This window comes from Phyllobates terribilis, unplaced genomic scaffold, assembly GCF_046119375.1.
Source record: "Phyllobates terribilis strain yellow unplaced genomic scaffold, ASM4611937v1 Scaffold_5__5_contigs__length_657084704, whole genome shotgun sequence".
Classification (NCBI taxonomy): Eukaryota; Metazoa; Chordata; class Amphibia; order Anura; family Dendrobatidae; genus Phyllobates; species Phyllobates terribilis.
In genome coordinates this window covers 638,257,915-638,330,003 of record NW_027362765.1, presented here as the reverse complement: position 1 = coordinate 638,330,003, position 72,089 = coordinate 638,257,915, and the positions used below count along the sequence as shown (strand labels likewise).

At 46.7% G+C, this 72,089-nt stretch overlaps 1 protein-coding gene across 1 annotated transcript; it reads right to left on the bottom strand.

Annotated features, from left to right (window-relative positions):
• Positions 1-43,451: 43,451 nt before the first annotated feature.
• LOC141273814 (uncharacterized) lies at positions 43,452-69,040 on the bottom strand. The gene is made up of 6 exons (XM_073686190.1): positions 68,825-69,040; positions 65,368-65,509; positions 50,255-50,510; positions 50,054-50,151; positions 49,839-49,956; positions 43,452-45,794 (listed from the first exon to the last, which is right to left on the bottom strand). Exons 2-6 carry the CDS (start codon positions 65,443-65,445, stop codon positions 45,076-45,078), a joined length of 1,269 nt encoding a protein of 422 aa, XP_073542291.1. The 5' UTR covers positions 65,446-65,509; positions 68,825-69,040; the 3' UTR covers positions 43,452-45,075.
• Positions 69,041-72,089: the final 3,049 nt, after the last annotated feature.

The window sequence follows — 72,089 nt, the reverse complement described above, 5'->3', positions numbered from 1 at the left end:
GCCCAGCACCTATCATTGCAGACTTGCAACTATCCCTGTTCAAGTCCTTGTCCCAGGGCAGTGTTCAATTGTACCTCCCCCATTCCTAAAGGGCAAGTATGCAGCCTGCCACCCACCCCCAGGCTGCAATACCATACTGCTTGCTTGCACTTGAAATTGGGCCTTTTAGGCATGTGGAGGCGGAATCTGGCCACCACGTCATGGCTGCGTTGGCGGCCTGGAATCCATACTCAGTTCCCAGCCTCCCGACGGCCGGGTGTCCACACCTGGTCTCCAGCCACCTGCGGGCGGCCGGGTGTCCATAAACGGTCCCCAGCCACCCCTATTTGTCCCGGTGCGCCTTATACACAAGCGCACATACCAAAACATTACTTGTGCCCTCCCCAGTGCATTTAGTGGGAAGGACAACCTAACCACAAACACGTGGACAAGTGAATGTGGCCAGGGATGGTCCATCTGACTGACACCTTCACACTGGGTTAATATTGTGGAAGCCGGGACACAGTTGGACACTGGGATGCAACATGTCCTCCAGACATAGAGGATTGCGGGTCCTGGGTCAATCAGGCTTCAACACAATGTTCAGAAGGTAGACAGCAGCAGTGGTTGGCCTCCTACACAACGAGTAAATTATTCATGATCATGAGGCCATCCATCTCCTTAGCTTTCTGTTCCTTGGAATGCAAGCGCATGTATGTAGTAGCGGCTAGGCCTGAGGTGGTCAGCGTTTTGGCGCATATCCTCCCTTGTCCGAGGATTGCTGGATGTTTTCCTGCTACTATCCCAGTTCTATGACTCCCGTTAAAACGAAGCTTCAGGTGATGAATGATGGATGAGGTGGTGGCAAAGGAGAGAGCAGGAGGAACAGGGACCATTCACATCAATATCAGGCCAGTCAACCACACATGTCTTGTAGGATATGTTTCTGTACCAAAAGGAGCGGTTAAGCTACACAGTTATAGGGCATACAGTAAGTGCCATTCCTACCAAAAATTTTGAGGCACTCCAATGCCCATTGGAAGTGACATGGAGGTCAGAGAGCCTTAACTAAACTGTTTTTTCCATTTATAGCAACTGGGTCTCCTTATACAGTGGTACACTGTTGGCCTAATTTTTTTCCAAAAATTAGGAGGAACTGCAGCGTACAGCGTACTAAAAACCTTCTACCCATTATTGGGCAGTGGGTCTCCCTTAGTGTTCGCCTATGCATTGAAAAGCAAAAGCTGACTAAAATTAGGAGGAAATGCAATGCCCGTTGGAAGAGTCGTGGAGGTTAGAGGTAATTAAAAACATTTCAATGCCCCTTGGAAGAGCTGTGGAGCTCAGAGTGGCTTAACAAGACGGTTTTAATGCCCCTTGGAAGAGACGTGGAGGTCACAGTAGCTAAACAAGACCGTTTTAATGCCCCTTGGAAGAGACGTGGAGTTCAGAGTGCCCCTTGGAAGAGTGGTGGAGGTTACAGTGGAATAAAAAGACAATATCAATGCCCCGTGGAAGAGATGTGGAGGTCACAGTAGCTTAACAAGACGGTTTTAATGCCCATTGGAAGAGTGGTGGAGGTCGCAGTGGAATAAAAAGACAATATCAATGCCCCGTGGAAGAGTGGTGGAGGTTACAGTGGAATAAAAAGACAATATCAATGCCCCGTGGAAGAGACGTGGAGGTCACAGTAGCTTAACAAGATGGTTTTAATGCCCCTTGTAAGAGTGGTGGAGGTCGCAGTGGAATAAAAAGACAATAGTCTTCCATAGTCTTTGCCTATGCGTTCCAAGCCAAAGCTGCCAAAAATTAGGATGGAGGAACTTGCAATGCCCCTTCCAAGAGCCATGCAGTACATCATATTAAAAACATTATTCCCATTATTGGGGAGTGGGTCTCCCATAGTCTTTGCCTATGCCTTTCAAGCAAAACCTGCCAAAAATTAGGACGGAGGAACTTGCAATGCCCCTTACAAGAGCCATGCAGTATATCATATTAAAAACATTATTCCCATTATTGGGGAGTGGGTCTCCCATAGTCTTTGCCTATGCCTTCCAAGCAAAAGCTGCCAAAAATTAGGACCGAGGAACTTGCAATGCTGGCTACACGGACCACGGTCACCCTGGTGGTATAGTGGTGGTGGAGGCTGAGGATAAGGAGAAGAGAAAAATACAGCTGAAATGAGGAAGAGTATACCCATGTGTGGGTGTGAAGCGGTACATGGAAATACACCTCCCGAAATAACACAGTGGATTAGACTTTGTTACTCTGCTGTCATTTGGTGGTGATGAGAAGTCTGGCCCAATCCAGCCCTTGTTCATTTTGATAAGGGTCAGCTTGTCAGCATTGTCAGTTGACAGGCGAGTGCGCTTATCAGTTATAATTCCCCCAGCGGCACTAAAAACACGCTCTGATAACACGCTAGTGGCAGGGCAGGCCAGGACCTCCAAGGCCTACAGAGCGAGTTCATTCCAAGTGTCCAGCTTGGATACCCAATAATTAAAAGGCACAGAGGAATCACGGAGGACGCTGGTACGATCGGCAAGGTACTCCCTCACCATCTTTTGAAACTTTCCACTCCTTGTGAGAGTACCCCGCGCCTCAGGGCCTGTAAGCTGGGCGGGTGTCAGAAAACTGTCCCAGAACGTTGACAGTGTTCCCCTGCCTCTGCTGGATTGGAGTTGCATCTCTCTCGCCTGTACGCCTTGGTTGGGCAACGAACTGTGACCTCTGCCGCTAGCGTGTTCAGATGGGAATTTTTTTAAGAGTTCTGCAGCAAGGGTCTTCTGGTATTGCCCCATTTTTGTAGACCTCTCCACCTCAGGACTAAGAGAGTGAAAGTTCTCCTTGTAGCGAGGGTCTAAAAGTGTCACCAACCAGTAATGACTGTCACCCAACATTTTGACAACGCGAGGGTTACGGTTAAGGCATCGTAACATAAAGTCAGCCATGCGTGCCAGACTGGTAACGAGCAAGACTGTCCTCACCAAGATGACGACTGACCATGCTCTCCTCCTCCTCCCCACCGTCTTCAGGCCACCCACGCTGAACAGACGGTATGACAGTTGTACAGGTACTACCGTCTACAGCGCATGGTACCAGCTCCTGTTCTTCCTCCTCCTCCTCTCCCTCATTGTTCCCCAATGCACGTTGGGATGAGATGAGGCTGGGCTGTATGTAATCGCCCGCTACGGCTTCTTGATCCATCTCATCATAATTCTCTGCAGAGAGCGTTGCAAAAGACAGACAAGTGGGATGCTGACGCCAATGATGGAGTCATCGCCACTCACTATCTTGGTGGACTCCTCAAAGTTTTTCAGGATGGTACATATGTCAGACATCCAGGTCCACTCCTGAGGTCTTATGTGTGGAGTCTGACCTGAATATTGACGACCTTGTTGCAGCTGGTACTCCACAACTGCTCTCTTCTGCTCACAAATCCTTTGCAACATGTGGAGGGTAGAGTTCCAATGTGTGGGGACATCACACACCAGTCGGTGTGCGGGAAGCTGCAAGCGCTGCTGCAACACTGCAAGGGCGGCGGAAGCTGTAGCCGACTTCCGAAAATTAGCTGACAGGCGGCCTACTTTGACGAGCAGATCTGGCAACTTGGGGTACGATTTAAGAAACCGCTGAACCACGAGGTTAAGCACATGAGCCAGGCATGGTACGTGTGTGATCTCGCCTCGCCTCAGAGCCGCCACCAGGTTACGGCCATTGTCACACACGACCATGCCTGGATGTAGGTTCAGCGGTCTCAGCCACAGATCTGCCTGCTCTTTCACAGCTGTCCACAACTCACAAGCAGTGTTAGGTTTATCGCCTAAGCTTATGAGTTTCAGCACAGCCTGTTGCCGCTTGGCTGAGGCAGTACTGCAGTGCTTCCAGCTTGTAACTGATGTGGTGATATCTGAGATGGAGGCTGAACATGAGGAGGAGGGGGATGATGCGCAGGAGCTGTACACTGTGGGGGCAACTCTGACTGACATAGGGCCCGCAATCCTCGGTGTGGGGAGGATGTGTTCCGTCCCAAGGTCCGACTGGGTCCCGGCTTCCACTAATGTTTACCCAGTGTGCCATCAGGGAGATGTAACGTCCCTGGCCACAAGCACTTGTCCACGTGTCCGTTGTCAGGTGGACTCTCCCAGTAACTGCGTTGTTGAGAGCACGGCAGATGTTTTGGGACACGTGCTTGTGTAGTGCGGGGATAGCACACCGGGCAAAATAGCGTCGGCTGGGGACCGAGTACCGAGGGACGGCCATCGCCATAAGGTTGCGGAAGGATTCTGTCTCCACCAGCCTAAAAGGCAGCATTTCCAACGCAAGCAGTCATGAAATGTGCGAATTTAGGACTGTGGCCTGTGGAGCTTTGGCTGCGAATTTGCGCTTTCGTTCAAAGGTCTGGGATATGGACAATTGAATGCTGCGGTGGGACGTGGATGTTGATTCCGATTCTTGAGAAACTGCCATAACAAGTGAAGACTGAGAGGAGGGGGCATCTTTGCATGCAGTATGGACAGGGGATTGCCTTGCACGCACAACAGGGGGTTCTCTTATACGCACAACAGCGGAAGAAGCAGTGGTGACACCCGCTGATACTGGTCGTGGACCCTGGGGTTCGCCCCACAAAGTTGGGTGCTTTGCTGACCTGTGCCAGATCATGCTGGTGGTGGTCAAGCTGGTAGTTTTGTCAACCCTGCTGATGCTGGCCTGGAAGGTGGTACAAATGGCCTTTTTGGGGTTATCAACAGAGTCTTTAAAAAAATTCCAGACTCTGGAAGACCTACCAGTTGTACTGGCAACGTCCCTCGTGTTGGTGTTACGGTGAACTGTTGCCCGCCTTCTGTGTGCGGCCACCACACTGCTTCTTCCTGCCTGTTGGGGTACTCTGCCTCCCTCCCCCTGTGTGCTGCTGGCCTCACTCTGCGTGTCCTCCTGCCACGTTGGTCAGTTACTAGATCATCCACCACCTCCTCCTCTTCCACTTGCGCACCACGATCCTCCTCCTCACTTTGTGGCAATTGTGTCTCGTCATCGTCCACCTCTTGTGACAAATTGCCAGCGTCGCCTTCCTGTGGCCTTGGCTGTTCAAATATTTGGCCATCGCTACATAGGATCTCCTCTTCCACCACTTCAAGCAGAGCAGGCGAGGGGCCCAAATATGGAAATGGACCAGTGAACAGCTCTTCAGAGTGTCCAACTGTGGGATCAGTTGCTGTCTGACGACACTCGGCATGGTGGGAGGAAGGAGCATCAGGGTGAGGAGGAGTATGCGGTCGAGACTCACGGCTACCAAGACTTGACCGTGTGGAAGACAGACCGGAGATGGTGGTGCCCAGGTGACTGGAAGTATTATCTGCTATCCAATTAATGACCTGTTCACACTGATCAGTTTGCAATACTGGTGTTGTAGTGTGCTTCCCTAGTAATTCGGTCAAGAACTGGTAGCGAGAAGATGTGGCTGTTGGTTGTGGCGCATTTTCACCTTGGCCACGGCCCTGTCCTCTGCACGCACCATCACCAGAACGTCCAGTTCCACATCCCTTGCCATGCACCTTGCCCATTGTAAATGAAGTAAAATATCTTACACTCGCACCATCAATGGCAAAAGGGTAATAAAAAGGAGATTACAACCGTGGAAGAGGAAAACCACAGTTCTATTTCTCTAACTTACACCAGAATCTTTTAAACAGATATTTGTGTCTGAACAGTCAACGAGACACTCAAACTGTTTTTTTTTTTATGGAAAAAAGGCAAAAATGTGGATAATACAGAGATTTGAACCATGGAACTGCAAAACCACAGTTCTAGTTATCGGGCCGAAACGAGACTCTTTTAAAAATTGAGTGTGTCTGTGAGTGTTCAGACACAAATATATCTATTTTTTTTGGTGGGGAGGGGGAATACCAAAAGGTTAATAATTTGTGCAGTCTGACTGAGAGGAAAAAAAAAAGAGGATTTAGATGAAAAATAAGGATTTTTCCTGGCCCCTGAGACCTGGGGCTAAGTCGAGCACTATGAGCAGCAGTAGCACACAGGACTGTAATGCAGTGTTTGTTGGTATAACCACTGCGTCTCCTATACAGCCTGCCTGCCTGCTTGCCAGATATCTGGGATGGATATTAGTCCTGAGAAGGACTGTTTGTTTGATTTTGCAGGCTTTAGAGACCCTACACTACCTATTTCGCAGTATAAATCTCTCCCTAGCTCCGCAGCACTCTCCCTACACTATCTGATCCAGAGCGACTGTGTCCAAGATGGCGGCGCCCGGTTTTAAATACTCGAGGTGACGCTGTGCGGCCAGCCAATCACTGTAATGCCCACAACCAACATGGCTGCGGCATTACAGTGACTGGCTGGCAATCCCTGCATGTTCATTGGCTCTGTAAAGAGCGCCAAACATGCAGGGCGGAGACCCGAGCTCCCACCCGAGTAACCCAGAAATGCTCGGTGCTCGCCGAACATCCCGAGTAGTGAGATGCTCGGGCGAGTACCGAGCAGTGTCGAGCATTCTCGCTTAACACTAGAAATAAACACTTGAAATAGATCACTCTGTCTGTAATGACTCTATATAATGAGTTTCACTTTTTGTATTGTAGAACTGAAATAAATTAACTTTTTGATGATATTCTAATTTTGTGAGATGCACCTGTATATACTGTATTTAGTAGGAGTGTATTTTTGCACAATAAACGGCACTTTATATATTCTATGAACTTAGATTGCAACTTTGCAAAAATGAATGATAAATAGAACTGTTATATGCTCTGTCTAGTAGGAATACATGTCTGCACAGTACGTAGCCCTTTATATGCCTTGTGGACTAAAATTGCAGCTTTGCACAATAATGATGTTATTACATCTTTTAACCACTAGAGCGAACTAGTGTAATGTATTTGTGATTTTGGTGCAGATTTCATACTGATTTTTCCTCTCGGTATATATGGATGAAGATTAAATAAATCAGGGTTATATTTCATATTAATTTTAAATGGAATTGGTGTCACTATGTATTCTGTACAACTTTATCCCTTGATTAAATATTTTTGTTTGTTTTATATTTATTATTTATTATTATAGCGCCGTTTGTTCCATTGCGCTTTACATGTGAAAAAGGGGTATACATAGCAAAAACAATTACAATAATCTTAAAACGGCAAACTGGTACAGAAGGAGAGAGGACCCTGCCCGCGAGGGCTCACAATCTACAAGGGATGGGTGAGGATACAGTAGGTGAGAGTAGAGCTGGTCGTGCAGCGATATGGTGGAGCGATGGTTACTGCAGGTTGTAGGCTTGTCAGAAGAGGTGAGTCTTCAGGTTTCCAAGGTAGGCGAGAGTCTGATATGTTGGGGTAGAGAGTTCCAGAGTAGGGGGGGGGGGGGGGATGCACAGGAGAAATCTTGTATGCGATTGTGGGAAGAGGAGATGAGAGGGGAGTAAAGAAGGAGGATCGTAGGTTGCGTTTAAGTATGTACTGGGAGACTAGGTCACAGATGTATGGAGGAGACAGGTTGTGGATGGTTTTGTATGCCAAGGTTAGGGTTTTGAACTGGAGTCTCTGGGCAACGGAGAGCCAGTGAAGCGTTTGACAGAGAGGAGAGGCTGTGGAATAGCGGGGGGACAGGTGGATTAGTCGGGCACCAGAGTTTAGGATAGATTGGAGGGGTGCAAGAGTGTTGGAGGGGAGGCCACAGAGCAGGCATTTGCAGTAGTTGAGGCGGGAGATGATGAGGGCGTGCACTAGTGTTTTTGCATATTCATGGTTGAGGAATGTGCGGATCCGGGAGATGTTTTTGAGTTGGAGTTGGCAGGAAGTGGAAAGGTCTTGGATATGTGGTTTGAAGGAGAGGTTAGATTCCAGAGTTACCCGAGGCCGTGAGCTTGTGGGACTGGGGTAAGTGGACAGCCATTGATTTTGATGGATGGGTCAGATAGGGGGGCTGAGTGAGATGGGGGAAAGATGATGAATTCAGTTTTATCCATATTAAGTTTTAGAAATCTAGCAGAGAAGAAGAATGAGATAGTGGACAGACATTGTGGGATTCTGGTTAGTAAGGAGGTGATATCAGGTCCAGAGAGGTAAATCTGTGTGTCGTCAGCATAGAGAGGATACTGAAAGCCGTGAGACTATGAGCTGTCCCAGACCGAGGGTGTAGATTGAGAAGAGCAGAGGTCCTAGGACTGAACCTTGGGGGGACACCGACAGATAGGGGCCGAGGTGGTGTGTGAGTGAGAAACACTGAAGGTCCTGTCTGTTAAGTATGAGGAGATCCAAGATGGGGCCAAGTCTTTGATGCCAAGAGATGAGAGAGTCTGTAGTAAGAGGGAATGGTCCTCTGTGTCAAAGGCAGATGACAGGTCCAGGAGCAGGAGGACAGTAGTGTCACTTGGATTTGGCAGTTAGTAGGTCGTTGGTGACTTTAGTCAGGGCAGTTTCAGTGGAGTGATGCAGACAGAAGCCAGATTGTAAGCGGTCAAAGAGGAAGTAGGAGGAGAGGTGGGAAGGCAGTTCAGAATGGACATGTTGTTCCAGTAGTTTTGAGGCGTAACGGAGAAGTGATATGGGACCATAGCTAGACACAGAGGATGGGTCAAGGGAGGGCTTTTTGAGGATGGGTTCGATCAAGGCATGTTTGAAGCATGAGGGGAAGACACCAATTGTTAGTGACAGGTTGAAGAGGTTGGTTAAAGTTCGGATGAAGACTGTAGTAAGGTTAGGGATTAGGTGTGACGGGATAGGGTAAAGTTCACAAGTGGTGAGGTGTAACTTGGAGAGTAAAGAGGAAATTTGATCTTCTGTAATGGTGGAGAAGCTGGTTTTGGAAGGGAGGATTGAGTAGATATGAGAAGGGGCTGTAGGGACTTTAGGCAAAAGCTTTGTCTGATGGTATCAATCTTCTGCTTGAAGAATGAGGCAAAGTCCTCGGCTGAGAGGAGAGGGAGGAGGCGCTTGGGGATGGAGCAGAGAATTGAGAGTGTTGAATAGCTGTTTAGGGTCGTGTGACAGGTAGGATATGAGAGATGAGAAGTATGTTTGTTTTGCTGCAGTGAGTGTGGACTTGAAAGTAGTGAGGGACTGTTTGACTGCGATGAAGTGCTCGTTGGAGTTGGACTTTTTCCATCTCCGCTCAGCAACCCTGGAGGCTCGCCTCAGTTCTTTAGTCAGGCTGGTGTGCCAGGGTTTGCCTGATGATTGTGCGAGCTTTGGTATGTGTGAGTGGGGCGACCAAATTGAGGGCTGAAGCTGGTGTGGTGTTATATAAAGCACCAGCAACATCTGTATCATGTAAAGAGCTTATGTCTGTAAGAGGGAGAAAGGAATTCAGAGAGTGAGTGTAGGTCGAGATGTTTGAGATTTCTGCGACGGTATGCAAGTTTGTTGAGGGGGGATTGTGCACCTAGGGAGGACAGGGAAGAAAATGTGAGAAGGTTGTGGTCAGATAGAGAGAGAGGTGAGTTGGAGAGGTTAGACAGGGAACAGAGGCGGGTGAAGATGAGGTCCATTGTGTGGCCATCTTTGTGGGTGGCTGCAGAAGACCATTGAGCAAGGCTGAAGGAGGAAGTGAGGGATAGATGTTACACGCACGCCGCTAGGATCAGATAGGGGTGAGACAGCTTACATGAATTCTTTGGAATCCAGGGGGAACCGTTACTCGGGGCGACCATAGACCAACTGCTGCAGCTTCTCTCAGGCACACAGAGGTATTGACCCTCAGGAACAGACACGTAGGTTGTTTCACTTGCTGACCAGACAGACTTGACAAGAGTCTTCATAAACGGTAGAACAGTAGCGTTTAATTAGAAGCCGCACAGCCAGTGCAAGTTAAGTCATATGAGCAACAGGCTCCAGTGACAAACAGTACAGTTTCCTTATCAGCACAGCAGTTCACAGTCTTCCCAGTAGTACCGGACAGCACAGTTCTAATGCAAAGGCACATTAATGAATACAGCATTCTTTACAGCACAGTGAGATGGAGGAGGGGGAGGGGGAGGGTTTGCTGAGGGAGATGATCCCTGTAACACCATTTCTTCCTGTCCTTATCTTTCTGCCTGACAATACTCTACACTGTTAGTTCAGGAACTCTACCTGACCTGTGCTTAGCTTCACTCCTGACTTGAATCCTTTTCACTTGCAGGGGCGCTTCTGTGAGATACAGAACACACCACCTTTCTCTTTGGCTCCAGCCAGACAGTAAACAACTTCCCCACAATCCATAGCACTAATTACTATAGCACTAGAGCCTAGTAACATTCTTATGTTTATATGTCCCCTGAGGAATCTTGAGGAAAGAAGAAACGCGTCGGGACGCATGAGAGGCATATTTTAAAAGGCAAGTGCAAGGCCTTTTATCGCAGTGGTAGCTGTGGACTGCCCTTGTCAGGGCGGGAGCAAAGGGGAACCAGGGCAGTGCAGTACCCCGTAAGGGTTTAATAGGGGCAGAACCATATGCCTTCCTGAACCTGCCGCTGGGACCCTTTGACTGGACTCCTGCTCCTTCAACTGGGGATCCATGAGAACCTACTACTGACAACTCAATTCAATGATGGGTGAGGACGTTCCAGTTTATATGTTTTTACTATGTCTAATGCACCATTGGGGTGATTTTTGGTGTATATTTATGACCTAACAGTTCATTATATTGCCTTTAAGGATGTCTGTGGTGCACTGGCTATTTATCAAATGCATTGCACGTGATATTTTTCAGTTGTGGTGTATATTATTTGATAACATCACTAACAATTCCATTGATTGTCCACATTGGTTATTTTTCTTTTTGACAGGTCCACCTCTATCATCAACTCTATGCTAACACATCTATGTGTGGAGTTTAACACTTGTCATTATTTGTATGTGTTGGTGCAATATTACATCTTGATGTGGCATCATACACTTCTTCTGGATGTTATTGCATGGCAATATTGACCATAGAGGTCTTTGTTCTTTTTTGCTTTTATCAAGATTTGTCTATTTATTAAGTGACTAGATTAAAAGTTATGTTTTAGTTACCCTTGCTGCTCTTACCGGTGTTTGATAGGGTTATGAGACCACTGGGTGTATATCACCCTTGCTGCTTTGTGGGTTAGTAGAAAGTGAAGGACTATAGGGGAGAGAGTGAAAACATATAAAAACATTGCTTAGTGTGCATGTGTAGTATCTTTTCGATGCGTAGTTAAAGAGGGTATAAAGTGTGGTTACCTGACTCCTGCAATGACTAAAGGCCAAATAAAATAACTGCCTACACTTGGCGCCGATGACACTTAGCGCAAGAAGACACACGCAAGCACCCCACACACGTGCACCCCTTAAGCAGCTTCTAAATTTATAGGAGAGGCTAAATCATCAGGTGAGGGGCATTGTGAGAGCTGCTTGTGGATAAATTAGCAGCTGGTCAGATCACCAGGAGATGGCCAGTTGATCAAAGGCAGAACTAACACCATGCCCGGCTACACAGTATAGCACCTTCCACCAACAGATAGTGTCTGCAATGAGGGGGGAACAGACCCGTATCAGTGAGTATTGAATGGAATGTAAAAGGTGACATGCAGCAAAGATCCATAAAGCAGAAATATTGTACCATTTAGATTGTTTCAAGGGAAGTTGAAGTGGATGACAGACAGCAAGCAGACTTATTGTACCTGTGTGAAGATAGAAGATGGACGTTAGTCCAATTACCAAATTAAATAACAGCCCACACATGGCGCCGATGACACTTAGCGCAAGAAAACACATGCAAGCACCCCACACACATGCACCCCTTAAGCAGGTTCTAAATTTATAGGAATTTATTGTTGGAATATTTATTTTTGTTGTTCAACTTTTTTGGTTTCTTTAGGTCTTATATGTGAACAACTATAACTTATTGGAGTTTTGTGTTCCACTACTCTGTTTTTGGTTCGTTATGTATAGTATAGTCCCTTAGTATATAGTGTACTCACTTATTATGTATAGCGCCATCCTTAGTTACATAGTTTCCTCTTTTATTATGTATAACACCCTCCCTTATTACGTACTATTCTCTCTAGTTATACAGTTGTGGCCAAAAGTATTGGCACCCCTGCAATTCTGTCAGATAATACTCAGTTTCTTCCTGAAAATGATTGCAATCACAAATTATTTGGTATTATCTTCATTTAATTTGTCTTCAATGAAAAAACACAAAAAGAATTGTCCTAAAGCCAAATTGGATATAATTCCACACCAAACCTAAAAAAGGGGGTGGACAAAAGTATTGGCACTGTTTGAAAAATCATGTGATGCTTCTCTAATTCGTGTAATTAACAGCACCTGTAACTTACCTGTGGCACCTAACAGGTGTTGGCAATAACTAAATCACACTTGCAGCCAGTTAACATGGATTAAAGTTGACTCAACCTCTGTCCTGTGTCCTTGTGTGTACCACATTGAGCATGGAGAAAAGAAAGAAGACTAAAGAACTGTCTGAGGACTTGAGAAACCAAATTGTGAAGAAGCATGAGCAATCTCAAGGCTACAAGTCCATCTCCAAAGACCTGAATGTTCCTGTGTCTTCCGTGCGCAGTGTCATCAAGAAGTTTAAAGCCCATGGCACTGTGGCTAACCTCCCTAGATGTGGACGGAAAAGAAAAATTGACGAGAGATTTCAAAGCAAGATTGTGCGGATGGTGGATAAAGAACCTCGACTAACAACCAAACAAGTTCAAGCTGCCCTGCAGTCCGAGGGTACAACAGTGTCAACCCGTACTATCCGTCGACATCTGAAAGAAAAGGGACTGTATGGTAGGATACCCAGGAAGACCCCACTTCTTACCCCGAGACATAAAAAAGCCAGGCTGGAGTTTGCCAAAACTTACCTGAGAAAGCCTAAAACGTTTTGGAAGAATGTTCTCTGGTCAGATGAGACAAAAGTAGAGCTATTTGGGAAAAAGCATCAACATAGAGTGTACAGGAAAAAAAAAAGAGGCATTCAAAGAAAAGAACACTGTCCCTACAGTCAAACATGGCGGAGGTTCCCTGATGTTTTGGGGCTGCTTTGCTGCCTCTGGCACTGGACTGCTTGACCGTGTGCATGGCATTATGAAGTCTGAAGACTACCAACAAATTTTGCAGCATAATGTAGGGCCCAGTGTGAGAAAGCTGGGTCTCCCTCAGAGGTCATGGGTCTTCCAGCAGGACAATGACCCAAAACACACTTCCAAAAGCACTATAAAATGGTTTGAGAGAAAGCACTGGAGACTTCTAAGGTGGCCAGCAATGAGTCCAGACCTGAATCTCATAGAACACCTGTGGAGAGATCTCAAAATGGCAGTTTGGAGAAGGCACCCTTCAAATAACAGGGACCTGGAGCAGTTTGCCAAAGAAGAATGGTCTACAATTCCAGCAGAGCATTGTAAGAAACTCATTGATGGTTACCGGAAGCGGTTCGCAGTTATTTTGGCTAAAGGTTGTGCAACCAAGTATTAGGCTGAGGGTGCCAATACTTTTGTCTGGCCCATTTTTGGAGTTTTGTGTGAAATTATCGATGATTTGATTTTTGCTTCATTCTCTTTTGTGTTTTTTCCTTGCAAGCAAATTAAATGAAGATAATAAGACCAAAGAATTTGTGATTGCAATCATTTTCAGGAAGAAACTGAGTATTATCTGACAGAATTGCAGGGGTGCCAATACTTTTGGCCACCACTGTATATGGTGCCGTCTCTTATTATATGTAGCATCGGTGTCTCTGCCCCCTGCCAGGCAGAGACGCCGTCCCCCTTACCGCCGCGCTCCTGGTCCGGCGTCTTCCGGCCTCCCTGCTGCTGCTGGTGCACGCAGCTTCCCGGGCACTGTGCTTAGGGCACGCGCTCCCTCCCTCTTAAAGGGGCCGCGCGTGCCGTCCTAAAAAGTTCCCGACCAATGGCCGGAGGACTTTCCCTATTTAAAGCACCTCCTCCAATATGGAGGTGCCCGTGCAAGGCTGTTGCTCTGTAATTCTTACTCTTGCTTCAGCCCTCAGGTCCCTCTGCAAGTCAGTCCTGTCCACCAGTCTACTTCAGTCCAGTCCACCAGTCTAACTTCTATCCAGTCCGCCACTCTGTCTATGGGCTCTGCCCGCCTGCTTACTTGGAAGCACCTGCCTGTTACCTGCCCTGCCCGCCAGCCTGCTTACCTGGAAGCACCTGCCTGTTACCGGCCGTGCCCGCCAGCCTGCTTACCTGGAAGCACCTGCCTGTTACCTGCCGTGCCCGCCAGCCTGCTTACCTGGAAGCACCTGCCTGTTACCTGCCGTGCCCGCCAGCCTGCCAGCCCGGAGCACCCGTCTGGCACAGAGGTTCCACCACCTGGATCCGTAACATTATACCTCTGCTATTATATATAGCACCGTCCCTTACATAGCATATTCTTGTTATTTTTGTCAGTCACAGTGCCCTCTTTTACTACATAGTCGTCTCTTGTTAGATATAAAATGACTGCTGATGGAGGAGCCGGTGACCAGAATACTGGTCCATCAGCTCCTCCATCAGAAAAGAAGCTTTCCCATGCTCCGTCAGCCGTCATTGCATTATATATCTAACTAAAGAGGGCAGTATGTAATAAAAAACAGGGTGCTATGTTATCCCATATGTAAGGGGCGGTGCTGAACATAAGAGAGGACACTGAGTAATAAGGGGAGGCAATATACATAATAAAGGAGACTATGTAAGATATATATATGTGTAGGGTGGGCCCCTAGGGTCAATTCCTCCTGTGGGCCCCAGACACTCCAATCCGACACTGTGTGTATATATGTATATACTGTATACACATTCTGCTCAAAAAAATAAAGGGAACACTTAACACAATGTACCTCCAAGTGAATCAACCTGTCCAGTTATGAACAACACTGATTGTGAATCAATTTCTCCTGCTATTGTGCAAATGGAACAGACAACAGGTAGAATTGATAGGCAATTAGCAAGACACCCCTTATGGGTATGTGTCTACGGTCCGGATTTGCTGCGGTTTTGATGCTGCATTTTTATGCAGCATCAAAAACACAGTGCCCAAATGTTACAGCACAGTGGATGGGATTTCAAGAAATCTCATGTCCACTATGCATTTTTGTGCACCTGCGGATCACCCGCAGAAACGGACATGCAGCGCGTCTTTCCAGACCGCAGCATGTCAATTTCTCTTGCTGGTCCACATGTGGGCTTTCCTCATAGACCTAACCGCTATGAGGAAAGTCCGCACGTGAAAAAAAAAAAGGCTGGGACGCATTGTGGGCACATACCCTATAAAGGAGTGGTTCTGCAGGTGGTGACCACAGACCATTTCTCTGTTCTCATCCTTTTTGGCTCTTTTGGTCACTTTTGCATTTTGTCATTGCTCTCACCCCTAGAGGTACAGTAACATGAGGCAGTGTCTACAACCCATAGAAGTTGATCAGGTGTTGCAGATCATCCAGGATGGCACATCAATGAGAGCTGTGGCAAGAAGGGTAGCTGTGTCTGTCAGCACAGTGCCCAGAGCATGGAGCAGATACTGTATCAGGAGACAGGCCAGTACACCAGGAGACTTGGAGGGGACCATAGGAGGGCAACAACCCAGCATCAGGACCGCTGCCTCCTTTGTGCAAGGAGGAGCAGTGCCAGAGCCCTGCAGAATGACCACCAGCAGGCAACTAACATCCATGTGTGTGCTCAAACTGTCAGAAACTCCATGAGGGTGGAAGGAGGGCCTGACGTCCACAAGTAACTGTTGTGCTTAAATCCCAACACCATGCAGGGCGATTGGCATATAATAGAGAACACCAAGATTGGCAGATTCGACATTGGCGCCATGTGCGATTCACGGATGAGCACAGGTTCACACTGAGCATGTGACAGAGACTGGTGACGCCGTGGAGAATGTTCTGCTGCCTGAAACATCCTCCAGCATGACCAGTTTGGCAGTGGGTCAGTAATGGTGTGGGGAGGCATTTCTTTGGAGGGCGGCACAGCCCTCCATGTGCTCGCCAGAGGTACCCTGACTGCCATTAGGGACTGGGATGAGATCCTTAGACCCATTGTGAGACTATATGCAGGTGTAGTGGGCCCTGGGTTCCTTCTGATGCATAACAATGCTAGGCCTCATGTGGCTGAAGTGTGTCAGCAGTTCCTGCATGATGAAGGTATTGATACTTTGGACTTGCCTGCCCGTTCCCCAGACCTGAATCCAATCAAGAACATCTGGGACATTATGTCTTGTTCCATCCTCCAGCGCCACATTGCACCACAGACTGTCCAGGAGTTTACTGATGCTTTAATCCAGGTCTGGGAGGAGATCCATCAGGAGACCAACTGCCGCCTGATCAGGAGCATGCCCAGGCGTTGTAGGGAGGTCATACAGGCACGTGGAGGCCACACACAATCCTGAGCCTCATTTCCTTGTCTGGAGGCATTTCCACTGTAATTTGATTTTCCACTTTGATTTTGAGTATCATTCCAAATCCAGACCTCCGTGGGATATTAATTTTGATTTACATTGATCATTTTTATGTTTTATTGTTCTCAACGCATTCCACTATGTAATGAATAAAGATTTGCAACTGGAATATTTCATTCAGTGATATCTAGGATGCGTTATTTTAGTGTTCCATTTATTTTTTGATGCAAGAAAGAGTTTCCAGTTTGTCAGGGAGCGCTTCCAGGTGGTTCATTACTTACTCCAAATCTTTCAGGAATAATCCAGTTTATTTTAATACAAGCAACGCGTTTCGGCTATACATAAAATTAGCCTTCATCAGGTAAGTCACATACACCATTAATGGCAGTAATGCCCTCCTGATGTTGTAACGGTGGCATCGATCTTAGAAATTAATATTACATCCATTTTCTGTATAAACTTCTAACTCAATAGTTTTATGTTTGAATTTCTGAAAAGATACATTTTCTGTATCCACTAGCCATCAGACTATTTCTGAACATTATGTTTTAGTCTGAAAGTTTCTATTTGTAACCTTGAAATTTGCTACAGAGAAGACATGCATCGTCCAACTAAAATAATTAAGGTTTGAGACACACACATCCAGGGTCGGACTGGCCTGGCGGGATAGCGGAGGGCGCCGATGAGAGAGTGAGAGAATTGGTCGTGGGGGCCCTTTAAAAGCGTGGCCGAAGCAAATGTAGCATTGCCCATCATGCATATATGCAAGTTGGACACGTGGGGCCTAGGATGGATATATGGGGGGGTAGGCTGGACACATGAGGGTTTGGATGGATATATGGGGGGCAGGCTGGACCCATGGGGGCTAGGATGGATATATGGGGGGTAGGCTGGACATATGGGGGGCTAACATGGATATAGGGGGGTAGGCTGGACACATGGGGCTAGTATGGATATATGGGGGGGCAGGCTGGTCACATGGGGGCTGGGATGGATATATATGGGAGACAGGATGGATATATGAAGGGGGGCAGTCTGTACACATGGGGGCTAGGATGGATATATGGGGAGGCAGGCTGGTCTCATGGGGGCCGGGATGGATATATATGGTGGAGACAGGATGGATAGATGAAGGGGAGCGGGCTAGACACTTGGGGGCCAGGATGGATATATGGGGGGAAGGATGGATATATGGGGGGGGCAGACTGGACACATGGGGGCAGGATGGATATATGGGGGGGCAGGCTGGACATGGAAGCAAGGATGGATATATGTGGGGGCAGGATGGACACATGGAGGCCAGGATGGATATATGGGGGGCAGGCTGGACACATGGAGGCCAGGATGGCTATATGGGGGGGCAGGCTGGACACATGGAGGCCAGGACAGATATATGGAGGGGCAGGCTGGAGCCATGGAGGGCAGGATTGATAAATGGGGGGACAGGATGGACACATGGAGGCCAGGATGGATATATGGGTGGGGGCAGGATGCATATATGGGGGGGCAGGCTGGATATACGTGGGTCAGGATAAATATATGGAGGGGCCAGGCTGGACATATGGGGGCCAGAAGGGATATTTGTGAGGGGGGGCAGGATGGATATATGGGGAGTCCAGGCAGGACAAGGGACTTAATTACTGTTTGGGGGCCAGATTGAGGAACATACTTTATTAGTTTATGGTGGCGAGTAGGTAACATTATTACTTTAGAGTCCGATTAGGGACATTATTACTTCTGTAATATAATTTACTTTTTAGGAATCTGTTTTCCATGGGAGGGGACAAAAGGGAGGTCCTGTTACTGCGCAGGGCGGCACTATGTCGCTTTTTTTCTTCAACTGGTGTAGTGTAGAAGTCGGGGGAAAAGTGGGAAAGTGCTCTAGAAGAGATCAGTTATTCATAACTGTCATTTTCTGCAGAGATGAGTCCTGGCTGTAAGAAGTGATGGCAGTCTGTACCAGATTAAGAAAAGCGAAGATGAAGGACTTCACCTAGAGACGTCACTGGTGAGTCAGTGTATTACATGTACACTTACACTATATAGTATATACAGAGCTCCTGTGTATGTCACTGGTGACCCCTGTATTACCTATACACTATATACAGAGCTCCTGTGTGTAATGTCACAGGTGATCATTGTATTATCTGTACAATATATACAGAGCTCCTGTTTATAAACTTACTGGTGAACACTGTATTACCTGTACACTGACACTATATCCAGAGCTCCTGTGTATAATGACAGTGTTGTTAGTATTGTGGTTTGTATTCATGATCAGTATTGTATTATTTGGTCACTTTGTGGTGGTAATATGTGGTCCACTCATGGTGTGGCAGTATTTGTTCTTTGTATGTGGTATTATTCGGTCACTTTGTGGTGGTAATATGTGGTCTGGTCATAGTGTGGCGATATTTATCCCTTTTGTATGTGGTATTATTGGACTTGGTATAGTGGATTGTGTTGTATATGGTGGTCATTTGTTCTCGCTGATATTAACTAGGAAAATATTTTTTTCCATTAGGACACAGCCCCACTATCAGTATTTGGTCAGTATTTTTTTCTCAGGAGTGGGAACCAAAACCAGGAGTGGGTGATAAATGCAGAATTGGTGACTTTTTCGCTTATACCTTTTCTCTGATTGTTCCTCACCTGATTTTGGCTCCCACTCCTGAAAAAAAATACTGACCAAATACTGACCAAACACTGAGAGTGGGGCCGTGACCTTAGAGATTAAATCCTTGGACCAGAGCGGCAGAGATGCACTTACAGGGGTTCTCCGGTGAAAACAAGTAATCATCTCTCCACAGGATAAGCGATAAGTTATTGATTGGTGGAGGCCTGACTGCTGGGACCTGCTCTAATCGGCAGAATGTGGAGCTTTTGTCCCCCATTAGCCTGGTGCTCATGTGCGACTCGACCACTGATCCATTCATTCCCTCAGTGGCTGTGAGCGTTGCTCTTTTTTGGAAGCCCCCAAGAGAATGAATGAGGCTGTGGTCAGGCGTCCCATTTGTCAACCCAACACAACTTTAGCTGGTAAGGAAGGAAACACCATGAATGAAATAAATTCTGTGTGTAACACTCCCACACTCATGCAAATATTCTCAGCCTTAAAAGTAACATGACTGTGGGTAAGGGGAGATACTGGAATAGGATGACCGAGAGTTGAAACTGTGTACCCATACTCGATAGCAAAATCACTGTCAATGAGACCCTCAAAGGCCTAGTTAGATTCCACCATCACTACTTCATCCTGCTCTCTTCTCCTCACTCACCAAAAATGGTGCCGGCCTGCTCTGCCATGAGCGTGCTTCTCTGCGGCTCCACCTCTGCTGAGGTGGAGTCACTTCCGGCTCACCTGCCCATTTCTTGGGAGTCTTCTCCCATTCTCATGTGACTTGTTGCAACTGGCGTGCTTTCTTTTTCTTTTGTCATGCCCAGCAAGGGTGGGCACCCCTCACTACAGGTCGACCTATCCAGACAGGGCCCCTCCCAGGCCAAACGAATCTTTGCGTCCTTTTGCGCCTCCAATGCCCACGATGGGCGGAGCTTCCTCTGCTTCGCACACCACCGTCTGCCATCTTGGGCCTAGCTGCCGCCACCATCTTGCTTTTCACAGGAACCTTCCCTTCATCCGTCAAGTTTTCTTGATACATAATTCGATCCTGCCGATCGCCAAATGTAAAGTGACAGAGAGCAGTAGCGTGGACGAGCTGCTGCTCCATAACTCCCCAGCACTTTACAGGAAAATTATATCCCAGTCCAATGTGCTACAAGGTGTGGGGTGCATCACCCTCACTTGTAGGAGGCAGGCCTTCAACTTTCTCCAGGCCTCCATTTTCAGGTGCCGTCACACATAACTCAGGTGACACGCAGTTCATTTCAGCAAGCAAACGTTTACTGGACACTTCAAGTTGTAACACATAGTTTCGGGCACACCACTTTTTATTCCTTGTTTCTTTAGCACAGTATGTTTCCAGCATTACTATCCGTTCCTTCTGGACTATCCCCACATTCATTGGTTCTGTCAACCCAGGGTTTTCCCGTCCAGTCCCGCAGTGCACCCGAGATCCGTTACCTTCCCTTAACACGGTTCCATGTCCAACTTTCTCTGTATGCCAGAGGAAAAGGCACTCTCCATAGTACCTGTACTGAGTCCTAGGTTCCTGATGTTGCAGGATATCTGCAAGAGATTCCAGTATAGCTTCCCAATGCTCCGAAAGATAGATACTTGCCCTCTACAACTTGAACTTGACCTTGGTTACTGTACTTCCCTATCTGACTAACTATCATGAAGTACTCCTCTTTTACTAGGGCATTCCCCTCCCACTATGGGTCAGTCTCAAACTTTAACTAAGTCTATTCTTACTGTATGTAGCTGGGCAGACATCCATCACAAACACTATGCATTACACTTACATACATTACACATATTATACCTATAACGCTTCCCAGAGTCTATCTTATGTCCTAAGCCTAACCTATGTCTTACTTTCTACTTTACACTAGGCATCTTACTTATACATTACACATTACTATTGTGACAGAGTCACTGGTGATGTATGTGAGGGGAGATATGTTTCACTGCGGCTGTTAGCTTCAGTGAACTGAACCTAGAAGTTTTCTTCAGCATGTTAGGTTCTGATAAGGTTAATCGGCCATTTTGGGTCGGGTTCTTTGTGAGTAGGTGTGAGATGGGCGGGATGCCTACTCACCATATCTCCACCTCAAGGGTGTGGCTGGAGAAGTTAAATCTCCAAGCATTGAGTTTTTTTTCTCTCTGGTGCTGTTTGGAGAAGGAAGTCTCCAGACTGTGTGTGGAAGCAAGAGAGCTCAACAGAAGGACTGTTGGTGAACTTTGTTGTGCTACCTGGAGCAGGCGAAACCCTGCTCACTTATGAACTGTGCTATACTTTATTTTTGTTTTGTTTCTCATTATGCCGGAAAGGCCGTGTGTATTTTCTGGAACCGAGTCAATCTACCACAATTGGTGGCGAATGCTTGCATCGATCCAGGAACATGTGTAGCTGCAACCGGGAGCCGTGTATGTCCTGAGTGAAGGCAGTCAGCTAGCAAGGGACATCCAGCAGCATGGAGGACGTAATCAAGCACCTGGCCAGTCGCAGCAGCAGAAGACCAACAGGCTCTTGCTACATCAAATACAACAGCACCAGCAGGAGCAGCGGCAGCAACTGCAGCTTCTGGCGACTGCCATCCAGCGCAGGACGAGCACCCCAACCCCAAGTCCGGATAATGACTCCCATGTCCAGTAAGCGGTAAGACGGGCCGTGCAGAAGATAACCGCTGGGGATGATGTGGAGGCCTTTCTCACGGTGTTCGAGAGGGTGGCTGATTGCGAGAAGTTTCTGGCAGAGCAGTAGGAAGAGGTGCTAGCGCCATATTTGATGGGTGAACCACAAAAAGCATACTATGACTTGGAACTACAGGATGCCAAGGAGTCAGCCAAGCTAAAGATCGAAAACTTGGCTGCCTGGGAGTAACTATGTCGGTGAGAGCCCAACGTATCCACCACTGAGCGTATGCTGGCAATAAACCCCTCGATGGCAGCGGTTTGACTTGCTACATCTAGTTCAGAAGTTGTTGCAACCAGAATCTTCCACTCCTTCCCAGATGGTCGAGCTTGTGGTGATTGACAGGTTCATCCACTCTCTTCCCAGGCCAGTGCAGACCTGGGTTGCCCAGGGCAATCCTCGGAATGCAGACGACCTCACTGGCCTAGTAGAGAGGTACCAGGTGGTCGAGAAATCCCTTGAGAAACTGGACATGTCACTTCCCAATACTGGAATACTCAAAGGGGAGCGGGCTCACCACATAGGGCGTCTAGAGTCACAAACAGGGGGCGTCCGCTGAGGGTCCCACAAAGACTTGTTAACGACGTGGTCTGATGGCGTCACAATCCTAGACACGTAGACGCTCGGTGTCATATGTTCCCTGAACTAATGGACTGCAGCCTAGGCAGACGTTCTTATTATGCCTATCCGGCTTATGTGGACAGTAAACTCGGTGAGGGGCTGCAGGCATGTGCCGTGTCAATTAATGGGGTGAGGGTGCTTGGACTATTGAACTTTGGGAGTTTGGTGACCCTAATCCGTGCTACCCTTCCTCACTAGTTGATCTCTGCCAAAACCGTGGGCATGCGCTGCATACATGGGGATGCTAAGGACTACCCTGTAGCCAGAGTAACCGTGGGAACAGACTGTGGCGCCCAGTCCCACGAGGTCGGGGTGGTCAAGCACCTGATGCATCCCATCATATGGGGCGGGACTTTTCCTTATTTTGGGACTTGTGGGAAAAGGGGTCCATATCGAGATGCTCGGACAAAAGCCAGAAACCAACCCCGTTAAAATCAAAAGTAGATGAGTTCCCCCTGTGTGTCCTTGCCACATATCGACTTTCACCCAGTGGATCCGTGCAGCCCGGAGGACGCGGTAACCAAAGGAGGAGGGGAGCGGACAATCTCATCTTATATACACTGCTCAAAAAAAACAAAGGGAACACTTAAACAACAGAATATAACTCCAAGTAAATCAAACTTCTATAAGAATCAAACTGTCCACTTAGGAAGCAACACTGATTGACAATCAATTTCACATGCTGTTGTGCAAATGGAATAGACAATAGATGGAAATTATTGGCAATTATCAAGACACCCTCAATAAAGGACTAGTTCTGCAGGTGGGGAACACAGACCACATCTCAGTACCAATGCTTTCTGGCTGATGTTTTGGTCACTTTTGAATGTTGGTTGTGCTTTCACACATGTGGTAGCATGAGACGGACTCTACAACCTACAGAAGTTGCTCAGGTAGTGCAGCTCATCTAGGATGGCACATCAATGCGAGCTGTGGCAAGAAGGTTTGCTGTGTCTGTCAGCGTAGTGTCCAGAGGCTGGAGGCGCTACCAGGAGACAGGTCAGTACACCAGGAGACGTGGAGGGGGTCGTAGGAGGGCAACCACCCAGCAGCAGGACCGCCACCTATGCTTTGTGCAAGGAGGAACAGGAGGAACAGGAGGAGCACTGCCAGAGCCCTGCAAAATGACCTCCAGCAGGCCACAAATGTGCATGTGTCTGCACAAACGGTTAGAAACAGACTCCATGAGGGTGGTATGAGGGCCCAACGTCCACAGATGGGGGTTCTGCTCACAGCCCAACAACGTGCAGGACGCTTGGCATTTTCCACAGAACACCAGGATTGGCAAAGTCGCCACTGGCGCCCTGTGCTCTTCACACATGAAAGCAGGTTCACACTGAGCACATGTGACAGACGTGACAGAGTCTGGAGACAACATGGAGAGCGATCTGCTGCCTGCAACGTACTTCAGCATGACCAGTTTGGCAGTGTGTCAGTAATGGTGTGGGGTGGCATTTCTTTGGATGGCCGCACAGCCCTCCATTTGCTCGCCAGATGTAGCCTGACTGTCATTAGGTACCGAGATGAGCTCCTCAGACCCCCTGTGAGACCATATGCTTGTGCGGTTGGCCCTGGGTTCATCCTAATGCAGGACAATGCCAAACCTCATGTGGCTGGAGTGTGTCAGCAGTTCCTGCAAGATGAAGGCATTGAAGCTATGGACTGGCCCGCCCGTTCCCCAAGACCTGAATCCGATTGAGCACATCTGGGACATCATGGTGCTCTCCATCCACAGTCTGTGTGTTGCTCCACAGACTGTCCAGGAATTGGCGGATGCTTTAGTCCAGGTCTGGGAGGAGGTCCCACAGGAGATCATCCGCAATCTCATCAGGAGCATGTCCAGGCGTTGTAGGGAGGTCATACAGGCACGTGGAGGCCACACACAATACTGAGCCTCATTTTGACTAGTTTTAAGGACATTACATCAAAGTTGGATCAGCCTGTAGTGTGTTTTTCCACTTAAATTTTGGGGGTGACTCCAAATCCAGGCCTCCATTGGTTAATAAGTTTGATTTCCATTGATGATTTTTGTGTGATTTTGTTGTCAGCACATTCAACTTTGTACAGAACAAAGTATTCAATGAGAATATTTCATTCATGCAGCGCGACATTGGTGGATGGAGCGAGACATGATGTCCCAGATGTGCTGAATCGGATTCAGGTCTGGGGAATGGGCGGGTCAGTCCATAGCTTCAATGCCTTCATCATGCAGGAACTGCTGACACTCCAGCCACATGAGGTCTGGCATTGTCCTGCAGTAGGAGGAACCCAGGGCCAACCGCACCAGCATATGGTCTCACAAGGGGTCTGAGGATCTCATCTACCTAATGGCAGTCAGGCTACCTCTGGCGAGCACATGGAGGGCTGTGCGGCCATCCAAAGAAATGCCACCCCACACCATTACTGACCCACTGCCAAACCGGTCATGCTGAAGGATGTTGCAGGCAGCAGATCACTCTCCACGGCGTCTTCAGACTGTGTCACATCTGTCACATGTGCTCAGTGTGAACCTGCTTTCATCTGTGAAGAGCACAGGGCGCCAGTAGCGACTTTGCCAATCCTGGTGTTCTGTGGCAAATGCTAAGCGTCCTGCACGGTGTTGGGCTGTGAGCACAACCCCCATCTGTGCATGTCGGGCCCTCATACCACCCTCATGGAGTCGGTTTCTAACCATTTGTGCAGACACATGCACATTTGTGGCCTGCTGGAGGTCATTTTGCAGGGCTCTGGCAGTGCTCCTCCTGTTTGTTATGCACACGCCCGGACTGACTGGCGTGTGCGGGTGTTGTGGTTCCACTGGACCATGGACCGGAGAGTGCCTGGAGGGGCGTGACTAAGTATCTGGCCGATCCGACCAAGGTGGCACGACGGCATACGACGCCAGTGCACCAGGGAGAAACCGGGCAGAGGGACCAGGTGCTACTCCAGGTCAAACTCCGGACACGGGGGTTGACCCACACTGGGATTACTGGAACAGGCAGGTTAGGCTGGCACAGACTGGTGGATGTAAGCAAACACGGCAGGTATGCAGATGGGTGGATACAGGCGAGTATGCAGGCAGGGAGGTACTGGCCGAAAGGACGGGCTGGAGCACAGAAAGGTTAAGACCCAGTACAGACTGGGTCACAGAACCGCAGATGCGGTAGACAACCACAGCAGAGAGGGAACGCCCGAAGCGGTGGGCAAGAACAGAGCAGGACGGGGCTGCAGGAGCAGCGAGCACAAGCAGGGCAGGACAGGAGTGCCGGAGCAGCGGGCAGAAGCAGGGCAGGACAGGACTGCCGGAGCAGCGGGCAGAAGCAGGGCAGGACAGGACTGCCGGAGCAGCGGGCAGAAGCAGGGCAGGACAGGACTGCCGGAGCAGCGGGCAGAAGCAGGGCAGGACAGGACTGCCGGAGCAGCGGGCAGAAGCAGGGCAGGACAGGACTGCCGGAGCAGCGGGCAGAAGCAGGGCAGGACAGGACTGCCGGAGCAGCGGGCAGAAGCAGGGCAGGACAGGACTGCCGGAGCAGTGAGCAAAAGGGTCAGAGCGGAGCAAGACTGCCGGAGCAGTGAGCAAAAGGGTCAGAGCGGAGCAAGGCTGCCGGAGCAGTGAGCAAAAGGGTCAGAGCGGAGCAAGGCTGCCGGAGCAGTGAGCAAAAGGGTCAGAGCGGAGCAAGGCTGCCGGAGCAGTGAGCAAAAGGGTCAGAGCGGAGCAAGGCTGCCGGAGCAGTGAGCAAAAGGGTCAGAGCGGAGCAAGGCTGCCGGAGCAGTGAGCAAGGAGTCAGAGCAGGACGGACAGGGCTCTGTTCACACGGAACAGACAGGAAGGGAAAGGCAGAGCCAGATACCCACAGGGTATTTGCAGTGAAGTAGCAAGTGGACCACAAACTCACAAACGGGAGTACAGAGACAACAAGCAGGAGTTAGGTACGAGTTCAGACTCTGCAGAAAAAGGAAAGGAACGGACATAGAGGCAAAACAGGTAAAGGATAGGAGAGAGTTCAGACTGGAACTGAGTGTACGGAAGAGACCGACACTGCAGCGGGATACAGGAGCGGGTCTGGGAATACAGCCCCCAGAGAGGCGGGACGAACAGGCAAGGAGCGAGTTCAGACACGACAGACAAGATACAGGAACGGATCTAGGTAATCGGCCCCTAGAAGGCGGGAGGAACAGGCTAGGAGCGTGTTCAGACAGGCCTGGAAATACAGCCTCCAGGAAAGGCAGCAGGCAAGAGTACACAGACAGGACTCCGTTCAGACACGGGAACTGATACCACAAGGCAGGAGACATAGACAGGACTCAGTTCAGACACGGGAACTGATACTGCAAGACAGGAGAAATAGACAGGACTCAGTTCAGACAGGAACAGATACCGCAAGGCAGGGACACAAACAGGACTCTGTTCAGACGGGAACAGATACCGCAAGGCAGAGTCTGGATGGGCAGAAGTCTCTTCGGGCAGGAGAACCGGAGCACTACCCACGCACATTACCCGTTGGGGCTTCTCCGGGATACAGGGAGATGAAGCTTCAGTAGGGACTTCAAGGTTGGGGTCAGGAGGTCTCAGGGAGGACAGACCCTGGCGTGACGGCTTGCCTCTACGTCTAGCACGTCTGGACTGCCTCTTGAGGTTGGGAGAAGTATTCCGGAAAGCGTAGTCACCCTGTGAGGATTCTGGGTGGGCAGTAGTCTCATTGGGCTGGAGGACTATTGCGCTACCCACATACATTACCCATCGGGGCTGCTCCGGGATATTGGGAGGTGAAGCTTCAGCAGGAGCCTCCGGGTTAGGATCATCGAAGACCATTAGAAAGGCCACCAGGAAGGCCATTAGGTCCAGGAGGATCGGATCCTGTGTTTCATATAGGGGGTTGATCCATTCCAAGGCATCACCCACCAGGTAAGACATAATGAATGCCACCTTAACCCGATTGGTGGGAAAACAGAGGGTAGAACTTGAAGTGTAGCATGCATTGCTCCACAAATGCACGACTTTGTCTTGGATCCCCATAGTAACGTGGCGGATCCGCAGGAACGAGAGCAGATAGATCCATCTGGACGGGTGCGTAATTCGCCTGGAACTCAGCTGAGAAAAAAAAATAAATTTTATTTATTTATTTTTAATGCATGTATTCGCTGGAAAACTTCTCAGAGAGTGAAGGCCGTGGGGCTCAACGGGAACCATGGCCTGAGCATGCTGTTATGCACACGCCCGGACTGACTGGCGTGTGCGGGTGTTGTGGTTCCACTGGACCATGGACCGGAGAGTGCCTGGAGGGGCGTGACTAAGTATCTGGCCGATCCGACCAAGGTGGCACGACGGCATACGACGCCAGTGCACCAGGGAGAAACCGGGCAGAGGGACCAGGTGCTACTCCAGGTCAAACTCCGGACACGGGGGTTGACCCACACTGGGATTACTGGAACAGGCAGGTTAGGCTGGCACAGACTGGTGGATGTAAGCAAACACGGCAGGTATGCAGATGGGTGGATACAGGCGAGTATGCAGGCAGGGAGGTACTGGCCGAAAGGACGGGCTGGAGCACAGAAAGGTTAAGACCCAGTACAGACTGGGTCACAGAACCGCAGATGCGGTAGACAACCACAGCAGAGAGGGAACGCCCGAAGCGGTGGGCAAGAACAGAGCAGGACGGGGCTGCAGGAGCAGCGAGCACAAGCAGGGCAGGACAGGACTGCCGGAGCAGCGGGCAGAAGCAGGGCAGGACAGGACTGCCGGAGCAGCGGGCAGAAGCAGGGCAGGACAGGACTGCCGGAGCAGCGGGCAGAAGCAGGGCAGGACAGGACTGCCGGAGCAGCGGGCAGAAGCAGGGCAGGACAGGACTGCTGGAGCAGCGGGCAGAAGCAGGGCAGGACAGGACTGCCGGAGCAGCGGGCAGAAGCAGGGCAGGACAGGACTGCCGGAACAGTGAGCAAAAGGGTCAGAGCGGAGCAAGACTGCCGGAGCAGTGAGCAAAAGGGTCAGAGCGGAGCAAGGCTGCCGGAGCAGTGAGCAAAAGGGTCAGAGCGGAGCAAGGCTGCCGGAGCAGTGAGCAAAAGGGTCAGAGCGGAGCAAGGCTGCCGGAGCAGTGAGCAAAAGGGTCAGAGCGGAGCAAGGCTGCCGGAGCAGTGAGCAAAAGGGTCAGAGCGGAGCAAGGCTGCCGGAGCAGTGAGCAAGGAGTCAGAGCAGGACGGACAGGGCTCTGTTCACACGGAACAGACAGGAAGGGAAAGGCAGAGCCAGATACCCACAGGGTATTTGCAGTGAAGTAGCAAGTGGACCACAAACTCACAAACGGGAGTACAGAGACAACAAGCAGGAGTTAGGTACGAGTTCAGACTCTGCAGAAAAAGGAAAGGAACGGACATAGAGGCAAAACAGGTAAAGGATAGGAGAGAGTTCAGACTGGAACTGAGTGTACGGAAGAGACCGACACTGCAGCGGGATACAGGAGCGGGTCTGGGAATACAGTCCCCAGAGAGGCGGGACGAACAGGCAAGGAGCGAGTTCAGACAGGACAGACAAGATACAGGAACGGATCTAGGTAATCGGCCCCTAGAAGGCGGGAGGAACAGGCTAGGAGCGTGTTCAGACAGGCCTGGAAATACAGCCTCCAGGAAAGGCAGCAGGCAAGAGTACACAGACAGGACTCCGTTCAGACACGGGAACTGATACCACAAGGCAGGAGACATAGACAGGACTCAGTTCAGACACGGGAACTGATACTGCAAGACAGGAGAAATAGACAGGACTCAGTTCAGACAGGAACAGATACCGCAAGGCAGGGACACAAACAGGACTCTGTTCAGACGGGAACAGATACCGCAAGGCAGAGACACAAACAGGACTCTGTTCAGACGGGAACAGATACCGCAAGGCACAGACAGGCAGATCTAGGAATACGGCCCCTAGAAGGCAAAAGAACAGGCAAGAAGCGTGTTCACAAGAACAGACCACAGTTCAGACACAGAACTGGAAAACAGGCAGGAAAACAGGATAGGACCTGGCATGTCAGAGACAAAAAGCCGACTAACAGGACACAATGCTCAGGCGCCATCTTGAGGAAGAAGGTGGTATAAATACCCAAAGATGGACAGCAATAGGCTGAAGGTGCAACAGGGGCGTGTCCACAGCAGGTACAAGAAACAGGAAGTTCAGCGGGCGTCGCCCTATGCAGCCAAAACAGACAAACAGACAGCAAGGAGGGAAGCCAGAGAGACATTCTGGACTGGAGATCAAGTGCGCGCTCTTGCACAGTGGGAGATGGACCACCATGCAAGGACGCCGCCAGGTATGTTACAGTACCCCCCCCCTTACGCCCCCTCTTCTTCAGGCCTGCCAGAATCTTCCGCAGGGAATTCGAGGACCAGTCGTTCACTTCAATGAGATCACTTCCACTGTCCACAGGAAAAATTGATCTCATCTGGTTAGCTAGGATGCTACCTCCTATCCAGCCATCCTTAGCAACAGACGAAACTGGTGGAGTACCAGGAACAGCACACAAGGAAGTCTCTCTCCACATATTTTCAGGTGGCACCCCAGAGGGTACAGGAGACAACTGGAAGTCCTTCACCGGGTTGGAGGGGGACAGAGACTTGGGGGTAATCTCTGCTTCGAGGTACATCTTGTCAAGCTCACAGGAAGAAATAGACGGGTTATCAGGTACATAATGAGGAAAAGTCACTGTCTCTTTGTTATCTGGTGGTACCCCGGAGAATTCAGGAAACAACTGGAGGTCCTCCGCCGGGTCAGAAGAGTGCAGAGGCTCAGAGAAAACATCTGCTTCAGAGTACACTAGGTCGGACTCACTGGAGGAAGCAGGCGAGGTATCGGGTACCGAGTATAGGAAAGTCTCTGTCCATTCACCACCAGGTGGCACCCCGAAGGGTTCTGGAGACAACTGGAGGTCCTCCGCCTGGTCAGAGGGGTGTAGAGACTCAAGGGTAACCTCTGCTTCAGAGTACACAAGGTCGGACTCACTGGACGAAGCAAGTGAGGTATCAGATCCAGGATATAGGAAAGTCTCTGTCCATTCACCACCAGGTGGCACCCCGAAGGGTTCTGGAGACAACTGGAGGTCCTCCGCCTGGTCGGAGGGGTGTAGAGACTCGGGAGTAACCTCTGCTTCGGAGTACACTAGGTTGGACTCACTGGACGAAGCGAGCGAGGTATCAGGTACAGAGTAAAGGAGAGTCTCTGTCCTTTCGCTACCAGGTAGCACCCCGAAGGGTTCTGGGGACAACTGGAGGTCCTCCGCCTGGTCGGAGGGGTGTAGAGACTCGGGAGTAACCTCTGCTTCGGAGTACACTAGGTTGGACTCACTGGACGAAGCGAGCGAGGTATCAGGTACAGAGTATAGGAGAGTCTCTGTCCTTTCGCTACCAGGTAGCACCCCGAAGGGTTCTGGAGACAACTGGAGGTCCTCTGCCTGGTCGGAGGGGTGTAGAGACTCGGGGGTAACTACCACTTTGGGGTACCCATTGTCAGGCTCACAGGACGAAGCGGACAAAGTATCGAGTACCGAGTGTAGAGAAGTCTCTCTCCATTTGTCATCGAGTGGTATCCCGGAGGATTCAGGAGGCAACAGGGGGTCCTCCGCCAGGTAGTAGAGGTGCACAGACTCAGAGGTAACCACAGCTTTGGAGCTTCCTTGGACATGCACACCGGTTAAAGTGGGTGAAGCATCTGATGCCGGGTGCAGGAAGTTCTCCTGTGTGGAGTCTGGATGGGCAGAAGTCTCTTCGGGCAGGAGAACCGGAGCACTACCCACGCACATTACCCGTTGGGGCTTCTCCGGGATACAGGGAGATGAAGCTTCAGTAGGGACTTCAAGGTTGGGGTCAGGAGGTCTCAGGGAGGACAGACCCTGGCGTGACGGCTTGCCTCTACGTCTAGCACGTCTGGACTGCCTCTTGAGGTTGGGAGAAGTATTCCGGAAAGCGTAGTCACCCTGTGAGGATTCTGGGTGGGCAGTAGTCTCATTGGGCTGGAGGACTATTGCGCTACCCACACACATTACCCATCGGGGCTGCTCCGGGATATTGGGAGGTGAAGCTTCAGCAGGAGCCTCCGGGTTAGGATCATCGAAGACCATTAGAAAGGCCACCAGGAAGGCCATTAGGTCCAGGAGGATCGGATCCTGTGTTTCATATAGGGGGTTGATCCATTCCAAGGCATCACCCACCAGGTAAGACATAATGAATGCCACCTTAACCCGATTGGTGGGAAAACAGAGGGTAGAACTTGAAGTGTAGCATGCATTGCTCCACAAATGCACGACTTTGTCTTGGATCCCCATAGTAACGTGGCGGATCCGCAGGAACGAGAGCAGATAGATCCATCTGGACGGGTGCGTAATTCGCCTGGAACTCAGCTGAGAAAAAAAAATAAATTTTATTTATTTATTTTTAATGCATGTATTCGCTGGAAAACTTCTCAGAGAGCGAAGGCCGTGGGGCTCAACGGGAACCATGGCCTGAGCATGCTGTTATGCACACGCCCGGACTGACTGGCGTGTGCGGGTGTTGTGGTTCCACTGGACCATGGACCGGAGAGTGCCTGGAGGGGCGTGACTAAGTATCTGGCCGATCCGACCAAGGTGGCACGACGGCATACGACGCCAGTGCACCAGGGAGAAACCGGGCAGAGGGACCAGGTGCTACTCCAGGTCAAACTCCAGACACGGGGGTTGACCCACACTGGGATTACTGGAACAGGCAGGTTAGGCTGGCACAGACTGGTGGATGTAAGCAAACACGGCAGGTATGCAGATGGGTGGATACAGGCGAGTATGCAGGCAGGGAGGTACTGGCCGAAAGGACGGGCTGGAGCACAGAAAGGTTAAGACCCAGTACAGACTGGGTCACAGAACCGCAGATGCGGTAGACAACCACAGCAGAGAGGGAACGCCCGAAGCGGTGGGCAAGAACAGAGCAGGACGGGGCTGCAGGAGCAGCGAGCACAAGCAGGGCAGGACAGGACTGCCGGAGCAGCGGGCAGAAGCAGGGCAGGACAGGACTGCCGGAGCAGCGGGCAGAAGCAGGGCAGGACAGGACTGCCGGAGCAGCGGGCAGAAGCAGGGCAGGACAGGACTGCCGGAGCAGCGGGCAGAAGCAGGGCAGGACAGGACTGCTGGAGCAGCGGGCAGAAGCAGGGCAGGACAGGACTGCCGGAGCAGCGGGCAGAAGCAGGGCAGGACAGGACTGCCGGAGCAGTGAGCAAAAGGGTCAGAGCGGAGCAAGACTGCCGGAGCAGTGAGCAAAAGGGTCAGAGCGGAGCAAGGCTGCCGGAGCAGTGAGCAAAAGGGTCAGAGCGGAGCAAGGCTGCCGGAGCAGTGAGCAAAAGGGTCAGAGCGGAGCAAGGCTGCCGGAGCAGTGAGCAAAAGGGTCAGAGCGGAGCAAGGCTGCCGGAGCAGTGAGCAAAAGGGTCAGAGCGGAGCAAGGCTGCCGGAGCAGTGAGCAAAAGGGTCAGAGCGGAGCAAGGCTGCCGGAGCAGTGAGCAAGGAGTCAGAGCAGGACGGACAGGGCTCTGTTCACACGGAACAGACAGGAAGGGAAAGGCAGAGCCAGATACCCACAGGGTATTTGCAGTGAAGTAGCAAGTGGACCACAAACTCACAAACGGGAGTACAGAGACAACAAGCAGGAGTTAGGTACGAGTTCAGACTCTGCAGAAAAAGGAAAGGAACGGACATAGAGGCAAAACAGGTAAAGGATAGGAGAGAGTTCAGACTGGAACTGAGTGTACGGAAGAGACCGACACTGCAGCGGGATACAGGAGCGGGTCTGGGAATACAGCCCCCAGAGAGGCGGGACGAACAGGCAAGGAGCGAGTTCAGACAGGACAGACAAGATACAGGAACGAATCTAGGTAATCGGCCCCTAGAAGGCGGGAGGAACAGGCTAGGAGCGTGTTCAGACAGGCCTGGAAATACAGCCTCCAGGAAAGGCAGCAGGCAAGAGTACACAGACAGGACTCAGTTCAGACACGGGAACTGATACCACAAGGCAGGAGACATAGACAGGACTCAGTTCAGACACGGGAACTGATACTGCAAGACAGGAGAAATAGACAGGACTCAGTTCAGACAGGAACAGATACCGCAAGGCAGGGACACAAACAGGACTCTGTTCAGACGGGAACAGATACCGCAAGGCAGAGACACAAACAGGACTCTGTTCAGACGGGAACAGATACCGCAAGGCACAGACAGGCAGATCTAGGAATACGGCCCCTAGAAGGCAAAAGAACAGGCAAGAAGCGTGTTCACAAGAACAGACCACAGTTCAGACACAGAACTGGAAAACAGGCAGGAAAACAGGATAGGACCTGGCATGTCAGAGACAAAAAGCCGACTGACAGGACACAATGCTCAGGCGCCATCTTGAGGAAGAAGGTGGTATAAATACCCAAAGATGGACAGCAATAGGCTGAAGGTGCAACAGGGGCGTGTCCACAGCAGGTACAAGAAACAGGAAGTTCAGCGGGCGTCGCCCTATGCAGCCAAAACAGACAAACAGACAGCAAGGAGGGAAGCCAGAGAGACATTCTGGACTGGAGATCAAGTGCGCGCTCTTGCACAGTGGGAGATGGACCACCATGCAAGGACGCCGCCAGGTATGTTACACTGTTCCTCCTTGCACAAAGGCAGAGGTAGCAGTCCTGCTGCTGGGTTGTTGCCCTCCTACTCCACATCTCCTGGTGTACTGGCCTGGTAGCGCCTCCAGCCTCTGGACACTACGCTGACAGACACAGCAAACCTTCTTGCCACAGCTCGCATTGATGTGCCATCCTGGATGAGCTGCACTACCTGAGCAACTTCTGTGGGTTGTAGAGTCTGTCTCATGCTACCATGAGTGTGAAAGCACAACCAACATTCAAAAGTGACCAAAACATCAGCCAGAAAGCATTGGTACCGAGATGTGGTCTGTGGTCCCCACCTGCAGAACCACTCCTTTATTGAGGGTGTCTTGATAATTGCCAATAATTTCCATCTATTGTCTATTCCATTTGCACAACAGCATGTGACATTGATTGTCAATCAGTGTGGCTTCCTAAGTGGACAGTTTGATTTCACAGAAGTTTGATTTACTTCTGTTGTTTAAGTGTTCGCTTAATTTTTTTGAGCAGTGTATATGAGGGGACAATACACAGACCTTTCTACTGATCTTTTTACTCTGAGGCCTGAGACGGGGACAAGGGGGCATCTTCTACGTCTGGAGGAAAGAAGGTTTAATCATAATCACAGACGCGGATTCTTTACTGTAAGAGCAGTGGAACTCTCTGCCGCATGATATTGTAATGAGTGATTCACTACTAAAATTTAAGAAGGGCATGGATGCCTTTCTTGAAAAGTATAATATTACAGGTTATATATATATACTAGATTCCTTTTAGGGCGTTGATCCAGGGAACTAGTCTGCTTGCCATATGTGGAGTCCGGAAGGAATTTTTTTCCCCAATGTGGAGCTTAGTGTTGCCAAATGTTTTTTTTTTTTTTTTTTTTTTTTTACTTCCTCTGGATCAACATGTTAGGCTATGGGTTGAAGTAGATGGACTTAGTAACATAGTAAAATCGTTTTTAAGGTTGAAGGAAGACTAAGATCATTAATCCTGTGACGGTCAAGCTCCAACTCCTTGTTGTGTGGAGGATTAATAAATCCTTCGATTCTTCTCTTCTTAAAAAGTTTGAGGGGACACCAGGTCATCATGATATCATTGAGAATGACTTTGAGGAGGACAAGGAGTATGAGGTGGAATGAGTTTTGGGTTCCAGACATGTCAGACATCGACTGCAATGTCTCATTGAATGGAATAGTTTCTGTCTAAAAGATAATTCCTGGGTTGATGCAGAAGATTTAGTGAGGGAGTTCTGTCAGCAATGTCAACGGTTGGGGGATCTCACTGGGCCCAGTGACCCCTCACAGAAGGGGGGCACTGTCATGCATCTGCGTTTGAACCCTTGAGCCTGTGCTTTGTGGTTGGCTTCTCAGTCTAGGGTCTCTCTGTCTGCTGTTTTGGTCTTCACTTTGCACCTATCTTTTTCTTTTTAGGAAGTAGGAGCCATATTCTCTAACAGTAGGTACTTAATCCTTTATTTTGTATTTCATGGTTTGTTTTACTTACTCTGGGATCTCTGTTTCAGCACACTTCCCTTCTAAAGGTAATTTGCACTCTGCTCGGCCCTCTGGTTCTTTGAAGAGCTTGACGGCCTTTCAGACAGCATAGGTTCGAGTTGCAATCATCTAGTTTGTGGTTATGGCTATCCCAGTTCACGCAGGAACGACTAGGAACTGAGGGGGTCAGGATCTCTTATCTGTAGGGGAACCAGCAGGGTCAGTTGCAGTTTTTAGTGAGTTAACTATTTTCCCGAGTGAGTTGCTTCACTATCATAACAGATCTATTGATTAAAGTATAGTTTGTTCGTGGGAAAATCCAATTAAGAGATGCATACATCTTAATGAATCAGGTTGTCATAGCCGATCTGCTGTGACCGCCACCCAGTGGTCGGCGTTCATAGCAGATGAGCACTTTTGTTACACATAGCAGGCCTGAAGCCCTGCTATGTGTAACACAGGCGATCGGACAATCACAGCTTCAAGTCTCCTAAGGAGACTATTGAAGCAAGTAAAAAGTAGAAAAAATGTTTTTAAAAATATAAAAAAAAGATATAAAAGTTTAAATCACCCCCCTTTTGCACTATTCAAAATAAAACAAAACAAAAATCAAATGTACACATTTGGCATCGCCATGTTCAGAATCGCACGATCTATCAATAGAAAAAAAAATTAATCAGATCGGTAAACGATAAAAAAAATCTAAACGCCAGAATTACGTTTTTTTGTTGCCGCAACATTGCAATAAAATGCAATAACAGGCGATCAAAAGATCGTATCGGAACCAAAATGGTATTAATAAAAACGTCAACTCGGTGCGCAAAAAATAAACCCTCATCCAGCTCCAGATCCCAAAAAATGGAGACTTGGAAAATGGCGCTTTTTTTTTTAAACAACCTTTGTATTTTATTTTCACCACTCAAATAAAAAAGAACCTATAGATGTTTGGTGTCTACGAACTCGTAATGACCTGGGGAATAATAATGACAGGTCAGTTTTAGCATTTAGTGCACATGGTAAAAAAAAAAAAAAAAAACAATTGTGGAATTGCACTTTTTTGCAATTTCACCGCACTTGGAATTTTTTTCCCCGTTTTCCAATACACACTATGGTAAAACCAAATGTTCAAAAGTACAACTCGTCCCGCAAAAAACAAGCCCTCACATGGCCATATTGACAGAAAAATAAAAATTCTATGGCTCTGGGAAGAAGGGGAGCAAAAAATTAAAACGCAAAAATGGAAAAGGGCTGCCGTATGAAGGGGATAAGGAGTGGGCGTAGCAACACCCCGTCTCTCTCCAGCTTTACCCACTCTGTTGGTGTTCGGCATAAATAAAGTGAAAACAGCAAAAGTCAAACAATTTTAGCACAGCCTCTCATTGTGCCAAAATTTTGTGGCTTTTTACGCCAAAATTGGGTGTAAAGCTTTGACGAATCAGGCCCTATGTACTCATCTAGCCCCGGATCCTGGGGAACCTGCAAGCACAGTCAGCATCCCAGCACAGGTGAAGCTTCAAAGTGATGTAATCATGCCAGCTTATCAGGATGCTGACGTCCAGTGCATCTTCCTGCAACTGGTCCGCAACTTGTGGCCTACAGAAACTCTTATCACAGAGTTAAATGGTTTTGACATGCCTTGCACGATGACACAGTTATAGCAAACAGCAATCCGGGTGGGCCCCAGCGTGGATATTAAGCGTTCCAATGCAAGTCCATGTCGGCGAAAATGCTGTGCTTACGCAAAATAATTGGTAGTGCTGCGGATTTTTCCGCAATGATAATCCGCAGCGGAAATTTCCGCAGCATGTGCAGAGCACATGCGGATTATCATTGGGGAACATGGCAGGCCTTCTAACATGCGTTTTTTAAGCGTTTCTGCGGCGGAATTGCCGCTGCGGAAACGCTTAAAAAACGCATAGTGGGCACACAGCCTTACAGTGATATCAGGAGAAGCGCAAACACTGAAGGCGCTGCAGTGTGCGGACTGTCAATCATGAGGGCCTGATTGTAACTAGTAAATCTGGACTAGTCTCAGTGAGGCAACACTTTGATAGCTGTGTGCCAATTAAGCAGGACTAGTCTAAGTGATGCATACAAATTGATTTTACTCAACTTATGCAGCTGTATAAGATAATAAAACATTACTGAAATACCTGAATTAAGGACTAACAGGTAATGGCAGGTGCAGTTGAAAAGAGTCAGGGGACACTGGACATGCCATGTTCCCTTTAATATCAGCAAAAAAAAACTGCATCTGGAGCATTTCCATTGTTGAGCAGCTGCACTCAGACCTTATATCACCAGGCACCATTCCAGGTTTTTAATGGAATGGGGTTTGGCACATAATGTCACCTGCGTCACTGAATTTTGTCAACTGTAAAGTTTATTGGAGAAGGAATAATGCTATGTGGACGTTTTTTAGGGACTGGTTTACACTTCTGCCTTCCAGTGAAGGGAAATCTTAATGCATCAGCATTTGAAGGCATCTTGGACAATTGTAGCTTACAAGTATGCGGGAACAGTTTGGGGAAAACATTTCTTGTTCCAGCATCATTGGGCCCCAGTGCACGCTCCAAAAAAGCATGGCTGTATAGCTTGAGAGGAACTTGACTGCGCCACCCAGAGCAATGTTCTCTCTTTCAACATCCGTATCTGACCTCACAAATGCTCTCTGGATGAATGGGCAAACAATTCTACAGACACTCCAAAATATTGTGCTGTAGAAAGCCTTCCTAGAAGAGTGGAAGCTGTTATAGCTGCAAAGGAAAGGAGGGACCAACTGCATACTAACGCCTATAGATTTAGTATGGAATGCCATAAAAGCTCCTGTAGGTGTTATGTGTAGATATCCCAATACTTTTCAGTATAAGTGTATTTCTACCTAACCCTAAATTTAAATAATTGCTTAATGCGGTTGCCTACGAAATGTAATAAAATAAGTACATTTAAATATTACAAATTTTATAAATACAGAGACAAGGGGTAACGATGTTTTGAACTTTTGACTTTCAGGCTCCATATCTCACCATCCACAACTGCTTCGAATGTGAGACTATAATCATTTCATAGACAATTATCATGGCTTTCTCATACATAAATTTGACTTGCAACTATTTTGCATATGATGATTCTTGTCATATTGATGCATTATTATTTAGCTCTTAAAAAAAATCAAAATTTAAATTTTTATTAATTTATTAGTATTTTATAAATACACCTTTGGCTTTCAACACTGCCTAAATCCTTCTGGCCATGCTCAAGATATGATTCAAACATGTCTCAACCGAAATCTGATCCCAGGTCTCTTCTACACGTTCCCAAAGGTGGTGCATACTGGTCGACTCACTTGGGTTTGTATACAGGTTTTCTTGAACTCTACCAACAAGTGTTTGATTGGGTCAAGATCTGGTGACTGTGGGGCCAATCCAGCACCTCTACTTCTTAATCATTGAATCAGGTCTTCACCAATCCTTATAGTAGTGTTCAAAATAATAGCAGTGTGTTCAAAAACATGAGTGAAGCACAAAATGTAATACTAGTTTTTATTTCCATACAGTGGGAACATTGCCCACTGTTTTCTAATTCAAAACGTGAAGAGAAATGTATATAATTTTTAACTACTTTACAGAAAATAACAAAAAATGAGCATTGGGCTTTTCTAAAAAATAGCAGTGTCTGCATTTGTCTTTACAAACTCACAATATGTACTCTTTTTTTGAGGCATTAGCATTCCTGTGAATTACTAACCTAATATTTAGTTGTATACCCACAGTTTTTTAGAACTGCTTCACATCTATGTTGCATAGAGTCAACCAACTTCTGGCACCTGTCAATTGTTATTCCAGCCCAGGATGCTTTGACTACATCCCACAGTTTTTTGGCAATTTTGGCCTCAGAAACTGCATTTTTTTATGTCACCTCACAAGTGTTCTATCGGATTAAGGTCCGGGGATTGGTCTGGCCACTCCATAACCTCAATTTTGTTGGACTGGAACCAAGATTTTGCTTGTTTACTGGTGTGTTTTGGGTTGTTGTCTTGTTGAAACACCCATTTCAAGGGCATATCCTCTTCAGCGTAAGGCAACATGACCTCTTCAAGTATTTTAATATATGTAAACTTGTTCATGATCCCTGGTATGCGGTAAATAGGTTCAGCCCCATAGTAAGAGAAACTTCCACATATCATGATGCTTTTACCACCATGCTTCACTGTCTTCAGAGTGTACTGTGGCTTGAATGCAGAGTTTGGGGGTCGTCTGATGAACGGTCTGTGGCCCTTGGACTCAAAAAGAACAATTTTACTTTCATCAGTGCACAAAATGTCTCTTCCATTTCTCTTTAGGCCAGTTTATGTTTTCTTTTGCAAACTGTATCCGCTTCAGCACATGTCTTCTTTTTAACAGTGGGACTTCTTGCTAAGGGATTAGCTTCACACAGGCGTCTAACTGTCACAGTACTCACAGGTGACTTGAGACTGTCTTTGATCATCCCAGAGCTGATCATTGGCCGAGCCTTTTGCCATTTTGGCTATTCTTCGATCCATCTGAATGGTAGTCTTCCGTTTTCTTCCATGACTCTCTGGTTTTGCTTTCCATTTTAAAGCACTGGAGATCATTTTAGCTGAACAGCCTATCATTGTCTATAATTCTTTAAAAAGCTGATTGAAGAGGGTAAAACTTATAATCAAAGTAAGCTGTTCTTCCAAACAATGTCTCCAAAGACCCATATTTCTCAGACTTTCAAGGAGAAATGCATGTACAACATGTGCTGGCTTCACCTTTAAATAAGGGCCACCTGATTCACTCCTGTTTCTTCACAGAATGATTGACCTCACTAATTGAACTCCACACTGCTATTATTTTGAACACACCCCCTTTCAATTAATTATTCAAATGCACAGACTCAGAAACATGCAGATCATGAATGCTTAGTATGTTGGTTTTCTTAGAATCTACTGCACCAACTGGTAAATTGTTTCACATATGGTAATATAATTTATACCAAAAACAGGGATTAATCTGCTTAGTCATATTGGACTGCTATTATTTTGAATACTGCTGAATGTATGCTTCAAGTAGTTGTCCTGCTGGAACACTATGTCGTCCTTTTCATACCCATAGTACAGGAGTGTACGAAGTAATTAGTCTTGTACGATACTGACATATAGCTCAGAATTGAGATCACAATCGATCCTGGTCAAGTATGCAACGCTTTTGGCAGTGAAACAACCCCATATCATCAGGTTTCCTGTACCAAACTTGACAATTCCTTCAATTTCTCCATCCATTAGCCCCTTTTTCCTTGGTCTCTTCCAGACCCATTTGCATCCATCAGAGCCTAGTCTATTAACTTTCATCTTATCGCTCCAAATCACCCGTTTCCATTCTTCTACTGTCCATTTTTTGTACTTTTTTGCAAACTCGAGTCAACGCTTCTTATGATGGTATTGAAATCAAGGCTTCGTCACCTTTTTCTGGGCCACCATTCCGGACTTGTTTAACGTGCGTCGCACGGTGCTTGTATGGATGCCTGTGATCTCACTATTACGAAGCATTCGAGTCACATCGATTTGCTGTGTTTATCGCACCAGAACTGATAGACCTTGTGATGAGACCACTTGATGACTATTTTTCCTGGATGTCCACCTCTTGTCTTTTGAATGGATAGGCGGACTGCATTTTGTATTTCCAGCTGTCATGGCACTTACATGATGCAGTTTGGCAATTTTCTTGGCAGAGAAACTGCTATCGATGAGCTGGATGATGCGTTTTCTGTTTTCTTGGGAAATCTTCATGGCTGCTCCTCGATTTGAACCAGTGACCTTTCCCTCGGGAATCATCCTAACAACACACTGAGCTACTAGGGAATGTGAGATCAGGTTGTAATTTGTAGTATATAGGAAGAGAAAGATTTTTCCACCAGCAGGAGCAAAACCGTAACAATGCAGTGACATGACAAGAATCTGCATAACTAATCATATGCAAAATAGTTGCAAATCAAATTTATGTATGAGATAGCCAAGATGATTGTCTATAAAATGATGGTAGTCTCACATCTGAAGCAGTAGTGGATGGTGAGATATGGAGGATGAAAGTATGATGTTCAAAACGTTGTTACACTTTTCCTCATCAGTGTACCTTTATTTAGAAAACATTTTGCAAAAAGGTAATCTTTATTCAGTGCACTGTCAGCACTTTCCCAGCGGACACATATTAGGGTGGGATTTGTAAAGACATCTTCTCGAGACAGACTTCGGGTGAGGGCAGCATCCTATCAAGTATCGTGAACATCCATTCTGTCAGCAGTTTTTTGCGATGTAATCTGACCGAAGCATGATGTAGGGATAGACACGGTGATTCCAGCTATGTACCACTTATTTTACTTGGTGAAGCAGTTGTGATAGAATCACAGTTTTTTCTCCTGCAGATACAGGGGAGCTTGGAATGCAGAGGTGTGTATAACCCCACCGCACCGTATTTTGACAGAAAGCTGCTAATCAGTGTTGAAGGCTACGTTGGACCAGGAGGAAAAAGACCTAGTCCTGTAGTGATAATCTTCTGTTGATAAAACACTGATTGTTTTAAAACAGTAAAACCCAGACCAGTAAATGACACATCCCTGGAATCAGGGTCTCTTCCCCTACATCATGCAGCTTTTAGATTACATAGCAAAATCTGGTGACAGATTCCCTTTAATGTTAAACGTTTACTAGAACTTTTTTTAGTTACACAATTCACTAGCTAAGCTATTCTCCATTCTTTTTGTACTTTTCTGCACAGTTCTGTGATGTGCCAATGTGACTGGATGGGGAAACGCTCACCTAATGTTTTTAGAGCTGGTAAGAAGAATCTGCTTCTTGTGGGCTGACACTTAGAAGCATATTAGCAGGAATAATTCTGCCCCCAATAAATGGGCACAAGAACTGAGCTACGGAGGACAACAAATGAATAGAACAGCAAAGGGACATTATGTAGTGCCGGCGTCCCTGCCCTCTGCTAGGCAGGGACGCTGTTCCCCTCACCTCTCTGCTCCGTGCCCGGCGTCCTCCTCCCGCTCTGCTGGCAGCGCGCGCTCCTTCCCGGCCACTGTGCTTAGGGCGCGCACGCTCTCCCTCCCTCTTAAAGGGGCCGCGCGCGCCGTCCTAAGGAGTCCCCGGCCAATGGCCGGAGGACTTCACCATATATAAGGCACCTCCTCCAAAATGGAGGTGCCCGAGCAATGTTGTTGCACTGTTCACTACTCTGCTTCAGCCCTCAGGTCCCGTTGCCAGTTACCTGCCAGATACCCGCCAGATTCCTGCCTTATTCCTGCCTGATATTCTGCTACCTGCCTGCTAGCCTGAGGTCCGACGGTCTGCCTTCCAACTCCTGTCAGTCTGTCTAAGGACCAGCTTGCCCGCTCACCTGGGAGCGCTCATCTGCTACCTGCCTGCTAGCCTACCTGGAGGCTCCGCCGTCACGTGCTGGGACCACCTGCCTGTCCAGTGACTCCTGCCCGCTCACCTGGGAGCGCTCATCTGCTGCCTGTCTGCTAGCCTACCTGGAGGCTCTGCCGTCACGTGCTGTGACCACCCGCCTGTCCAGAGACTTCTGCCCGCTCACCTGGGAGCGCTCATCTGCCGCCTGTCTGTTGGTCTTCCTGGAGGCTCCGCCGTCACATGCTGTGACCACCCGTTTATCCAGAGACTCTCGCCTGCTCACCTGGGAGCTCACGTCTACCATCAGCCGCCACAGGTCGTACCAACCCTTTACCCAGAGACTGCCCCGGTCACTTGCCGTGACCATCTGCCCGTTCACCCAGAGACTGCCCCGGTCACTTGCCGTGACCATCTGCCCGTTCATCCAGAGACTGCCCCGGTCACTTGCCGTGACCTCCTGCCCGTTCTTCCAGAGACTGTCCCGGTCACCTGCTGTGACTGCCTGCCTGGTCGCCACCCGCTCCCTTACAAGGACCGCCCCCTTGTATAGTAGCTCAGAGGTTCCGCCTCCCAGACCCGTTACACATTATAAATAGTATAAAAACAGTTGGAGCTGTTTTCCATGATCTATCTGGAATGTTTTATTAAATCAAGACACCTCCTTTAACAAACAATGTAGGCCTGTGTTTATCACCAGGGAAAAAATGAAGGGCAGATTTTTATCTGCTTTAGTTGTTAAACAAATTAAGGTTGTGTAAGACTGATCGACATCCTTATTTATTTATACACATCATACATGACATATAAACTGACACATAATATATTAAAAATGACTGAATACAGTTTAAATTAAGATACACATTACACATAGGAGGAAAGATACATATTCTTATGGGAAAACAGAACCATACAAATGCTACAACCATGTATGATAAACCATGTTATATGAGAAACAAAGGATGCAAAGAGATCAGAGCAGAGATCTTATCAGTGGGACCAGAACACTTTAACAGATAGGCCCAGGTTCAGTAACCAGGGATCTGTGTGTATTTGCATTTATAAAGGAACTATCACCAGGGCAATAGAGGCCATTTTTTGCTTTTCTTTTATTCCCACTGCTCTACTGAGTATGCCGTTTTTTATACAGTATTCTGCCATATAGTTCTACAGATATAGGCCTTTCTACTTTTGTGCTACCTTTTATGGTCATTAGAAGGGGGCATTGATAACAGAGCAGACTAAAAACACGGTGCCATAAAATCCTGTGAGCCACGCCTCTTTGGCAAAGTCCATAAAATTAGAATCAAATAAAAAGGTCCATATCTTTGGAAATGATTTCCCAAATTAAAAAAAAAAAAGCTATATACTCACAGGAGCATCGGGACTAAAAGAGGAAAAACTGGCCACTTTTGTCCTGATGACAGGTCCCCTTTAAAAGTTCTGCCTGTCCTAAAATGAGTCATCTTAAGAAGACAACCCCTTTTTAAAGATAAACCCACCACATTAATCAGCTGTGGATCCAGCTTCTCACCAGCCTTCATCATAAGGGAAAGGCAAGCCTGGCTATAAGGGTAATACAGATCTACATGGTCACTATTCTGAGGAATGGCCATCCACATAATGCATAAATATACTGGGTCTGTCAGAGTAGCTCTCGGTTTTAGTAGAGAGAGGAAGATCTCAAACTAGAGGCCTCTGAGAGGGAGATATTGACCATGGTTGCCATCCCAAGACAACTCTTTTACTGCCAATAAATCATCAACCTAGCAGACATATTTGCAAAGAATCCTTTGGGTAATGTTCCCTTCACAATTTTAGGCAAGGGAGAATGGACCGGAGGATTGAATTTCCATATCACAAGGGGCAGTGTACCAGTCATTTAATGCTCTAACGCCAGCAGTTCATGATAACCTAGTGTAGATAATGGTGCACATATAAGGAAATGGAAAGTAGTTTCCAAAGGGTAAAGTTCTTTAAATGAAAGTTCTTGTAAAGAAAGTGCAAAAGAGAAAACAATTTTTACTTATGTTCTAATAAATGCAATAATTACAGCCTTTACATGTAGCTTGAATGTTCAATAACAGCTCAGAAACAGGGATAGTTGTGAAGACCACACAACTAGTTCTCTGGTAGCTCCGAAAAGATTTAGAGGTCACTATAAACTTCATAGCTTATGGGACACTGTGGACTGTAATTCAAGGTGACAATTTAGCTTCATCATCTTGAAAGTCAATGAGCCTCCATTCATAATGTGGCTTTCACCTCTTCGTCTTTGTGGACTTTAAATAGCTATAATTCGGGGTTGTGGGCGATCAATAGAAACTCCTTCCAAGCCTCCAAATTGAGGTATTGAGGCGACTCTTGAATCTGGGTGAACTTTCTGATGTCTGACAAGATCTGACTTCTGGATAAAACATTTTCCACAATCCATACATGTAAATGGCTTCTCTCCCGTGTGAATTCGCTGATGCACTTCAAGCTGACTTTTACTTGTAAAACATTTTCCACAGTCAGGACATGCAAACGGCTTCTCTCCTCTGTGAATTCTCTGGTGTCTGAGAAGATTTGATTTTTTGGAAAAATATTTCCCACATTCCAAACACATAAATGGATTCTCCCCCCTGTGAATTCTCTGATGCTGGGCAAGATTTGATCTCTGGGTAAAACATTTCCCACAATCTGAACATGAAAATGGTTTTTCCCCTGTGTGAATTCTCTGGTGCTCTACAAGTACTGATTTCTTAGCAAAAGATTTGCCACATTCAAAACACTGAAAGGTTTTATATCCTCTATGATCAATACTTTGTGCAAGAAAATGTGACGTGTCTGGAGCGTCTTCATGATCCAAGAGCTCAGGAAGCACATTTGAAGTGGGAAGTCCTTGGAGAACATCTTGGCTAAAAGGTGGATCCTTTTGACAATCTTGTATCATATTTCTATCTTCTATTTTAGAGCTTTGCGATAAAGAGAGCGGACTCTTTGAGCTCTTGAACTGGGCATCTACAGAAAATAAACGCAATGTTTTAATCTACTGGCTTTCAAGATATAAATTAAACAACATACCTAGCAAAAAGCTTACTGTATCATTTTAATAGGGGTTCCAAATTTTCATTACCAGCTGCCTTACTGGTAATGCTCAACATGTCTTGTATCTACCAGTCTGCACTCATTGCAAAACTGGAAGGATTTTGCAGTGGTTTTTAAAAAACTTGAATAAAACAGATAAAATGAGATGCAAACAAAAGGGCACCTAAACACCGTATGATACCCCCACAGTGAATTCCTCCACACGCACAGTATGATGACCCTACTGTACCCCTCTCCCTTAATCCCCCTGACAAAAAATAGTGACCCCATCACAGTATGATGACCCTACTGTACCCCTCTCCCACAATCTCCCCAACAAAGAATGGTGACCCCATCACTGTATGATTATCCAACTGTAATCTCCACACAGCCTCCATACAGTATAATAGGCCCCGCATGGTGCTCCATACAGCGTAATGGGCCCCACATGGTGCTCCACACAGCGTAATGGGCCCCACATGGTGCTCCACACAGCGTAATGGGCCCCACATGGTGCTCCATACAGTATAATGGGCCCCACATGGTGCTCCATACAGTATAATGGGGCCCACATAGTGCTCCATACAGTATAATGGCCCCACATAGTGCTCCATACAGTGTAATGGGCCCCACATAGTGCTCCATACAGTGTAATGGGCCCCATATAGTGCTCCATACAATATAGTGGCCACACATAGTCCACTATACAGAATAGTGGCCCACATGATGTTCCTTACTGTATAATGGCCCCACATGATGCTCCATACTGTATAATGGCCCCACATAGTACTTGGTACTGTATAATGGCCCCACATAATGCTCCATACTCTAGAATGGCCCCACAAAAAAAAAAAAACTACTCACCGTTCCAACGCTTATCTGGTCTCTTCATATATCACAGTCCTACCTGTGGGCATGCGCGCCATCTCCTCAGTACTGCCACTCGCCTCAGTCCGCACGCCACACTCACCCTCCTCAGCACGCGTGCGGACTGATGAGACGGCGCACGGTCTGATGGGGTGATGCCCTGCCTGATGGGACAGCGTGCTTGCAGAGGAGAGTGGCGGCAGCACTAATGAGGAGGGGGATGGCACGCAGGCTAAGGAGAATGGTCTCGGCAGCAGCAGTACTGAGGAGATGGCGCGCGTGCCCACCGGGAGGGCTCTGCGTGACCCCTCTGGCACGCGTGCCATAGGGCAGTGGTAGCGAACCTATTCTATAGATAGGGAATCAGTGTATAAGTAGTGGACAACTTCTTTAAGTAAAATGTTCCCAACAAAAGCTTCAAATTAGTCCACAAAAAAAGAAAATCCTCTATTAACGGAAATATAGGGGGCTTCCACGTTAAGAAGGCCCTGGAAAAGCAAAATGGCTCCTTGCCCCCGAAAAGAAATTCAGCCAATTCTGCGCTCCCAAATCCAAGTGCTCCTCTCCCTTCTAAGCCCCACAGTGTGCGTAAACCACATTTTTGTAGCGATGAGAGTCCGCCAAATTTACAGGTGCGTGTCTCCAGAAGCACGAGCTGGGCACTATAACATACTGAAATTTTGACTCAGCAACATCCGCTGCTTGTTTTTGGAAAACACCCATGGAGTCCAAATCGTCACTACACCTGTAGATAAATTCCCAAAGGGGTATAATTTCCAAAATGGGGTCACTTGAGGGGAATTCCGCTCTTCTAGCACTTATTGGCTCTGTATATGGAGTCCGCAAACTATTCTAGGAAAATCTATGCTCCAGGAGGCAAATAGCGCTCTATCCATCCCGAGTCTCGCCGTGTGGCTAAGCAGTACTGTACAGTCACATATGGGGTATTTCCACATTCAGCAGAAATTGTAGGACAAGTTTTAGTGCCACTTTTACCCGCATCTCCGTGTGAAAATGTAAAATCTGGGGCTAAAACAAAATTTTAGTTGTAAAAATGTACCGTATTTTTCGGACACTTTTTTCCCCGAAAATTTGGAAGGAAAATGGGGGGTGCGTCTTATGGTCCGAACGGTACTTTACTGGTGTTGGTGGAGCGGGGATCGCAGGGTCCTCCGGCGGCAGAGGTGAGATGCGGCTGGAGTCGGGGCCTGTACCTGTGCTGGTGTTGGGTGGTGAAGCAGAGGAGCCGGGGCCTGTGCCGGGCTGTGAGTGGCGTCCGGCGGTGAGGCAGAAGAGCCGGGGCCTCTGCTGGGCTGTGAGCGGTGTCTGGCGGTGCGGCAGAGCAGCGTGTGCGGCTTCCGGTGGCCACGGCCATCTTCACGAGGCCATATTCCACGGGAAAATGGCCGCCGGAGCCGGCGCATGCGCAGACCCGGAGCTCCGGCGGCCATTTTCCTGTAGATCACAGCCTCAGGCCGCCGGAAACCGCACAAGCTGCTCTGCCGCATCGCCGGAAACCACTCACGGCCCGGCAGAGGCCGCGGCTCCTCGGCTTCTCCGCCGGACGCCGCTCACAGGCCCCAGGCCAGTCCACAGGCCCCAGGCCAGGCCAGTCCACAGGCCAGTCCACAGGCCACAGTCCAGTCCACAGGCCACAGTCCAGTCCACAGGCCACAGTCCAGGCCACAGGCCACAGTCCAGGCCACAGGCCCCAGTCCACAGTCCACAGGCCAGTCCACAGGCCCCAACCAGACACCGGCATCTCACCTCTTCTGCTTCTGCCGGGTTCCTGAGGCAGGGAATGGAGGGACCTGCGATCCTGCTCCACCACCCGCCAGGTAAGATACCTAATCAGACTATAAGATGGACCCCATCTTATAAAAAATATTTTTTTCCTATTTTCCACCCCAAAATTTGGGGTGCGTCTTATAGTCCGAAAAATACGGTAATTATTTTTTCTGTTGTGTCAATATGATCACTGCACCCAAAGCTGAATTCATTAAGACATGTAGTTTGAAAAATGGGGTCACTTATGGGGGGGGGTTCTGCTGTTCTGGCACCTCAGGGTACTCTCAAACAATTACACTAAAATCTGAACTATAATATGGCGCTAGTTACCCTCTGAGCTTTACACTGTGCCTGAAAAATATTTCTCGATTACATGTAGGGTACGCAGGAAAAATTGCACAATAAACTGAGGTCCATTTTGTTCTACTAGCCCTTAGAAAAAGTTAAAACTTGGGGCGAAAACAACATTTTAATGGTAAAATGAAATTATTCTTTCTTCACCACCCAATGGTATAAATTTCTGTGAGGAATATGTGGTGTCAACATGCTCACTGCACCCCTAGATTAATTCATTGGGGATGTAGTTTGTAAACTGAGGTCACTTATGGGGGGGTTTCTGCTATTATGGTACCTCAGGGGCTCTGCCAATGTGACATGGCACTCAAACTATTCCAGTACAATCTGGACATTAATATGGAGCTTCTTCCCTTCTGAGTTCTGCACTGTGCCTCAAAAGTAGTTTTTAACAACAGTTGGGGTATAGGGGTACTGAGCAGAAATTGCACAATAAATTGTGTGGTCTATTTTCTCCTGCTATCCTTGTGAAAATGAAAAAATTTGGTTTAAAACAACATTTGTGTGGGAAAAAGAAGCACATTACTCTGATAATGTATATTACAATGTTTCTTATTTTCATGTGTACTATTAATTTATGAAATAAAAATTAAAATGATTACTATTTAACCCCTTTACCCCCGAGGGTGGTTTTCACCTTCATGACCAGGCCAATTTTTTACAATTTTGACCACTGTCACTTTATGAGGTAATTACTCTGGAACGCTTCAACAAATCCCACGGATTCTGAGAATGTTTTCTCATGACATATTGTACTTCATGATCGTGGTAAAATTTCTTCGATGTGACTTGTCTTTATTTATGAAAATATCGGAAATTTGTTGAAAATTTTGAGAATGAAAGATCAATCCTCAAGGAGAAAGAGGCAGTTGTGGTTGGCAATGAGAATGAATAAGAATCAGCATGATTTTTCTTTCAGTATCTTGCAGGGACACTGGCTCGTTTCAGTATTGAGAGGTTATTACTCACCCCGGCTAATAGCTACAGGAATTTTTTCCTCCTTACACTGATGGTCGTTCCTCACGCACATTTCTTCTTGTGCTGCTATGACTTCAACTTTAATATTGATCAGATCTTCACCCCGATTCTATATGTGGAAGAAATAATAAGCAATCGAGAAGTCCAGTATAAATCATTATTACATGAATCCATACAAGATTTATAGAAATCTGAGTTCGATCTACCTGATGCTTCAAATGCACATTTTTCTTTTCCACCGGGCAATCTTGTGAGTAATAAGGATTTGGACATTTCTCTTGTAGATTTCTTTTACTGGATCCATCTATGGGAGACCCATACACAATGAGTGAATACATGTGATGAGGATTGCAATGAGAGCAGTTTTGAGGCTCACCTAAAAACACCCACAAAAAGTCTTCTCTTACCCAGTAATGTGACAGGCTCGTTCTCCATGACATCACTGTAGAAGTCTCTGCTTTCCTCTATATTCACGCCAATCGTGTTACTGTATGCTCCAGCAGCGCTCACCTCTCCAGTCAGCAGCTCTATGATCTTGTGGGTTAGTTCTAGGACCTTCTGCTCATTGTGAGGGCTCTGGATCATTCCCCATACTTCTGATACATAGGGATTGTTCCAAGGTGTCATATACCTCTCAGATGTCTTCTTCACTACTGTGTAATCCTGCATATGACAAGAAAAAGAGACCCTAACAAATTTTTGCATACCAAACATGGACAAACATAAGAATGGGCCCGCAGAAGAAACTGGCTAAACAGCAGTTCACACACATTTAAAGTACCACAATATTGCAGTATGTAGAGAAATATCAGTTCTCCCATGTAGCTCAGCTTGTAGGAGAGCTATACAGGAGGACTATCATAGCAGTTGCGATCGCACCATGGGCATCCAACGGAAGCTGGTGACTATGCGCACCGTCATTTAACTGCCGCTGTCAAAGATCGACAGAGTGGCATTTAAGTGCTTAAGCTGCAGCAATTGGAGCAAGCTCTGGTTGCTGCACCTTGATCACGGCCTACAGAAATTACTTGGATGTATTTGTAAATATATATGCATAAATTATGCAAATCATGTAATGTAAACAAAAAACACATAAAATAAAACACAATTGCACAGATAAATTATAAGTAAACCAAAAGCAGAATAAATATAGAACAAAAAATGTAATGTAAACAAAAAGCATTAAGGATGAACCAACCATCCATGTGGCCATGGAAAAAAGACATGTCAGATTGCATACCAGAATGTACAAGAAAAGTTTTCTTAGCGACCTTTGACAAAAATGTCCGTCATAGGTCATTAAGGGTTGAGTGCGCTGGAAAATGCCTCCATAAAAAAAGAAATCTAGCAAAATACACGCTCTCAAAATCAAATGCCCCCCACCTTCTCACTGAGCCCTGAAGTGTGCACAGACTGCAGTTTGCTCCTATACACACTGCTCAAAAAAATAGCGGGAACACTGAAATAACACATCCTAGATCTGAATGAATGAAATATTCTCATTGAATACTTTGTTCTGTACAAAGTTGAATGTGCTGACAACAAAATCACACAAAAATCATCAATGGAAATCACATTTATTAACCAATGGAGGCCTGGATTTGGAGTCACCCCCAAAATTAAAGTGGAAAAACACACTACAGGCTGATCCAACTTTGATGTAATGTCCTTAAAACAAGTCAAAATGAGGCTCAGTATTGTGTGCGGCCTCCATGTGCCTGTATGACCTCCCTACAACGCCTGGGCATGCTCCTGATGAGGCTCAGTATTGTGTGTGGCCTCCACATGCCTGTATGGCCTCCCTACAATGCCTGGGCATGCTCCTGATGAGGTTGTGGATGGTCTCCTGTGGGATCTCCTCCCAGACCTGGACTAAAGCATCCGCCAACTCCTGGACAGTCTGTGGTGCAATGTGACGTTGGTGGATGGAGCGAGACATGATGTCCCAGATGTGCTCAATCGGATTCAGGTCTGGGGAACGGGCGGGCCAGTCCATAGCTTCAATGCCTTCATCTTGCAGGAACTGCTGACACACTCCAGCCACATGAGGTCTGGCATTGTCCTGCATTAGGAGGAGCCCAGGGCCAACCGCACCAGCATATGGTCTCACAAGGGGTCTGAGGATCTCATCTTGGTACCTAATGGCAGTCAGGCTACCTCTGGCGAGCACATGGAGGGCTGTGCGGCCCTTCAAAGAAATGCCACCCCACACCATTACTGACCCACTGCCAAACCGCTCATGCTGAAGGATGTAGCAGGCAGCAGATCACTCTCCACGGCGTCTCCAGACTCTGTCACGTCTGTCACATGTGCTCAGTGTGAACCTGCTTTCATCTGTGAAGAGCACAGGGCGCCAGTGGCGACTTTGGCAATCCTGGTGTTCTGTGACATTTCTTTGGAGGGTCGCACAGCCCACCATGTGCTCGCCAGAGGTAGCTTGACTGCCATTAGGTACCGAGATGAGATCCTCAGACCCCTTGTGAGACCATATGCTGGTGCGGTTGGCCCTGGGTTCCTCCTAATGCAGGACAATGCCAGACCTCACAATAGTGATTAGGGAAGCTGATAAGGGTGGAGGAATCGTCATACAAAATCATGCCGATTACCTAAGGGAGGCATACAATATACTCTCGGGTGAGAGCTATTATGGGAAATTGGATATAGATCCCTCAAAAATTTTTAAGGAGAATTATGACAGCCTGATTAATAATGCCTTCAAACAAACCATCTTAAATAGAAAAGAAAAACGATTTTTAACCAAATAAACACCCGAATAAGGTCTTATTTTATCATCTACCAAAGGTCCATAAAGATCTATTGAATCCACCAGGGCGACCAATTCTATCAGGCATAGGATTTTTGACTTGTTACCTGTCACACTACATAGATCTGTTCTTACAAGAACAGGTCAAGAAATTACAATCTTTCCTGCTAGATTCTAGTCAACTCATCACAGAGTGTAGAAATGTAATATGGGAGGAAGACTGCATATTTATAACCATGGATGTTAATGCACTCTACTCTAATATAGAGCATGATTTGGGTATACAATCAGTTGCATATTATTTATCAAAAATAACTGAAAATGCCAGAAAAACAAAGGGTGTTTTTGTTGGAAGGTCTAAAGCAGGGGTCTCAAACTCAGCTGGGCATATGGGCCGCACACGGAAAAACATTTAATTTGAGGGGCCGCATTATTTGCATGACAAAGTGACATTTTTAGTGATACCATTTTATTTTCTATACACCTTTTGAACTGGTCCTCATCTTGAAGACATGGTCTCCCCCACCAGGTCCCCCATATTGCAGACATGGTCTCCCCTCCAGGTCCCCCATATTTGCAGACATGGTCTCCCCTCCAGGTCCCCCATATTTGCAGACATGGTCTCCCCTCCAGGTCCCCCATATTTGCAGACATGGTCTCCCCTCCAGGTCCCCCATATTTGCAGACATGGTCTCCCCTCCAGGTCCCCCATATTTGCAGACATGGTCTCCCCTCCAGGTCCCCCATATTTGCAGACAAGGTCTCCCCTCCAGGTCCCCCATATTTGCAGACATGGTCTCCCCTCCAGGTCCCCCATATTTGCAGACATGGTCTCCCCTCCAGGTCCCCCATATTTGCAGACATGGTCTCCCCTCCAGGTCCCCCATATTTGCAGACATGGTCTCCCCTCCAGGTCCCCCATATTTGCAGACATGGTCTCCCTCCCAGGTCCCCCATATTGCAGACATGGTCTCCCCCCCAGGTCCCCCATATTGCAGACATGGTCTCCCCTCAGTGTGAACCTGCTTTCATCTGTGAAGAGAACAGAGCGCCAGTGGCGACTTTGGCAATCCTGGTGTTCTGTGGCACGGCCCGCGTGTTTGAGACCCCTGGTCTAAAGTTTATTTTGGAGCATATTGTGTTCACCTTTCAGGAACATCAGTATATACAGCGGCTTGGCACTGTGATGGGGACTCGGGTAGCCCCAAGTTTTGCTAATTTGTTTATGGGGAACTTTGAGTCCACATCACCAATCTGCCAGCCGCCATATTGCCATCATATAACATATTATCACCGCTATATAGACGACTTGATCCTATTTTGGAAGGGTGAAGAGAAGACGGCACTAGAGTTCATTAGAGCAATGAACATGAATACATGAATACCTGGGGAATCTCCTTCTCTGTAGAGTTAAAGAAAAAAATAAAAAATTTTGAACCTAGAAATTAGCCATCAAAACAATAAACTCATTCCAAAAATTTTTTTTTTTTTTTTTTTTTAAAAAGGAAAAAGATACTAATGGCTTTTTGGATTATCGCAGTTCCCATCATCTTAAATGGAAACAAAATATTCCTTTTAGTCAGTTTTGTCATATCAGAAGAAATAATACCAATTATAACGACTATATAGAACAATCTAAATTATTGTATAATAGATTTATGGATAAAAAATTCCCTAAAAAACTTGTTATGGGGGCGTTTAGATCCAATTTAGAAAAAAATCAGGATGAATGCCTGAGCAGGAAAGGGGTTAAAGAATATCAAAAAACAAAGGACAAAAGGGGAGGAAAATAGTGGGAAGTGGCGATATAATTTCATTACTGCCTTCAACAGTGACAACATCCGAATAAGAAATATTTTAAACAAATATTGGCATTTGTTGAAGAAAGATCCATTTTTAAAAAATTGTATGCCACAGAAGCCCGGGATTACTTTTTGCAGGGGTCATACAGTTAAGAGTATTCTAGCACCAAACAACCTCAGAAAAACATCGAACAAGGGACAAAAAGCAACAAATAAAGAGAAAAAATCTTATAAAAAACATATAGATGTAACACCAGGGGTGTATAGATATGATTCTAAGAAATGCTGTAGTTGTAACATCATTGGACATAATAGCAGATCCATTACATCCTACAGCACTGGAGAGACGTATGAAATCACACAGAATTTAACATGTGATAAGGACTATGTCATATATGTGATCACGTATGCCTGGGGACTACAATATGTGGGCCGCACAACACAACCCTTGCATGCCCGCATGTATGGCCACAGGTACAACGCCAAAAATGGAATATTAGAACATAGACTATCTAGACACCTATGTTTAAAACATAATAAACAATTTAATGTTATTGTCACCCCAATCGAACAAACAAGTTCAAAGTGTTTAAATAGAATACAAATGCTTAACCGGAAAGAATCCTTTTGGATCTTTCGATTAAGAACATTATATCCTGATGGGCTAAATGATGTGGTAGAAGGGGTTTAGTTAAAAAGGAAAGGAATAAATGAAAAAGGTAGGAGGGAATGGAAGCGAATAGAGAAAACCCCACCACATAGGAAAAGGAAAGGAAAAAAAAAAGATTTTTATAGGTTTTTTTTTTTTTTTAAGTTTTTAAAAAGATTTAAAAAGTTTTTGGAAAGGGATAGAAAAGAAAAGGAAAAAGGAAAAGAATTTAAACACAAAGGATAAGAATAAAATATATAAGCAGTAACTTGAGTAGAAAGGAAAAGAAAAAGAAAAAAAGAAAAAAGAATAAAAGTTTTTAATGAGATATAAATTTTATACATGACATTGAAAATTTATTATTTTTTTTTTATTAGATCCATTCAGATTAGTTTTTAATGTTTATACTTCTATGTTTGTAAAGCTATTGATAAAATGGGAGTGAAAGAGTTAACACCTTGGTAAAACACACACCCAAAAATGATATGTACTGACTTTATTTATAAAATGCACAAAGCAGTAGTAGCCTATATGTAATACGTGAAGAAGGCTCATGAGAGTTGAAACGCGTTGTATGCTATGCTAATAAAATTTGGTTATTTAATATATCACCGCATCCTAACTACTGTGTTCCGGGAGCGCATACCACCTGGAGAATAATTACCATATTTTTCAGACTATAAGACGCACTTCTTTCCTCCAAAATTTTGGAGGAAAGTGGGGGATGCATCTTATAGTTCGAATACTATCTCCCTGTATACACTGTGGCTCTGCGTGGTGGGAGGTCTGGGGGAGCAGCAGAGGGGGATCAGCGGGGCACAGAAGGCAGCAGCTGACTGCTGCAGCCTGCGCTGTGCCCACTACTAAAGAAAATGAGCAGGGAATATTCACTTTCCTTAATAGCCGGCACACTGTACAGCAACGCGGCTCCTGCTGCGCTCTGCGGTCTGTGTGCCCGCTATTAAAGCTCATGAATGTTCCCTACAACCCACTCCCATGGGTTGTAGTGAATATCCATGGTCTTTAATAGCAGGCATACTGACCGCAGAGCGGCAGCAGGAGCTGTGCTGCGGTACAGTGTGCGCGCTCTCACACTATGTGAGGGCGCATAGCATTGACGCCATGCGTGCCCTGCCATGCGCGGCTCACACAGTGAGTGTCAGCAGCAGAGCGGGACAGCGCTGCAGGAGAGAGGAGGGGAGTATGATTGTTTTTTTTGTTTTTTTGTGGGCAGCAGGATGGGGGCTCAAGGGGTGCAAGGCATACCGGGATGGGGGCTCAAGGGAAGTCAAGCATACCAGGATGGGGGCTCAAGCATACCGGGATGGGGGCTCAAGGGGTGTCAAGCATACCGGGATGGGGGCTCAAGGGGTGTCAAGCATACCAGGATGGGGGCTCAAGGGGTGCAAGGCATACCAGGATGGGGGCTCAAGGGGTGTCAAGCATACCAGATGGGGGCTCAAGGGGTGCCTAGAATACCAGGATGGAGGAATCAAGGGGTGCTATGAATACCAGGATGGGGGGATAAAGGGGTGCCATGCATGCCAGGATGGGTGATCAAGGAGTGCCATGCATACCAGGATGGGGGCTCAAGGGGTGCCATGCATACCAGGTTGGGGGCTCAAGGGGTGCCAAGCATACCAGGATGGGGGCTCAAGGGGTGCCAAGCATACCAGGATGGGGGCTCAAGGAGTGCCAAGCATACCAGGATGGGGGCTCAAGGGGTGCCAAGCATACCAGGATGGGGGCTCAAGGGGTGCCATACATACCTGGATGGGGGCTCAATGGATGCCATACATACCAGAATGGGAGATCAAGGGGTGCCATGCATACCAGGATGGGGTATCAAGGGGTGCCATGCATACCAGGATGGGGATGAGGGGGCCATACATACCAGGATGTGTGATCAAGGGGTGCCATGCATAAGAGGATGTGTGATCAAGGGGTGCCATGCATACCAGGATGGGGATGAGGGGGCCATGCATACCAGGATGTGTGATCAAGGGGTGCCATGCATACCAGGATGGGAGATCAAGGGGTGCCATGCATACCAGGATGGAGGCTCAAGGGGTGCCATGCATACCAGGATGGAGGCTCAAGGGGTGCCATACATACCAGGATGGGGGCTCAAGGGGTGCCATACATACCAGGATGGGGGCTCAAGGGGTGCCATACATACCAGGATGGGGGCTCAAGGGGTGCCATGCATACCAGGATGGGGATCAGGGGGGTGCCATGCATACCAGGATGGGGATCAGGGGGGTGCCATGCATACCATGATGGGGTATCAAGGGGTGCCATGCATACCAGGATGGGGATGAGGGGGCCATACATACCAGGATGTGTGATCAAGGGGTGCCATGCATACCTGGATGGGGGCTCAAGGGGTGCCATACATACCAAAATGGGAGATCAAGGGGTGCCATGCATACCAGAATGGGAGATCAAGGGGTGCCATGCATACCAGAATGGGGGATCAAGGGGTGCCATGCATACCAGAATGGGGGATCAAGGGGTGCCATGCATACCAGAATGGGGGATCAAGGGGTGCCATACATACCAGAATGGGGGATCAAGGGGTGCCAAGCATACCAGGATGGAGGATCAAGGGGTGCCAAGCATACCAGGATGGGGGCTCAAGGGGTGCCAAGCATACCAGGATGGGGGCTCAAGGGGTGCCAAGCATACCAGGATGGGGGCTCAAGGGGTGCCATACATACCTGGATGGGGGCTCAATGGATGCCATACATACCAGAATGGGAGATCAAGGGGTGCCATGCATACCAGGATGGGGTATCAAGGGGTGCCATGCATACCAGGATGGGGATGAGGGGGCCATACATACCAGGATGTGTGATCAAGGGGTGCCATGCATACCAGGATGTGTGATCAAGGGGTGCCATGCATACCAGGATGGGGATGAGGGGGCCATGCATACCAGGATGTGTGATCAAGGGGTGCCATGCATACCAGGATGGAGGCTCAAGGGGTGCCATGCATACCAGGATGGAGGCTCAAGGGGTGCCATACATACCAGGATGGAGGCTCAAGGGGTGCCATGCATACCAGGATGGGGGCTCAAGGGGTGCCATGCATACCAGGATGGGGGCTCAAGGGGTGCCATGCATACCAGGATGGGGATCAGGGGGGTGCCATGCATACCAGGATGGGGATCAGGGGGGTGCCATGCATACCATGATGGGGTATCAAGGGGTGCCATGCATACCAGGATGGGGATGAGGGGGCCATACATACCAGGATGTGTGATCAAGGGGTGCCATGCATACCTGGATGGGGGCTCAAGGGGTGCCATACATACCAGAATGGGAGATCAAGGGGTGCCATGCATACCAGAATGGGGGATCAAGGGGTGCCATGCATACCAGAATGGGGGATCAAGGGGTGCCATACATACCAGAATGGGGGATCAAGGGGTGCCATGCATACCAGGATGGAGGATCAAGGGGTGCCATGCATACCAGGATGGGGGATCAAGGGGTGCCATGAATACCAGGATGGGGGATCAAGGGGTGCCATGCATTCCAGGATGGGGATGAGGGTCACGTATACCAAGATGGGATGGGGGCCACTTATACCAGGAAGGAGGGACCATACATACCAGGATGGAGGATATTAACAGAATTGGGGGACATTACCCCAATACCAGTGTCAGCAGCAGACTCCTTCCCCTATAACAGGGCATCATGACCATATTTTTTGCTTAAATATTTTTTTTCCTATTTTCCTCCTCTAAAACCTAGGTGCGTCTTATGGTCCGGTGCATCTTATAGTCCGAAAAATACGGTACATATGTCTCCACTAGACTAAAAGGCAACATTTCAAGTACAAGCATTCAAGAAATGTGGCAGTTGTGGCAGTATTGCGGCCTGTTGGGCGTTGGCTGCGTATTTGCGCTTGCGTTCGAAGGACTGGGGAAGGGACAACTGAACGCTGCGCTGGGACAAGGATGCGGACGTGGTTGCAAGGGCGGGAGGCATCTTCGCCTGTGCCATGGACAGGGGATTGTCGTGCACGCACAACAGCGGAACACAGACACTGTTTCTGAACCCTGGCGTTTAAACTAACTAGTCGGGAGCTTTGCTGTCATATGCCTGAACATGCTGGTGGTGGTCAGGCTGGTAGTTGTGTTTCCCCTGCTGATGCTGGCATGGCAGATGTTGCAAATGGCCTTTTTGGGGTTAACGTGACAGCCTTTAAAAAGAGCCAGACTTGGGAAGACCTAACAGATGGACTGGCAACTTCCCTCGCGTTGGTGTTCAGGGGAACAGTTGCCTGCCTTGTGTCTGTGGCCACCCCACTGCTTGTTCTTGCCTGTTGTGGTGCTATGCTTCCCTCCCCCTCTGAGCTGCTGTCCTCGCAATGCATATCACCTTGCCAAGTTGGGTCAGTGACTTAATCGGCCACCACCTTGTCTTACACTTCCGCACCCTGGTCCTCCTCCTGAATTTCTGGCAATGGTGTCTCATCATCATCCACCTCTTGCGACAGTAATTGCACTTTCCCACCGTTTCCTTCGTGTGATTGTGGCTGCTCAAATATTTGGGCATCGCTACATATGATCTCCTCTTGCCCGGCTTGAAGCGGGCCAGGCAAGAGGCCCGAATCTATAGTTGGAAAAGTGAACAGCTCTTCGGAGTGTCCAAGTCTAGGATCACTTGTCTTCGGGCATAGAGCATGGTGGGAGGAAAGAGGATCAGGGTGAGGAATATGTGGTCCAGACTCACGGCTACTTAGACTGGACCATGTGGAAGACAGGGTGGTGGTGGTGGCAGACTGACTGGAAGCCTTATCTGCTATCCAACCAACAACCTTTATACACTGCTCTGGCTTCAATAGTGGTGTTCCGCGCCCGTAATATAGGATCATGTCTGATGTCCACAGTTTTAGGCAGTGGCCGTATTGTATTGGTCAGTGACCAAGTGTGAATAAGATTGAACAACACACAACTGGCAGACTTTAAATGGAGTATAATATTTGGCACGCTTCCAAAAATGTCAGGATTATTACTGCAGTAATATCGGCTCACATCTGATGACCACAGTTTTAGGCAGTGGCCTTATAGTATGGTATTGTTCAGTGACTAAGTGTTAATAGGTTTGAAAAACACACAACTGGCAGATTTTAAATGGAGTATAATATTTGGCATGCTCCCAAAAATATCAGGATTACCACAATAATAATCGGATCACCTGAGAAGATGGACAAGTTTTTCTGCTTCCACAATACCGCAATGCTATTAAAATCAAACAAATCTGGCTGTATGCTGCTAACAAGCAAATGGAGCTTGTATGTTGTATTATATTGCTTTTCAAGCAAATAATCAGGATAAAGAGCAAAAAGAATATTAGCCCTGATATCTAGAGCTATCGATATCAGTAACAGCAGCAGACAGAACATGCTATGGACCCTATTCTGTTGTATACACTCTCCACACAAACTATGCCTGTCTAACTCCTGCTATCATCTGGATTAGTCCTTAGAAGGACTGTTAGCTGAGATGTATATTGCTCTGGAATACCTAACTAAATAACTGCCAATTCTCTCCCTAGCTCTGCAGCACCTCTCACTTCTCTGCTTGTCTGAAGGGTAGACTGAGGAGCATAGGGTCACCGGGTCTTATATAGACCCGATGACGCTATGTGGCCAGCCAATCACTGCAATGCCACAACCAACATGGCTGCGGCATTACAGTGAGTGGCAGGCAATCCCCGCATGTTTATACTCTGTGCCAAACATGCGGTGGCGGGGACCCAAGCTCCCGCCCGAGCATCCCGGAAGTATTCGCCGAGTGCTGAGCATCTCGAACAGTGAGATGCTCGGGCGAGTATCAAGCACTTGCGAGCACGCTCGCTCATCACTAAATGTGACCATTGAAGGTAAAATAATCTAATGCTAATAAAAGAGCAATGTCCCCTAATGAAGGACTGGACAAGATGTCACTATCACCTTCATGGTTCTTTTCCTTTTTTAGGTTTATTTCTATTTAATTGCAACCTCCAGATCTGATAAATGCCAATTCATGGTGGCTTTTAATGCTGATGTTATAAGTATATTGCTTCTTTTCTTAATATTTATTCTTCTCTTCCTACCAGGTAGCAGTGAGTGTAGAATATATTACTGCAAGGCTGTGGAAACAAATCTTTCCCAGTGGACTAACTGCATAATACTGGGTTTCTAAAGTATGAGACTGGGTACGTTTATGTTGTATAGTATTTCCAGACAGGTGTCTTCACCCCCTTTATTAAGGTGGATTTCCCATACAGATATATCTGGGGTCACCTCTTTTTTATGGTGTATTTTGCATACAGCTTCTCTGGGGCTCAGCTTTTATTATGGTGAATTTCAGCATTTCCTATTACAGGATGGTGAGCGTTTCTGCATCTCCCTGGCAGAAAAAAAGTATGCGGATTGTACATGTGGATTGTACATGCGTTCTTCCTGCCAGGGACATGCGGATGTGAAGCGTTCTTCACATGCATTTCCGCATGCGGGTTGTCAAGCGATTTTAGCATCACTTGGAAAGTGCTTGACTACTTGGTCACACTATATAAATCCATGCAAACAGCATGGATTTTATATTGTGTGACCAAGTTAGTTAAAAAAAAAAGAATAAAAATGGCTAGCCGCCGGGGAGCCAAGACGCATCACTAAGAAGACCGGGGGCCATCAGAAGGCGAGTATAAGGTCATTTTTTATTTTAATTCTTTTTTTTTTTTTTTTTTTACAGGTACTATGGTACCCGGGTCTGGATGAGAGTCTCCTCTTCTCCAGACCCGGGTACCATCCGCACATTGAATCGCTTAATACCCCCATGTGCACGTGTAGTCATGAGGATATTAAGCGATTCAATGCAAGTCAATGGCGGCAAAAACGCCGCGGTTACGCAAAATAATTGGTTGTGCTGCAGATTTTTCCGCAATGATAATCCGCAGTGGAAATTTCTGCAGCATGTGCACAGCATATTCTACCAAGCGTTTAAGAGTTTCTGCGGCAGAATTGCCGCTGCGGAAATGCTTAAAAAACGCATAGTGGGCACACAGCCTAACAATCCAGTACCATGTGATCCCTGCTGAGATGAGCTCATAGAAGCTATACATCTAATACAAGTATATTATAAAAGCTATTGTTTTAAATAGCTATGATATATATAATTGGAGGTTAAAAAGTAGTGGAAAACCCTGTAAAGTGTCAAATGGCCTTTTCATGGGGGTTTAGGAGTCAGGTGGAAGTTGCAGGGGATTCTGCATGTAGGGCGGAGCACAGGATGTGTGCTTGGTGCACTTTTGGAGGAGGGGAGTTTATCAGGGGTGGAAGATGTCAGGAAACATTTTTCCCTCCCCCCACCCTGTTAGGGTAATCGCTGCGAATTGGAAGAAGCGCACTTGCGCTGCATGCAATCCGCAGCGGCCAGATGTTACAGCATAGTGGATGCGATTTGTACAAATCCCATGCCCACTATGCGTCTCCGTGCACCCGCGGACACGGACATGGACATGCGGCGTGTCTTTCCAGACCTCGGCATGTCAATTTCTCTTGCAGAGACGCTAGAGAAATTATATCAGTGCAATGTATAGGATGATGTGAATCTGCATGGTTCAATGAACACATGCGGATTCACCTGCGTGCAGCGCTTTGGACGCAGCATAGAGAATGTTGCATTCAAAGCACTGCCAATATCGACTGAATGCACATACCCTTACAATCATTTCTAAAGTTGTTTATTTCAGCTTTACTTGTATGGTGATGCATGTCTTATTGTATTTTTTGTATTAACTGTTATACAACCCCTGGCAAAAATTATGGAATCACCGGGCTCGGAGGATGTTCATTCAGTTGTTTAATGTTTTGAAAAAAAGTAGATCACAGACATGGCACAAAACTGAAGTCATTTCAAATGGCAACTTTATGGCTTTAAGAAACACTAAAAGAAATCAATAAAAAAAATGTGGTACTCAGTAAGGGTAATTTTTTTTCAGACCAAGCAGAGGGAAAAAATTATGGAATCACTCTGTAAATTTTCATTTACAAAATGTTATCTGCTTTTTTTCAACAACATTAAACAACTGAATGAACATCCTCCGAGCCCAGTGATTCCATAATTTTTGCCAGGGGTTGTATATCTTGTTCCATATCTGATTCTATTATGTATTTAAACAGCTAAATTTGCTAAGTCCAAGGAAAGAGCAATCCTTCAGTCATGGTTCCCTAGAGATTTCCTCCACTAGGGGTTTTTCCTCTCCTGAGCACTGTAGGATGACTCTTCGTGAGTCAGAGGTCGGTGGTATGTAAGCCCCTTGCTATAATGTTTACAGGGGCTCTAATTTATATGTTCAAACCATTGAATTAATAAAAAAAAGTGTCTAATATGGCTTTAAATTTATCTTGTGTGTGAATTGTCACAGCTGTGGTTTAGGAGTCAGGTGGAAGTTGCAGGAAGTTACAGTGGACTAATCTGATCTAATAAAGGATGTAAAATCTCATGGTGGTGAACAGGCTTGGCTATGGGGAGCCAGCCTGAAGGATGTGGTATGGTATTGCTTTCGGCTATCCGGCCTAGTAAAGTAGGACGGACAGATGGGATATCACAGTATCCGGGAATCCCAGCGACCAAGGACTTCACCTGACTCCAACTATGGTTGTATAATCCTGTGATTTAACTAAAGCTGTGGCCATTTTGACATACCAACGCGTGTGTTTTGTGTACTTATTAGGGTTAAGTTTTACCAGAGTTATGGTTTGTTTAATGGGGGAGTGAGGGTCCATCCTGTCCCATATCCATCAGTCATAATCTATGGATCTTGGCTTTTAGTTGAGATGAATCTGTGCTGCACTTTATGCACATGCTCAGTAGTGAGTGCAGTGCCGTGGAGTCGGAGTTGTGGAGTGGGAGGTTTGGCTTACCGATTACACAGCCCTGGACTAGTGCCAATACTCCCATGATGTATATAGCCTTTTTTCACCCGAGAGACTCATCTTTTAATATTTTATATGCCATTGTGCAATTTAAATGGAATGTGTCACCAGGTTTTTACCACCTAACCTGAGAGCAGCATAATGTAGAGATAGAGACCCTGATTTCAGTGATGTGTCACTTGCTGGCCCGCTTGCAGAAGTTTAAAAAAAAAAAAAAAAAAAAAGAAGAAACTTTTGTATCAGCAGGAGATTATCACTAAAGGATTAGTAAATCTGCTGCCAGATAATCAAGCATATTCACAAGATGTCTAAACACGACACCGCCACTGATTGGCAGCTTTCTGTGTACACTGCATAAGTGATACATCTCTGGAATCAGGATCTTTGCCCCTACATCATGCTGCTCTCAGATGGGGTAGCAAAAACATGCTGACAGATTCCCTTTAATAAAAGTTCAATTCTATTTTTACACATTGGCTTTCAGTGCATTTAATTCGATAGGTTTATATTGCTTGCTATGGCGCATTGCAATTAACTATATTCATGACTTTGGTGGCCTGGGGCTTATTTTAATCTTTTATTATTTACACAGCCTATGCAACACCTTTGCTATATAGGTTTACTAATGTGCATATAAATAGTTTGGGGAGAGGAAATCCTGCAGACAAATTTCCTTTAACACGTTTGCTGCATCCAATGTTGATTAAATTATTCATGGTGCTTTTACAGTAAAGTGTAATGTATACTCTGCTATTCTATAGAGAGACATACAACAACAAAACATTTATTTAAAGTGAATCTGTAAGTAGGATCAACCCTCCCATGCAATCTATTTGGGCATTTAGGTCATAGGAAGCTGAATAAAATGATTGAAGGCCAGACACTAGTGATGAGAGAGCGTGCTCGTTTAACCCTTTAAATGAGCACGCTCGGGTACGTAGTTTCGGCGTGCTCAGAATTTCAGTTGCAGCCGCCGCAGCTGCATGTGTCGCGGCTGTTATCCGAGTGTGCTCGTTAAAAGGGTTAAAAGAGCACGCTCGCTCATCACTACCAGACACTGATCTGCATGAGAATCTGCCTCCAGAGCTTTTTTTTAAATGACAGGGGGAGCTACCTGATTGTGATATGTAACTGACACAGAACAGTAGAACTGAACTTTGTCTCATAACAAACACATTAGCAGCTTCAGCTCTCACATCTCTGCTGTATAGTAACAATATTACAACTCTGCCTGTGAGATGGAAGCTGAGAGGAACCTGCAGATGTGTCAGGTATAATCACACACAGCTCTGCAGTGAGATCAGGAGAGCAGACAGCGGCCATTACACATCACACTGGGAACGCACCCATTTATTCTTTGAATTTCCTCACCTCTCCAGTAAGCAAATAGATAATTTCCAAAGTAAGTTTTAAAATCTTGTTGGTCATTTTTTGCCTGTCTTTATCCATCCTCGGCGTCAGTCGAGGTAATGGGTTGTCACAGTTAACTGGCAGTAATCTGATCTGCAGGAACCTGCGAAGTAAAAAAAGTGATTAAACAATTCTGTGAGAGAAAACAGCTTGTGAGGCAGCACACGACTGCTTGGAAATGTTGCCATGGTTTGTACAAATAAACATACACAAGGATGCGATATCCAATCAATTTCTACACGTGTGAGTTTAAAGGAGATCACAAGGTGTTCCTATAAAGTAGAAAACGGCAGTCCCACAGGACAGATAAAAGTCTTGAATTTCCCTGATGAGCCGCGTGGGTCACATATTGGGTACAAATAAACTGTTAATGAACATGGCTACGAAAAGTAGGTTATGTAGTAGGTGTCCAACTAAAATTGCTCTTCAACTTTTCTCTCCTCTTTCTTCCTTCTGTGTCACTGTCCTGTCCAAGTATGCAATATTGTTTGCTAATACTTTGAATTTTATAATGTTATTCTGTAATTTTATTTTTGGAAAGATGTAATAAAAATTCAGTTATATAAAAAAAAAAAATTACCATGATGAGTTGCTAAGAAAAAAACCATTGCTAATGCCTGGTCCTTGCTACAAGACAAAGAAAAGGTCAGGAAGCTAATAGGATGCACTCGGCAGAGAATAGCAGACCTCACAGAGGACCTGTCACCCTCCTAATGTCAGCATCCTAGAGCATCTTTTCTTACAACTCTGTTGTGACTAGAAATGTCTGAGCACATTGACAACTAGGTGTTATCAGTTGTGCGCATGTCTTTACACTGACACTGTCCAATCCGTGCTCACAGTATCGCTATTAAGAAAAAAAAAATCTGTCAGCAAGTTTTTGCTACGGTGTCTGAGAGTTGCATGACATAGGGGCAGAGAGTCTGATGCAGCACTTACTGGGTTGCTCCATGCAGTTTTGGTAGCGTCCTTGTTTTCTCTGCTGTAGATGTAGCAGTGGTCAGAATGCTGAGCAGTTTATAACACCGCTCACAGCCCGAATTGGCAGCTTCCTGTGTAAACTGTGCACTGTAAGCAAGCTGCCAATCAGTGGTGGCGGCAGGGTTACACAGATTAGCCGGACTAGCCTGCAAGTGACACCTAGTCAGGCAGTGATAATCTCCTGCTGACAAAGCACTGATTGTACTGAAACTACAGTAAGCTGCTGAGCAAGTTACACATCCCTGGAATCAGGCTCTCTCCTGCTGCTCTCAGATTAAATAGCAAAAACCTCCTGACAGATTCCCTTTAAGAGACACACCACTTTGACAAGAGGAATGATAACACCCAGTTGTCTATTTATTTTTATACTTCTATGAAAAATAATAGAGGAATGGCACAATCCGGAGTTATAATTGGCAATGCTCCAGAATTGTTATTCCATGGCACATACAATTATTAAACCAGACTTTTCAGGTGCGCATTAAGCTCAATATTACCATTTCCTATACTCTAATGTGCACACCCTGCTATCTGCTGCTTGTATCCACCATTGACTGTACATTGTTCCACACTGAGAAAACAAAGAACCACATTGGGGAAAATGTAATTGCTAAGTGTTAAAATATTGACTTGTACTCAGTAAAGTTTTATTGATTGGATGGACTTTAGCCTTCTCATCACTAAAAGTGGTGAGATGATGGAAGAATAGCCACTGAATATCTGCTCACATTAAACTCAGTCATTAGGGAGTTTTTATTACTATTATGTTGATGTCTTGTCCTTAGCATCACCCTTCAAAAAACAGATCAGAGGGGTCTGACACCCCCCCCCCCCCCCCCGCACACAGTCACCAATTAGCTGTTGCCAGCTCTAGCAGCAGTTGGATGTAAAGAGTCTATGGAACAGAACCCCACAGCGCCATACAATGTTAAGTGGCCACAGTGAGGTACTGCACGCCAGCTCCAAGTGAAATAAGTGCAACTCAGTGAAGTGACTATATATACACTGACTGACCTTATCATCTTAAACATTGGAAATCAGTGACCCTTACATTCACTGCTATATATATTCAAGCAAGATTTATTGGCTTGTTGTGACCAGATGCTGCAGTTTGCGTAATGTGATGTTTACATTCTTTACAAGACACAATTGTACAATCTCCAGCACACAGGTACATTTTACAGCATATGACAGTAAACTCTATTCCCGGAAGCCATTTTTCAACATGACGACGCCAGACTGCATGTTGCTCGTGCTACTGTGTGGCCTGGGGTGTCTCCAGACTTGTTTTCCATCAAGAACATCTGGGTCGTTATTAGTCATCAACTGCATAGGGAACTGCCAACAGTGGATCTTGATGATTTGCCAAAGTGCATTCAGCGTACTAGAACAGTCTCCAATTATTAAAGAGATTGTCCACTACTTTTACACTGATGGCCTATCCTTAGGATAAGTCATCAATGTCTGATCGGTCGGGGTCCGACACCCCCACCGATCAGCTGTTATCGGCGGCCGCCGGCTGGAAGTTCTCACTTGCAGAGCTGGGGATCTACTTGTAGTGACTGCTGCAGGGTACTAGACATCCTCCTCATAGGAGCTGGATGTGCAGTACCCAGCCTCCGCCGCTACAAGTAGACACCCAGCTCTGCAAGTGAGAACTTCCAGCTGGCGGCCGCCGATAGCAGCTGATCGGCCGCGATCAAACACCCCCGCCGATCAGGCGATGATGACCTATTCTAAGGATAGGTCATCAATGATAATGTAGTGGACAAGCTCTTTAATAACCTCACTGATAGCAGACAAGGTGTGTGAGTAGATGTATTTCTGCACGCAGGACCCATATTCTTTGACTCTCTACCCACCTACCTGGGGAGTGTGGATACAGGACACCATTACTTATTTGTACTAGTGGTGTAGCATATCAGTTTTAATCTTTGAATTCATATTTAATAAAGATTATATATTTTATCATCACTGTTCTATGTATGAATGCTTTGCTGCACCCCTATTAGGCATTTGTAACTTTTGACAACCTGTTACCCTCAATGACTGTGTGGCATGGAGTTATGTCCTTTTACATGGCTGTGCCCCTCAGACCCTGTGGGGGCCTCAGAGGACAGTAAACCTCGCTCACTCCTGTCTATGAGCTGCTGCAGTATTGCCTGCCCCTGCCCACACTGCTAGCTCTGCTTCCCTCATTCCTGCACTATCCTGGGAGGCCTCAGACCTGCTGATGACAGTCTGGAAAGCTGCTGACACTATCTGCCCAGCTATAGCCATTGCATGGTAGGAAGCGCTCACTGAGGAAGCACAACTTTCATACTTCTATCTACTAACACGGTACATAGATATATACATATGTGTGTGTGTGTATAAATACATGTATACGCACAGAGACACAGCATGTTATTAATTACCACAAGTCACCCAAACTTACCTGTAGATGTTCACTATCCTAGTGACTGCAGGACCTGTGATGATGTCATAGTCATGTGATCAGTCCCAGCGGGGAGCCTTTGCACTTCCTGTCAGGTGACCAGTGTCCCATTACCTGGCTGCGCCAGCACAAGGTCCTGCAGTCACTGAGATGGAAGCGCAGCAGGGAGGTCATGGTGCTGTGCGGCTTCTATGGGGCTTGTTGCTTCCATTGCTTTCCTTCTTCCTCTGAAGGCACCAAATCTAGTGACCTACATCACAAGCAGCCGGCAGGACTAGCCTCGGTCATAGGGAGTCTGCTTGGTTAACCCTTTGCAGAACGGGTGAAATGTCCATTTTGCCTCCCCTTCCACGAGCCATACCGTTTTGTTTTTTTCAGACATAGAAGTATGAGAGTTGTGGTTATCAGTGACGCCCTTCATTTTACATATAATGTAGTGGAAATGGGAAGAAAACTTGCAGTGAAATGATGGAAAAATTACAATTCCACCATTATTTTTGGAGTTTTGATTTTACAGAGTTCATTGTGACCTGACACCGGGAGTCTTCTGATCAGTACGATTTCAGCAATAACCGACTTAACCCCCGAGGGTGTTTTGCACGGTAATGACCGGGCCAATTTTTACAATTCTGACCACTGTCACTCTATGAAGTAATTACTCTGGAACGCTTCAATGGATCCCCCTGATTCTGAGAATGTTTTTCGTGACATATTGTACTTCATGATTGTGGAAAAGTTTCTTCGATATCACTTGCGTTTATTTGTGAAAAAAACGGAAATTTGGAGAAAATTTTGCAATTTTCATTTTAATGCCCTTAAATCAGAGAGATACGTCACACAGAATAGTTAATAAATAACATTTCCCACATATCTACTTTACATCAGCACAAAAAATTTTTTTGTTAGGGAGCTATAAGGGTTAAAAGTTGACCAGCGATTTCTCATTTTTCCAACAAAATTTTCAAAACCATTTTTTTAGGGACCACATCACATTTGAAGTCACTTTGAGGGGCATTTATGACAGAAAATGCCCAAAAGTGACACCATTCTGAAAACTGCACCCCTCAAGGTGCTCAAACCACATTCAAGAACTTTATTAACCCTTCAGGTGCTTCACAGGAATTTTTGTAATGTGGAAGAAAAAATTGAACATTTAACTTTTTTCACAAAAATTTTACTTTAGATACAATTTGTTTTATTTTCGCAGGGGTAACAGGAAAAAATAGACCCCAAAATTAGTTGTGCCCTTTCCCCTGGGCACACAGATACCCCATATGTGGGGAAAAACCACTGTTTGGGCTCACCACAGGGTTCAGAAGGGAAGGAGCGCCATTTGACTTTTTGAATGTAAAATTTGCTTGAATAATTAGCGGACGCCATGTTGCATTTGGAGAGCTCCTGATGTGTGGGGTTTCCACTGTTTAGGCACAAGTGACATCATTTTGGAAACTAGACCCCTCAGGAAACTTATCTAGATGTGTGGTGAGCACCCTGAACCCCCAAGTCCTTTACAGAAGTTTAACATGGAGCCATAAAAATTAAAAAAATAAGCTTTTTCCACAAAAATTGTTTTATCCCCATTTTTTTTTATTTTCACAAGGGTAAGAGGAGAAAATGGACCCCAAAAACTTTTGTGCAATTTCTCCCGAGTACGCCAATACCCCATATGTGGGGAAAATACAGTGTTTGGGCGCACGGCAGAGTTCAGAAGGGAAGGAGCACTGTGTGACTTTTTGAATGCAAAATTGGCTGGAATTGAGAGCGGACGCCATGTTGCGTTTGGAGAGCCCCTGATGTGCCTAAATAGTGCAAACCCCCCACAAGTGACCCCATTTTGGAAACTACACCCCTTAAGGATTTTATCAAGGGGTATAGTGAACATTTTGAACCCAGATGTACGACACAGAATTTGATAACATTAGGTCATCATATTGAATAAGTTGTCATTAGTCTTGAGTGCAAGTGCTCGCTACTTGAGTTTGCATCGGGTGCTCGGGTATGCACCATGTATCGTGGGTGCTCGAGTGACATGCTTGAGACCCCGCCCGCATGTTTCACGGTTATTAGACACCCCAAAAAAACATGCAGCGATCGCTCGTGCATGGCAGGCAATCCCCACGAGGTTTTTTTGTCCGCGAAGCATATGGGGCGGAGACTCGAGCACCCGCGATACGCAATGCATACCCGAGCACCCAATGCAAACTCAAGTAGCGAGCACTCAACACTAGTTGCGATATCGTCTTTTTTTTTTACTTTTGAAAAAAATCCCAACCCTAACCCTAACCCTAGCCCTAGAGTTTATTTTTTACGCCGTTCCTCGTGCGGTATAAGTGATTAGACGGCTTTATTGTTCAGGTCGGTGCAATTACAGCGATACCAGAATCATATCTTTTTTATGATTGACAGCTGTCACACTAAAAGACGCATTTTTGTGAAATCTAGTTTTTGCATCGCCATATTTTGAGAGCTATAATTTTTCTATATTTTGGCCGACAGTCATGTGACGGCTTGTTTTTTGCGGGATGAGTTGACGTTTTTATTGGTACCATTTTCAGGCACGTGACATTTTTTGATTGCTTTCTATTCCGATTTTTTGGAGGCAGAATAAACAAAAACCAACAATTCAGGAATTGTTTGGTTTTTTTTGTTTTTTTTATTCTGTTCCGCGTGTGGTAAAATTGATAAGGCAGCTTTATTCTTCGGGTCAGTACGTTTACAGCGGTACCACATTTATATAGTTTTTCTATGTTTTGGCGCTTTAACATAAAAGCAATTTTATAGAAAACATTTTTTTTTGCATCGCTTTATTCTGAGAGCTGTAACCTTTTTATTTTTCGGCTGAGGGAGCTTTATGGCAGCTTGTTTTTTGCAGGACGAGATGACGTTTTCAGCGGTACCATTTTTATTTATATTCGTCTTTTTGATCGCGTGTTATTCCATTTTTAATTTGGCGGTATGATGATAAAGCATTGTTTTTTGCTTCATTTTTTTTTTTTTACCGTGTTCACTGAAGGGGTTAACTAGTGGGACAATTTTATAGGTCAGGTCGTTCCGGACACAGCGATACCAAATATGTGTACTTTTATTGTTTTGTTTGTTTTTTTTCATAATAATTATTGATGGGTCCATTATATTTTTATTTTTGCTGGATTATTTTTTAAATTTTTTTATAAAAAAATTTTTTCTCCACTTTCTGACTTTTTTTACTTTGTCCCACTATGGGACTTTCACTTTTTTTACTCTGATCGCCTACATAGCACAGGAA

Excerpts from the sequence above, each read along its gene's own strand:
- LOC141273814 (XM_073686190.1), bottom strand. The coding sequence starts at position 65,445 with ATGGATAAAGACAGGCAAAAAATGACCAACAAGATTTTAAAACTTACT. Across the intron at positions 49,957-50,053 it reads ATGTGCATTTGAAGCATCAG|AATCGGGGTGAAGATCTGAT; the intron begins GTAGATCGAACT and ends TTCCACATATAG. Across the intron at positions 45,795-49,838 it reads TCCTGTAGCTATTAGCCGGG|ATGCCCAGTTCAAGAGCTCA; the intron begins GTGAGTAATAAC and ends TATTTTCTGTAG.